We start from the raw sequence: 53,361 nt of genomic DNA on the forward strand, positions 1-53,361 counted from the left end.
ACATACTGAGTTGTGCATTATATTCTAAGTCTAGCTTTACGTGGGAAAAAGACCTAAACTTAAGTCGTTATTTGCTGAAATGCTTTCCCTAGTTTTGAAATTTCACTCACATTTGAACATCTTCAGATGACAAGATGATGCACCAGTAACTGTTCTTCATAACAAGCACTAATTAACTGACTAATATTACTCAGAATCGTTCTAGCTGAGGTTGAAGAGTTGAAGGTCTTGAGCGTGAACTCTGGCTCAGGTCACGAGGTGAGCGTTTCTGCTTGTAAGCGTGTGAGTGGGCATGCAGATGTTTGTGGATGTGGTTATGATTAAGCAGGTCCAATGAGTGAGCACTGTGCAAAAAAATGACCATATTCACCATAGCTACCGCCAAAACACTACAGTTATTGTTTACTGTCAAACCACAAATTAAAAAGGATCTCTTTTATACCACATTAGACACATTCAGAACTTTTTTAGGAATGTTATAACCACTCTAGATGTGACATTTAAACAAAGAATACAGCTGAAATAATTAGATGTTGACATTAACATACACCAAAACCTATAAATCACTATAACATAAACAAATACAGTAGATTCTGCATTTACAAAAGTGCACAATTGTATTGAATGCACACAAATGTATTAAATGCACTTTGAATATGGGCTAAAATATATGCACTGCGTGTACAGTACTACAGAACAGTGAGTGCCGAAATTAACCAAAATGAAGCAATGCTGCCCTCTGTTGAGCAAAGAACACAAAACACTGACCATAAACAGACCTCCAACTGACAATACTGTATTATGAAATGAAAGTTATATAATAAACAGCTATTGAGTTTATTGAAAACAAAGATTCAAAGGGTGGACGCTTGAATTACACTTAAATACTCCTGAACATTTTTTTTTTTTAAATAAAGTAATTAATTTAATAATTATTCATTGACAGCTTTATTTGTGAAGCATTATGTTCAGTGATAAGGAAATAAAACAATTTAACAATTATATATTGAATTTTATATTATATATTTTCAAATGTTATTACTTTAGAAATTATGCACTATACAAATTATGCATATTATTACATACAAATTATGCATGACCTATACATGAACAAATATGTTTTGGGCTACTGTATGCTTGTATTACTCATTAAGCTCTGTAATATACAGCATCAATATGCAAACATAATCTCATGATAACAACATCGGCATTCTTTCAATGCAAGTGAATGTAAATTAATCTACCTAACCTAACTAAAAATAAATACTACTACTACTACTACTATTATAAATCTGTTTATATATATATATATATATAAATATATGTCTAAAACCTCAAAAATAGCAGCCGAACCTTTAATGCAACTCGTTACATCTATCATACTACTGTTTTATCAGGTGCTGTAAAACTTTGCTTCATGTGGTAACATCTCAAAACTGATAAAGATTTAATATTACTACATAAACGTACACCAAAAGGTCATTTTAAGGGTCAGATCAGGTAGAAACAGCTCCTTAAGATCACAGCTGCACACTTTCACGCTTTGCATTCTATTTATTCAATGACAATTTTCCCCAAAAACACTTGATGTACAATCACCCACAGTGGAAAAGAGAATCCTGTCACAACAGCACTCATTAGTCAAGTGTTATCAGGGAGACTGTCAGTGAAAAATGCAGGAGGAAAGATGTTTGTGCGGGGCGAGCATGGTGCAGGGTCACTCCCTCACACACACACACACACACACACACACACTAAACAGCTCAATTTTAATTTCCTGATGACACCTTCAATCAAGTATTTTACTCTGTAATCTGAAAGCCATAACACAAATGCAGTTGTTGAGTGAATGAACAGACATGAGTGAGAGGAAAACTATCGCCTGGTCAAACGTGTGAAACCTCGTCAGATATTAGCTGCATTCAACTGGTTAACGTCCTCCCACTCGATCTCTGCATTCCTCAACTCGTCCTGAGAAACTCACACTTAAACACGGCTGTTTCTGACGCTTTATGCATTATAAAATCCTGAATCTGAGGCTGAATTTCTCCGCTGAGACGGATGAAGATTTGGGTGAGTAGATAGAGACTTTATTGTGTTCATAGGAGCAATATAATGAATATGTAATGAATATAAGGTAAAGCAATGAAGTATGTGTCTGAACTGAAGTGGATGGTGGACGGTCACTCTATTATGCGTCTGTTTTTAAAGAACATTTATGATGCCGAGAATAGAAATTACAAAGAAAACTGTTGATTTTTACTGAATGCAAGTGTAACTAACCTGTGAATGGTGAAAACAGAACACTTTTAAATTTATTAACTTGCAGAAAGTTGCTTGGTTTATTAAAAAGCATTTAAATGATGTCACCTATGTTTAGATGCTCAAAAATGCATTAATTATAGTATACAACAGTGTTATGTTTATGTATTTATTAAAAAAAATAATAATAATATTATTATTATTATTATACACACACACACACACACACACACACATATACATGTAGTTAATTTATTGTTTTTTTATTACATTTTATTTCTAGTAAGAATTTGTTTTTATTTATTTTTGTTTACAACCCTGGTATGCATTGCCCCAAAAGCATTATGAGAAACAGTAAACGGCACATAGTGGCTTTCAGCTTGAAATATTAATGAGTCATTTTTGTCTGATTCACTGACCTTGAATTTCACATGAGTCATATTTCAAAGACAATTTTGGTGGCACCGCTATATCCTGTGGATGAAAACAGTTGGAGAAAAAAAAAAAATTATTTCTTAAAAAACTTTAATGCTGTTACTGATGAAAATGTGTAAAAGTGAAATAACCTGATCTGGTCAACAGATGATGCACATGACGTCACACTACGTTGTGATGTTTTTCTGGACTGCAGTGTATGTGAGAACACAGGATCCTCCAGCATTAAACTCCAGCAGCGTTGAGAACAACAACAACACTGATGCAACACCACCACTGTGTCTTCCCATCGGAGACAACCCAGACCCTACATGCTGTATGAAAATGTATTGTTTTTTTTATAGATTATATATAAAGTATATAGAGAGAGATAGAGCTAATACTATTCAAACGATTGAGATTAGCATGTTTTTTTTTTTTTTAATGAACAAATGAATGTTATGAAATTAATATTTTTTTTCAGCAAGGACACATTAATTTGATCAAAAGACAGTAAAGGTATTTATAATGTTACAAAAGATTTCTCTTTCGCATAAATGCTGTTCTTTTGAACTTTCTATTCAAAGAAACCTGAAAAATAAAATATCAAAGTTGCCATAAAAATATGAAGCAGCACAACTGTGTTCAACGTTGATAAGAAAAATTATTCTTGAGCAGCAAATCAGCATATTAGAATGTTTTCTGAAGGATCAAACTATATGGGACTGATTATATTATATTATATTTATTATACACTGCTATAAAGTTTTATACATTAAACTTTTTAATCAGAGTATAGCATCAAGTCAAATAAACTCCTGGGATATTGATCTGGTCCGTTAAGTAGCAGAGGGGGTTGTTAATCAGTTTCAGCAGCTTTGGTGTTAATGAAATTAACAACAGGTGCACTAGATGGGCAACAATGAGACAACCCCCAAAACAGTTTTTACAGGTGGAGGCCACTGACATTTTTTCCCTACTCATCTTTCCTGACTGTTTTTCACTAGTTTTGCATTTGGCTAGGGTCATTGTCACTACTGGTAGTATGAGGCGATACCTGGACCCTGCAGAGGTTGCACAGGCAATCCAACTCCTCCAGGATGGCACATCAATACGTGCCATTGCCATAAGGTTTTCTATGTCTCGCAGCACAATCTCAAGAGCATGGAGGAGATTCCAGGAGAAAGGCAGTTACTCTAGGAGAGCTGGACAGGGCCATAGAAGGTCCTTAACCCATCAGCAGGACCGGTATCTGCTCCTTTGTGCAAGGAGGAACTGCCAGAGCCCTACAAAATGACCTCCAGCAGGCCACTGGTGTGAATGTCTCTGACCAAACAATCAGAAACTGACTTCATGAGGGAGGCCTGAGGGCCGACGTCCTCTAGTGGGCCCTGTGCTCACTGCCCAGCTCCATGGAGCTCGATTGGCATTTGCCATTGAACACCATAATTGGCAGGTCCACCACTGGCACCCTGTGCTTTTCACAGATGAGAGCAGATTCACCCTGAGCACACGTGACAGATGTGAAGGGGTCTGGAGAAGCTGTGGAGAAAGTTATGCTGCCGGTAGCATGACCGGTTTTGGTGGTGGGTCAGTGATGGTCTGGGGAGGCGACCCACGGATCTCTACAGGCTAGACAATGGCTCCCTGACTGCCATTAGGTATCGGGATGAAATCCTTAGACCTATTGTCAGACCCTATGCTGGTGCAGTGGGTCATGGCCCTGGGTTCCTCCTGGTGCACACAATGCCCGGCCTCATGTGGCGAGAGTATGCAGGCAGTTCCTGGAGGATGAAGGAATTGATACCATTGAATGGCTCCCACGTTCGCCTGAACTAAATCCAATAGAACACCTCTGGGACATTATGTTTCGGTCCATCCGATGCCGCCAGGTTGCACCTCAGACTGTCCAGGAGCTCAGTGATGCCCTGGTCCAGATCTGGGAGGAAATACCCCAGGACACCATCTGTCGTCTCATTAGGAGCATGCCCCGACATTGTCAGGCAGCATACAAACTACTGAGTACCATTTTGAGTCGCTGCAATGAAATTTCATCAAAATGGACTAGCCTGCTACGTCATTTTTTTCCACTTTGATTTTCGGGGTGTCTTTGAATTCAGCCCTCTGTATATTGATAATTTTCATTTCCATCAAACGATGTGGCATCCTTTCATTCCTAACACATTACCCAGTCCATATCAGTATAGATATCCAGCATTATATTTTCCCCCATTGACATCATTCAAAGTGTTCCTTTAATTTTTTGAGCAGTGTATTATATTGTACCTACAGTATATATAATAACAGGTTATGTCATTACTAACATGCACACAACAATTCAATCCATGAGTATTTTGTTTTGCTTGAAAATGAAAAAAATATAAAGCATTAAGAACAAATGGTTTGTGTTTACAGATACAAATGACGTCTTCATCTCCAGTATGATAGACGACACCATCCCAATGCCATCGAGTGTAGTTACCGAATCAGTCCTGGCTACAATCTTTAGCACAACAGCTTTCATTCCAGCAACTCTGGGATCAAAACCAGAACAAATCACTCCTACGGTACATCAATCTCCAAATTCACCTGAAGACACGAAGTTCATAACCGAAACACCAACGCAGAGTCCCATGACAGTGGGTAAAATGGTGCATAAAAATCAGGAAGATGGATGGAACGCAACTGAATCTACAAACTGTGTCTTTGACCCCTGTGTTGACCTCCAAGACACCTGCTTCAACCGACCACACCCGACATGCATCTGTCCAGGGGTGACTTCAGACTCCCAGCCTCCGGACAGACCGACCTCGTTCTCGGTCACGGCGGTCACTCACAGCGTAGTGCTAGTTAAGTGGTGTGCGCCTTACTCCACGGTACTGGAGTACTTGTTTGTTGTCAGACATGAAGGTTTAGTGCAGAAGAACCTGAGCATCAGCTCTGCGGTCCGTCAGGTGTTCATATCAGATCTGACGGCTGATCACATTTATCACATCTGCGTTCAGGCCGTGAACGGCGCAGGATCATCAGGCCCTAAATGCGCCTCGGTCTGGATGGGTTTAAACACAGAGGTGTATTTATACAGTCTCTTAGCGGTGTGCGGAGTCCTGATGGTGATTGTGGCAACACTGAGCTTCTGTCTGTATAAACAGTGTAAGAAAACACCAGTGGAGAACTTGCATCTCACCCGCTTAATCTCCATCCCCAATCCAGCGTTCTTCAACCCATAGGAAAGATCAGGAGTGGAGGAACTTACCTCTTCATATGCAGCTGCATGTGAGAAGACTTTTTTTATACAGAGGAAATTAATGGAAATGCTCTCTGAATAAGAGTTTTTAGATATTTAGCTGAAAGTATTTCGCTCTTTGAAGTATGTGTACATTTATAAAAATAATTATATATATATATATATATATATATATATTAAACAATATATTCTAAATATTAAAAATAAAAAATTCAAAAAGAAAGAAAATAACAGTAGTGCATCAAAAACTATTTGTTAGTGTGAAAAGTAGAAGTTTAAAACAGTTACAAATTGCATTTAAATATTTAATGACCACTTAAATACTCATATTATTTATAGTTTTAAGGTCAGTCTAAATCTACTACTTCAATGGAAAAGCAGATTACTTTTCTATTTCTCTTGGTTACTTCTGTTTTTTTACAGTCTTGTGCAATTTGGAATTTAATCTTAGCTAACATTCATTTGACTTTTTTTTAATTTCTCCTCAAAAGAAACAAAGTCGCATGCTGCAAATGGTTGGTAAGAAATGACTGAAAAAGCTAGAAGTCTGGTCAAGTTTTTAAACATCACATAAGCACAAATGTGTATTTGATGTCCGTTTTTATTCTGAAAATTTACCCAACGTTCATTAAAAGTGATTAAAAAAAAAAAACTTCCTGTGGAGTTGAAAACCATATACTGATCAAAAATGAAACCCCATGAATTTAATATTGTAATCAAAAAAATGTTTTTTTTTAATTTTATACAGACTAAAGCATCTTAATTACAAAAGTAAGATGTGGCATCAATTTCCGTCCTGCACAGAGACTGATTATCCAACTGTCTTGGTCAAAGCTCAATCTCAGATGACTGGACAACTACTTAGTGTTGTTCAGCACCTCAACGGTCTTTTTACCGTAATGATAGTAGCTGTAACCGGATGCTGCGGTCGTCAGTGCGGTGATGTACCTGCAAACAAACAATACACATTCATTTAACTGGATTCAATCATTAGAATATGAGTCAATGACACACGACTGATGCAAGGATGTGATTGTGACTGGAGCAGTGAAACCTCACCACAGTGACTGCAGTAAAACACTGTCAGTGTAGTGAAACACAGGCGCAGCCAGAGACGCCGCCACCAGGAGCAACTGCACCGCCGTGTTGATCTGAAACACACACATGGTTTTCCTATTTTAACAATATTTTTTTCCAAACACAAAACAATATAGATTTATAATACTAACCATCACAATGGTTATTATTGGTCATAAAATAAAAATAATCTATCATCATGCATTGGTAAAATTTCTATATGAATGCATTCCTAGTTCAGAGTCATTCAAATCTGATATCTATGATAAATGCAAACCAAAACATTACTAAAACTGTTAAAAATTTATATTTTAGGGCCTAATTATTTTCATGATGACAAAAATGTGATAACCCTAACCCTAATAATAATAATAATAAAAATGAAATTATTAAAATGTTTAAGGAATATCACAGAAATTAATTAATCAATTAAAAGAAAGTGTTAAATTTCATTATTTACTTGATTACATTTTGACAGAATAATTTAGTTCTAAACATTTTTTGCCTTCATTAGATTACCAACATTTTTGACAATAAATGTGTATTAAATATTAAAATCAAAACTTTAATAAACAAATAAAATAAAAACAACAAATTAATAAAACTTTAATACTTTATTACAAATTTGACAATAATAGGGCCCTATGAAGATGTATTGTAGCATTTTAAATAAACTAGTATTGTGTTAAAATAATAGTTTTAAAGTATTAAGTGTTAAAGTTCTATGAATTTAACTGATTAGACATGCTTTTTGATTACTTATATTTATTTAAAATGTCAAAATGAAGTAATTGAAATTCAGAAAAAACTTAAATGGAAAAAAACTGAAACTGGAAAAAAAAAAAAAAAAAAAAACTACATATGGACCATAAAACCAGTCCTAAGTGTCAACTTTTCAAAATTTAAATTTCTACATCATCTGAAAGCTGAATAAATAGAATAAAAGCTTTCCACTGATGTATGGTTTGTTAGGATCAGACAATATTTGGCTGAGATACAACTATTTGAATATCTGGAATCTGAGGGTGCAAAAAAATCTAAATACTGAGAAAATCGCCTTTAAAGTTGTCCAAATGAAGCTCTTAGCAATGCATATTACTGATCAAAAATTAAGTTTGGATATATTTACGGTAGGAAATTCACTAAATATCTTCATGGAACATGATCTTTACTTGATATCCTAATGATTTTTGGCATAAAATAAAAATGGATAATTTTGACCCTTACAATGTATTTTTGGCTATTGCTACAAATATACCCCAGCGACTTAAGACTGGTTTTGTGCTCCAGGGTCACATATGGAAAAAAAAACAAGTATATATATATATATATATATATTAATAATAGTGCCTTAATATATACACATTACAACAAGATTTTAATGAAAAGAGAAACATTTATGATTTGCTAAAAAGACTGAATGGTCCACCTTGCTGATGAGTGTTGGTTTCAGCCGGGCAGTGGTGTAACACGGGTTGAAGAATTTACTGAGTGTTACCTGCACAGAAAATACGATAAATAACATGGAAATGATTCATTACACAGCAATAATTCAGGTGCTTTTAAGTTCTAGCATGTCAAAAATTGTTATTTCATGACCTGAAAAACACTTATATCAGAGCACACAGATACACATAAAATAAACCTGCGTAAGAATGAAACAATTCTTGACTACAGAGTGCAACAGTGCATGCCGTTTTTCAGTGGCCTTGGATCCAGAATCATTTTTCCCAGTTATTTTTTTCCATGATTATTCAAAAATTTAGACCGATGACTTGCATGCATTTGACTTTTACTTTTGCACTCCATTTGGGTTTCTTTTAAATAGCTGATCACAGTGTGATAATAAAGCACCAAGAGAATGATTGAAAGTTGAAGACTTACTGGAGGTGGAACTGTTTTATAGCGCACATAGAAGACAGCAGCAATCAATGCTACATCTCTGGAAATGATCAGTGCTGTCAGTGGAGCTGTGAGGAAACACAAGAGCACTCTTGAGTGAGAGACGTGTCTGATACTGCTGACTAATCATCAACAACTGATTTAGATAGAAATATAAAATCAGCTATTTGATTTATCTGTTCTAATTCGCTCTGTGTTTTCTGAGATCTTGAAGTACTAAATATAGACTGAGGTAGCCTAATAGTTGTGGGCTGGTGCATGGGTGAAAAGTTGTTTAAACCTCATAAAGAGAAATAAAAGAACACCACTAAACCAAGATAGTGACACTTAACCACAGCTTCCTCAAGAGGATGCTTCCTGTTCTAAGTGTATGATGTGTTCTGCTGAATTGAAGGGATAGTTCACCCAAACATGAACATTTTCTGTTAATTTACTCACCCTCAGGTCATCCAAGATGTACTGTAGGTGTTTTTTTCTTCAGTAGAACAGTAAAGAAGCTCAAACTGTGGTCCATGGTGATTCATAAAATGCAAATACGCAGCTTCCGGCACTTTGAGACTTCAAAAAGAGCACATCAGGCGACATAGACTTAATACTTATGACACCTGACGATATATATAGAGGTCTTATGAAGTGAAACGATCGGTCTGTGCAAAAAAACAACATTATTACCTGTAATCCAGAGCCTTAGGCAAATGAAGAAATGCGATTCTTTTCTGCGAACTGATTCTTTCAGACAGCGTTTTAATGAACTGGTTCAAATAACCTAATCATGCAATGACGTTGCATATACACAATTATATTATTAAATCACCTGATAAGTGATGTGAAACGTGGATGTTTTACATGTTTAAAGCATAAAAAGCTTCATTTGGCCCCTTCATTGAAGTGTTGGGTTCACATGCGCATATCAACGGCTCATCGGTCTTCGGTCCGAGTCGAACTGTTTTCTCAGTTCAGTGAGTGTCGGAGGAACTGGAGCGCTGAATGCTTCATTCATCATAGGATCAGATACTGAAAGTGAGTCTGAAAGTGAGTTTTGATTGAGGAACTTGTAGATCTGTGCTGCTCCAGCTGCAAATGCTTCAGTCTGATTTGGTGAACTGGTTCAACTAGTTCACTAAAAATAATTGTTTTAAAAGAATGATTCGTTCGCGAACCAGACTTCACTCCAGACCATTTGTCTGAGGCTCTGGATTACAGGTAATAATGTTGTAAAGAATAAAAAAAGATCCGTTTCTTGCACAGACCGATCGTTCTCTTCATAAGACCTCAATATATCGCCAGGAGTCATGGGTATTAATTTTGTGTTGCCTGATATGCTTTATTTGACTCTCAACCTCTGATTTGCAATTTATGAATCGCCAAGGACGACGGTTTCAGCTAAAAAAATATTCCTTACTGTTCTACTGAAGAAAAAGTCATCTTGGATGGCCTGAGAGTGAGTAAAATTAACAGCAAATTGTCATTTTGGGGTGAACTGTCCCTTTAAATCTGGGTCTGCTGGTCAATAATTTTTATATGATCTTTTCATCTGACCTGGGATGAGCTGTGCATATGTCAGACTGATGTAAAGAACACTGATGAGAATCTTATCAGCCAGTGGATCCAGAGCACTGCCCAGAGCTGACTTCTGATTGGGCCAGTTGCGTGCAATGTAGCCGTCCAACTGAAAGAGAAACGAATGATCAATAAAACAACATCAGCTTAAAGACAGATTATTAAGCCTAAAATAAAATGATTAAGCACTACAGATCATGTTTTCGTTGATTTACCAAGTCAGTTGCTCCAGCCAGTACAAAAAGCCCCAGAGAGACGTGGAAGTACTGCTCCATGATTAAGTATCCCAGCACAGGAGACAGAACGATCCGGGCAATGCAGAGGTAATTAGGGATCGTCCATGGATTCTCATACTGCCAATAAATGACATTACATGACATTATGAATATGCAAGAAGAAAAAGTATTTTATTCACACTTTCCTTGGGCAACAGAAATACGAAAGCAAATTTCATTTAATGTAAAGATAAACAGATCTACTTTATCAGTATTTTTGTCATTTTCCAGTACAAATATCTAGACAATCATGTTAACTATGAACACGATCCACTAGTATTTGACAACCACAAAGTGAAAAAATAATGTTCTTTTTTCAACAAAAAAATCTGGTTTAATAATTTGTTCTTAAAATGTGAACCTTTCACTGCAAAATAAATATACAAAATGACATAAAATACAAAGTTTTGTTTTATAAAAAAAAATACATCAAAATTAAGCAGGTTTATCCTTAAAAAACATGTCAGCGAGGTGAGAAAAATATATACTTACAATTATATATTGTATAAAATCAAAAAAATTAAGAATTGTTTTGCAGTAAAGGTTGCACACTTTACAAACAAAATACTTTGCAAAAAGACATTTTTGTGATTCAAAATGATAAATCAATAGATCCAGTGTTCTAAAAAGTAACTAAAATTGACTGATTTATATTGGTATACTATATAGTAAACCCATTTAAAATATTTATATTTGGAGAAAAAAAAAAAAAAAAAAAAAGTCTTGCAAGTTGGATTAAAGTTGTTTTTACTACACTGTTATATTTATTATTTGTTTATTGTAATAATTTTTTTTTTTGCGTTATATTTAAATATTACTGCTCATTTATTTTAATGTAATTACTTATTTAAATATTTAAATATAAATTTATTTTCACATTATTACACTGCTCTTCTCTGACCTTGCGGCCCCATGTGGGTCCCTGGACCCCAGTTTGAAAACCCCTGCTGTAATTTACTTGGACCCAAGGTCAAAACAAGTGTGAAAAGAGTATAAAAGTTTAAATAATAAGCCTGATTCACTCACCAGCTCTTTAAACTGGAAATGTCCCTCATTAGCTGCAGGTGAAAAGGCTGCTTGATCTTCACCTTTTTCCCTTGAATCCTTTTCAGAAGATTTTTCTTCCAAAACTGGCTTTTTAGACGCTTCAGTACAAAACCCATTTGAACCATACAGACTAAAACTACTGCTCGGAAGCCTGCGGTGGTGTTTAGATAGTTTTGATCTACATATAACGGAGAAGAGAGGGTCTGATCTCTGACCGACTTCTCTGTGAAGGTCCAGCTCTGGTCTACAGCTCAGAGGTGAGGAGCTCCAGCACCTGGTCTTCAGTCTCTGAAGCCATTCGAGTTGTGATGTAGTGTTTTTCAGCGGTAAATTTGCAGATGTTTTGTCGTAACAGCCGTAGTGGCAAGTGGCAGCAGTGCTTGCTGTCAGTCTGTGTGTGTGTCCTTTAGCACAGCTCAGCCAGCTCTTCCTACAAGCCGCCAAAAACATGTCAGCGGCTTTATCTCAGCAAAACTAGACGATAGATATCCCCGAACTGTCTAACCGAGCATCCAGCAGCATAGTTCCCAATTAATTCGTTCATACTTTTTATTTGAGACATTCATATCTGTCGATCCACATGTTTCAGTCCTACCGTGTTCCGATCTGGATGCTTGCGACAGTTGTCAAAAGGGGGCGGGGAATTAAAGGGAACGCGCTCTAATATTAAAAAAAAAAAAAATGAAATTAATTGAACGCTGTCTACAAAATGCGACATATAAGTGATATAACACAATATGATGTAACATAATATATTTTTTGATGCTGGTGGTAGCGCATAGTCACAAACAAATTCCTCGTATGTGTAAACATACCTGGCAATAAAAGCTCATTCTGATACCAATTTACCACATTTTTACTGTAGTAAAAACATCTCTAGCGTTGTAAAGGTGCATCTTTAATTGTAACACTGTAACATTATATTTTATATTCACAAAATTGCAATTCAGTTTATCAGCTAATAAATATAGTTAAACCATTTTATATATAATTATAATATATAATTTATTAGCTAATAAATGCAATATATAATATCCTAATAGTTACCAGTAAATAACATAGGATCTCCTTCAAACAGCTAAATAATTTTTTTTTTTAGTATCTATCATTTTGATAGATTTTTTAATTTATTTAGATGGCTTTTTGCAACTTTTTAAGGAATGCAGCATTTGAATGTTCTTTTATATTTAATCGCTTGCAATTAAATTTCTCAGATGCACATGTGTAGGTTCTTATGTGGTTATTTTACTGTTACCGATAATAGTATAAACAGACTTAAACGTTCAATATTGAACACAAAATAATCTGCTGAAAGGACACAGCTAACATCATAAAATACTGAACTACTTAAACATCGTTTTAATGTTCAAAAATGTGGTTACTGTTTGATTTTGTACATACTATATACAGGAAAATACTATTTAAAACAATTATGAGTATTTATGTACATGAAAACAATGTACAGTTAATAACATGAAAATACTGAAGCATTTGTGTAAACACACATCATACTGCATGTTATAAATACAATATCTGTTGCATTAAAAAAACAAACACAACAGTATGACACAAGAGTGTAAAACATCGTAAGAGATGGCTGATTCATATGGTTTGAAGCTGATAGGTCCTGTGCCCTTTCTTCAGAAGATAGCCCTGCTCATTGAGTGCACCGATGAAGCCCTCAAAATCCACAACCTGAGAAAGCAGAAGAGGAAAGAGCATTAAAACAAAATTGAATGCATCACCTGACAGCGTGCTCTGTAATGTAGATGATGTTCACCTGTATTTGCAGATCTTTGGCGAGCTGTCGTAGCTCCTGGAACTCAAACATGCTTTTGTTTGTGCGTTCTGCAAGTCTGTTTAACGCCGTGACAAATTTCTTGACTTTGGAGCGATTACTCATCCCAGAGCCCAGCTGAGAGCGGTCAAAATCCAGACGGCCAAATTCATCAGAGTAAGTGTCGGCCAAGCTGAACGCAGAAGAACATGAACACTTTTTGTTGCATGAGCAAATTAAGTTAACTATTTCTTGTATCAATTAAACAGTTGAGGAAATATAATCCGAGGCCCCGTTTACACTAGTGCGTTTTCGTTTTAAAGCGGCATTTTAGAATGAAAACGATCCCCATTTACACTGGCGTTTCAGAAACGATCTCCGTTTACACTACACAACTGAAAACGCAAGTCACATGACCATTCATACAGGTACTACCATAGATATGTATAGGTAGATCCCTATTATTTAGATGGTGGACACGTCTGCTAAAAAAAAATATAACAAAATACCTAACTACATAATACTACTATTGTTAGAAATTGCAACAAAATTAAAATAGAAATATAAACTTTTGAACTGCGGGTTTCGTCTGGTCAGAGGAGAACTGGCCCCCCGACTGAGCCTGGTTTCTCCCAAGTTTTGTTTCTTGCCGCTGTCGCCTCTGGCTTGCTCAGTTGGGGACACTTAATTTCTAGCGATTATCGCCGATTTGATTGCACAGATACTATTTAAACTAAACTGAGCTAGACAATGACATCTCTGAATTCAATAATGAAATGCCTTTAACTGAAAATTGAGTGTTTAATCTTATCATTATACATTACTGACACTCTATCCTCTAATTTGATACTGTTAAGTGCTTTGACACAATCTGTATTGTTAAAAGCGCTATATAAATAAAGGTGACTTGACTTGAAGTGGTCGAATGGGGGAATCTACCCATACGCATCTATGGGTACAAGAATAAGCATGATGTTATTGTTTACACGGTCGTCAAGAATATGCAGAGAGAATGTGGGCAGCCACGCCATCGTTTTCAAAAGTCTCCGTTTTGGTCCGTTTACACTGAAAGGCAACCCCGGAGTTTTCAAAGTAAAACGGGGTCTGCATCATTTTCAAAAGTAGTGTAAACGATAGGCGTAACCGTAGCAAAAGTTATGTGTTTTAAAATGAAAACGCACTAGTGTAAACTTTTTTTTTTTTTTTTTAATTGAGGATATACAGGTAGATACAACACAGAGATGTCAATGAAGACATCATTAGTTAGAACCACAGTTAGTACCATGCAAAAATTTGTATTATTTCCATTAAATTATATATTGATTTTCTTTTTCATGGGGTGTTATGATTGTTACTTAATAATGAAGATTTATTTAGACCTATAACTATATAAAGTGCAGTGTTTGTGAGTCACCTGTGTTTCATGATCTCTACAACATCCTCCGCATCACTTTGCGTAGCTTTTTCTCTGAGCTCAACACGAGCTCTGGCCTGCAGACAAAGAGAGAGAGAAAAAAATAAAAATAAAAGACTGACATGCAGAGACCCTGAAATTATTATTTAGACCCCATATAATCAAAATGTTATTTATTTATCAGACCTGTATTGCATGTCTGTAGAAAATTGAAATTAAGTTTTTTTATGTTTTTAAAGATGTCTTTCATGCTGACCAGGGCTGCATTTATTTGATTAGAAAGTAAAAACAGTAATATTGTAAAATACTTATACATTTAAAATATTTTTTTTCTATTTGAATTCATGGTTTCCACAATAATATAAACATTTTCAACATTGATAATAATCAGAAATGTTTCTTGAGCAGCAAATCAGCATATTAGAATGATTTCTGAAGGATCATGTGACTCTGAAGACTGGAGTAATGATGCTGAAAATTCAGCTTTGATCACAGGAATAAATTACATTTTAAATGTATTAACATAGGAAAAAAAGTTATTTTAAATTGTAAAAATATTTCAGTTTTTTTCTGTATTTTCCACCTCTGTGAGTCGGATGAGGGACTCCAGCTGGCGGGTGGTAATGGGTGTGCTGTCGGCCGTCTGGTTCTGTTTGCGCAGCTCCAGATAGAAGTCCTGCAGCACCTGCGCAGCCTCGGCAGAGAGAGTGGGGTGAACGTAGTGCCGGGCGTAACCCACGTACTTCCGCAGGAGCTGGTGAGGGATGGGGTCAAAGACCTCTCCAGGAACCACCTACAGACAAAAACAGAGAAATCAACATTAGTACAGCTGTAATTTACTGTACATTAAGAACAAGTAGTAGTAGATGCGTTAATAAAATATTGCACAGCATTAATTGTCAATAATCAACATATGAAGTTTAATAGATCCGTAGCTGTTGTACATTCAAACAGGTGCAATAGTAATAATAATAGAGATACCCGTTTAAACCACTACTAATGTTAGTTAATGTTAGGTAACAATACAATAAATTTCTTAGTTGTGCATTATCTAACATGAACTAACAATGAGCAATATTTTACAGCATTTATTACCGGTAATTGGTAATTAAAAATTAAAAAAAAAAGCTTTTTTTTTTTTTTGGTCAAGAATGTAATTATTCATTGTTTATACTAATTTATAGTGCATTATGTTTAGTAGTTATAGTGCGTAATGTTAACAGATACAACTTTTGATTTTAAAAAATATCACTAAGATTTATAGATGTTATTGAAGTATTTTTCATTGTTAATAAAGTAGCTAACTCATTTTAAAAGAAATGAAACCTTATTGCAATGTGTTACCATGAGTTTCTAAATAGATAAATTAAATAAATTAAATGCTTAAGAGATCAGTTGTTACACATTCAAGCATGTATGAGCAATGGTAAAAGTGATAATTGCAAATACCCCTTTTATTAACAATAGATATTGCAAAGTTGTTAGTTAATAAAAATACAACTAATACAACTAATAAAAAGATACAATTTTTGATTTTAATAACACATTTAGTAAATGTTGAAAAGAATGTTAATTGAGATAAATAAACGCTTTAAAACTGTTTTTCGTTGTTAGTTGATATCAGTTCAGTCAGTTGTTAGCGAACATTGAAATTAGCTTTATGCTTAAAGACTATTTTTTCATTGCTCGTTAATGATAACTAACTTTAACAAATGTAAACTGATTGTTAAGTGTTATGATAATGGATTTTCAGTAGAACTGGATAAGAAATAAAATCATTACTTTGAGTGTGTCTGCGAGGGGTTTCTCTGAGGACACCTCCAGAATGGAGATGCTGGATTCCTGTGTGCTGTAGCGTGTGACCGCAGCACTGCTGACCGCACCGTTCTTTCCTGCACGCATGGCCATCACGTGTTCGGACAGCAGGTGGTCGTGGTCCTCGTTAGGGGTGTCCAACAAGATGAAGACCAGGTCGAACCTGGACAGCAGCGCACTTCCCATTCTAGAGGGACAAACAGACAAAATACGCATATCAATTATATTAAACTTATTAACTATGTTACTTGGCAGAAGAAGTGTTGATTATTAATTCACTGAACATTATCATATCACGCTTTTTGGAATGTTACACAGACTTTACAGTGGTTTACAACTGTATTTGTTGCTTATTGCTGTATCTTTAATCCTCTGTATAATCAAGGTCTTTAGTAGTCGTAAAAATCATTAGTAGTATCTCAGGCATACACTCACTTCAGGTTCTCAGAGACAGTCTTGGCTTTATTGTAATGCCCACCGACCGGATTGGCCGCTGCGATGATGGAGGTCCGAGCAGGAAGTGTGCAGACAATCCCAGCTTTAGCCAGACTGATGCTCTGCTGCTCCATGGCTTCCAGAAGAGCCTGATGCTGGCTGCCCATCTTATCAAACTCATCAATACAACAGATACCTGGTGAAAATATTTAATATTAAACACAACATTCCCGAGAATCAGCCTTCCATGTTTGTATCCTGAATTGATTTACATGTCGATGTTGTAGGTTAAATACCTTGATCTCCCAGCACCAGTGCTCCAGCCTCAAGAGCGTAATCTCCCGATCCGCTGTCCCGGGACAGAGATACAGTCAGTCCTGAAGTGGTGGTTGTATTTCCACACACATATACACCCCTTGGAGCCACGTTACATAAGGCCTGGACACACACAATAATAACAACAGCACACATATGGCATTTTAATCAAATTCAAATCATCTGACTGGGTGATAAATGCATTAGAGGGACTCATGATAAGATCATGTACCTGTAACATCTGACTTTTACCAAGTCCAGGGTCTCCAACAATAAGCATATGTGGGTCTCCTCTTATTGGGATACGATTTTTATCATCAACATACTTTTGACACCCACCAAACAGAGCCAGAGCCAGTCCTGCTTTGACAAGCTGAGAAATCACACAGAGATATCACAGACAAATTAAAGGAGGCATATTTTGTTTGCTTATCATTTCATTTACTAAATCGAAGCTTCAAAAACAACTCTTTGGAAAATAAATAAATAAATCAAAGGAACAAATTCAAGTTACTTACCAAATGGCCATAAATGGCAGGACAAAGAGAGCTGCAATTAAACGAAAGTCAAATTAGCTTCTTCATTTGTAACATGTCATGATTGGCTTTGTGTTCACTAGATGTTACTCACTTCACTACGAGTTTGAATAAGTCCTCTTGTGCTTGAATCTCTTGGATGGCATAGAGATCTTTGATGGAGAACTCCACTGAAGGTCCCTGGCCCTCAGAATCAGACGCCGCTTTGCTTTTCTGACCCTTCGAGTTGCTGACAGAATTCGCCTGAATGTACAAGAGGAACATACACTTGTCCTTCTTGTTTCTGCCATTTCCTGAAGAAAGAATTAATCAGAAACAGGGAAGAGCAGTCTTGAATAAAATAATGTTTGAATCCGTTGATCCTGGACACAGTAATAGTCTAAGAAGCAGTCCGTTCACCTTTAACTATCATTATTGGACAAAATAATATTGGTCATAAAAATAATTTTGGACGTTCTCTAATCAAAGATAGCATACACTAAGTCTAAATAGCAAAAAACTAAGTAAAGGGTAAAAGCATTGTAAATAGTAGTTATATGCTATTTGCACTAAGTGTAAATAGTGTTAGTCATTTGTGGCAGGCTATTTGCATTTAGTGTAAATAGGCACTTAAATAAATAAATGGATATAGTCATTTCAGTCTAAATAATAATTATATTACTTGAGGGGTATAACAGCTCAACACAAAGATCCTCTCTACACAGTGAATGTGACCATCATGTAAAAACTGAATCAGACAGAAGGCCACCCGAGGCTGTCCTGTTTGTACAGCCCATTGAGGTCAGATGCAAAAATAGCATTAGCAGAACTTTGCCGGACTGTAATACGATTGTTTCAGTTAAATCCTTGTTACTGAGAAGCTAAATGAATAAGAATCAATCAATTGTTAATAAAAAAAGCACCTTATCAGAATCTACCAGCTTTCTAAAGATCGTTGCACTGACAGTGTGGACAATGTCTCGTACCCTCTTCATTGGACACTTTAATGACCCCTGTGATGGTGACCATGTCTCCAGGCACACAGCTGTCCACGAGGTCCTGTGTGAGCTCACATTCAATGGTGCGCGGGATTCGACCGGACTCACGCTGGTCACCTGACATCAACTCCTGAACCCTGTGAAGAGCACAGCACAAGAAACCAATGAGGGGATCATGGTGTTCTCTACAACATCTCACACCAGGGCTGTTATTGTTCACATTTTTTATTGTTTCAAAAAATAATTAATAAAAATAGAAATAAAGCTAAAATTAAACGCTACTATTATAGAAGACATGAAACAAAAACTTGAATGAAAACTAGAAATGTTCCATTTGCAACTAACTGAAATTAAATGACTTTAAGTTCAAGTACTACAATTACTACAAATGAATTAAAATAATATTTCTACATAGAAATATTTAAAAAAATAAATAAATAAATAAAAGTGTCAAAAAAAATAAAATATTAATAAGAACTAATCCAAAATATTAATACACAATATAATAGTATATAAATAATACTAAATCAGCACTGGCTTAAGAAAAGATAGCTGAATATATCTGATGATGAGAATATTCTACAAGCATGCACTGAAAGCTAAAAAAAAGAAAATAAATGAAAAACATCTGTACAAAAAATGAACAAGACATTTGTTCTGCTCAGATCATGTAATTATATATTTAAATACTTTATTGTCTGCCAGTCAACAGTGAGTGTTAAAGGTGAACTTCTGTTTGGAGTGAAAGACCGACCACGACATTCAGTCTGTAAACACTGAAAGGAAAAAACCCCCCAAAAAAACAATGTTAGACATCACTTAAAACAGCAAACCATTGTTACAGTTATTACTTAAAATCAAATTTTATGTGCATCGTTTACAGATTATCCTTTGTTCTATATGTAATTTGCTCTGTAGGCCTAGTGCAACGAGTTTTTATTCTACTGCATTAATATATATGGGTGAAACTGCACAAATCTTGACTAAAATCATTTAGTAAACAAGTAATAAGCAAGTAATGTTTGTCTGAAGCTGGAAGCATGCTGTACCTTAGTGGGTATGGTGTATTTCCCATCAGGCAGTGAGACGCTCTGTGTGTCTCCACAGCCGTTACAGACGAACGCCAGCTTACTGCAGAGCGGTTTAATGTTACTCACTCTCACCACAGTGCCTCTGATCACAACAAACTTGCCGTATAAATTGGCTCTCAGACTTTTCAAAGGAGTCAGTGGCTCGTAGTTATAAACCCTAAAAGAGAGAAATAAACAAAAAACATTTTTAGAGTTGATTTTTTTTTTTTTTGCAAAATGTAACTATATTAAATCACCCAACTCTTGATAAAAAGTTGAATACATAAGTATGTCCAACTTCATCCGCATGCATAAAGTTTATTGATGTAGGGCTATACAGAAAATCACAACTACTAGTTTGTTTGTATTTTTGCAGAATGTAAACAATATTATCTCCCATCTAATCTGCTAAATGCAACTTTAAACCACGAATATAAATATTAATAATTATATAATATAAATATTAACATCATGAATTTCTGTAAAGCTGATTTGAAATGATGTGTATTGTGAAAAGCGTATATAAATAAATTAGACTTGACTTTCATATAGTCAAGTTAACAGTCTCGCCTGGCGCTGATATGAGGGATGTTGATTATGGGCCGCAGACCAGCAGGAAGCTCTTCCTGTCCCTGCAGTTCTGCTGCATGCCTCTCCAGATCCACAGTCAGCACCTGTGGAAAAAAAATCTATTATTTCAGCTTGATATTTAGAGATTCTGACATAGACTAAAAGCAGTCAGTGACAAACACACATTTATGTAAATGTATAACACAAAACCCACCTGATGAATTGCGACACCCAAGCAGTCCAGTATCTTCTCAGGCATCTCTTTAAGATCTTTGGCAAGATCAGGTAGAGTGTGTGAAACCAGTTTGTTAGAAAGAAGGTCTTTGTAGTCCACTAAAATGCTCCCTTTCCTTTCAATCTCATCCTGAAAATCAGAGAAGAATATTTTGGTTTTAAATGAAGAATTAAAATTAGGGAAAACCACACTATGAATTCTGATACCTTATCATAAAGATCAATCTGTGATGTGAAGTACTGCTCAAACACTTTAATCTTCTCAACATATGGTGAACTTTCAACAAATCCTGGAAAAGGAACAAAGACAAATCACAAGAATATTTTAAGACATGTATTTGACAGGTCAATAACAAATGTTTAAACATAATCGGAAATGTGAAAATATCAAACCTTCAGAAAAATAGAGTCGCCATCCTTTGTATGGACACATGATGTCAAGGGTTGCTTGACTTACACGTGCTGGACTAACTTGTGGAGTAAATCCTGTTCAACAAAAAACAAATAATCGACAAATAATCAAACAATAGTTTATCAAGTGGTACAGGGTGGTGAAGGTAAATTTAAGACAAAGTAAAGTAAATTTAATAAATAGATTAGATATTGTTTAGATATTTGAATTTGAAAGCATAAATACTCAAGAATATTTTATTTTTTGCAATGCATGCAACATTTAATTCCATGTCTTTTTGAATTTAAGACTTAAGGCCTTAATTTGTGGAAGTGCAAAATAAGTCATTTTTTAAGACTCACAGAAACCCTGGTGGAAAATGTCAGTGTAACAAACAAAAATCAGTAATAGATTATCGTTTCTTAAATACAAAATTATATATATATATATATATAATATATATCCTAGAAAACCTGCCATTGTGTGCTAAGAATATTGTTGGCTCTGTTAATAATTGCTTAGTAGCTTTGGATAAATGCATCTGCTAAATGCATAAAAGCAAATGTAAACTACATAATTTATTATTATTATTTTGCCTATAAACAAGCTATTACCTAACTGACAAGACAGTTACCATGTTGTGTATTGTTGGTGGAATAGTTCCCTCCTCCTCCTCCTCCTCTGCTCCACTGACGGCCTCTCCATCCTCTGTACTGACCATTATTCCATCCTCTTCCTCCTCTCCACCCTCCTCCTCCTCTTCCTCCAGCTGAGGTGTTTCCACCCCTCCATGACCCTCGGGCAGAACCCTGACTACTCATCCTTCACCATCTGAAGTCTGAAAGCAAAATCACATAGCTATCAATCATCCTGATAGAGATAAATATCAACGATATCAATACAGACCCTCTCTTATCAGCAGGGACCGGTTACATAAACTAACGTCACTTACACTAGTCTTAAAAAGTTAGTCATCTTATTTGTTTTCTTCAAGACTTGTCATAACTTTTTAAAACCAGTTAGAAAAAGGTTAATTTGTCTAATTTGAATCAGAAAAAGCAAGACTGATTACCACTTGAATAACTGCTAGTTGGTCGTCACACTAACGTTAGTTCTTCAAGTCTTACATAGTGGCTATGTTTATGCAACTTGATCCAGGTTTATTATAATAACTAAAAATGAATTATATTGTACTATGTAATATTCTAATAATCTAACAATTAAGAGACTAAAATAAATCTATATCAATGAGCCAAATTAATGAAGCAGATAGTACAGAATATCTCTGTCTGGACTATTTACCCGCTGTTTCTTACTTTACAACGGCTCGAATTAACGTTATAATAATTAACACGAAAAAAACAACATAAACTGAGAGAAACTGACACATATTTTTATTAAAGAAAGATAGTTTAACAGATCTTACTGACAAAAGTACTTACTACAGCCACCGTTCGTTTACTTCCTCAGTCAGTGACGACTGTGGCGAGGCTTCAAGTTTGGCGCTAATATGACGCCACTTCCGTACATGCGCAGAGCCGAAAACATCGGGTAAATATTATTATTATTTTTTGTTTGTTTGTTTAGCTTACTTTACTAAGCTACATTTAAATGCCATTTAATTTGAGAAAATTAATGTTATAATAATACATTGCTTTCCAAATGTATGTATACGTGTTTTACCCATTTGTTTATTTTTTCATACTATTTTTTTTCATTTGTTAATTTATATATTGTATGATTTAAATATTATATTAGTGCATAATTATATATTTATAGCCTATATACATTTTCGTAATTTAAATATTTCCGTATTTATTCATTTTCATGCGTTTCTTGCTGAGTGTATGATAAAAAGAGGGCGTGGCTACGTCTTTGAACCATAGTGTCGCAGTTTCTCCCTGAAGAGCGCGCATCATCAGCATCACCTGACAGCAGCGGGAGGAGGAGGAGGAAGAGGAGGAGGCGGAGGCGAGCATCCTTCATGATTCTGCATTAAAGCTATCAACAAACCCCGGGCCTTCACGGATCCAGCCGCAGCTCTGCGTGAACATCACACACTCAATCATGGATAATACCGGGAAAGAGAAGGAAGCCATGCAGCTGATGGCAGAGGCGGACAAAAAAGTCAAATCATCGGGTTCATTTCTCGGAGGGATGTTCGGGTGAGACAGCAGTGATGCTGGTCACGATCTGACATTCAAAGACATCCAATGTCCTGTAGTATTTTCAAATAGCATATGTCTATATCGTGTAAATATTCTATTATGTGTCTATTCTTTAGCATACAACGTATAAAAATTAGTATATAGAGCCCGAATCCATCCATGCGTTTCTCAGTATCTCCAATGTCAAATATTTCCGTGATGCGACATGCACAATGCAATGTAACTGCTCTGTATTTTATGCACAGGGGCTTGTTATTGCACTATATTGATTTTGAAATTGCATTAAATCATTCAATCAGAAATTTTGATGTTTTCACAGGGGAAATCATAAGGTTGAGGATGCATGTGAAATGTATGCCAGAGCTGCCAACATGTTCAAGATGGCCAAAAACTGGAGTGGTACGCGTAATCAATTCATGTTTATATGTAACACGCTAGAATGCTTTATTTAATGCTTAATATTTAGTTATGCAGTTGCACTGTTACAACACGTTAAGTTGAAAACATCATTCAAAAGATCAAAGTGTCACTGGCCATATTTGTCCTTAAACTCAGTACATTTTAGTGATCTAACTGCATTACACTTTTATTGTCATCATTGTGCTTTGATTTGTATTTAATCTATTTTAAGCATTCGCCCTGCTTCTGTGTCATTACTGTCATTGATCTAAAGATTGATGTATTTTGTTGCTGTAGCTGCAGGCAGTGCTTTCTGCCAAGCTGCAAGACTTCACATGCAGATGCAGAACAAACTGGACTCTGCCACCAGCTTCGTTGATGCTGGAAATGCTTATAAGAAGGCAGATCCTCAAGGTGGGAGAGTTTCTTTAATCACTGCAAAAAAAAAAAAGAAAAAAAAAGCAATAACAATGTGATACATTTTTGTGTTTTAATCAGGGTTATTATTATTATTAACTAAAAGTAAAACTATTTAAAAAAATAAAATAAAATAAACGTTAAATGCAATAATAAAAAAATTACATTTTTTTTTAAAAAAACTAAAAAACCTTGCAGAGGCATCTATTTTATTATTTTTTTTGCTAGTAAATTTCACAAACAATTACAAAACAGAAAGGAAAACATGAAGCATTTTAAACATAAAGCAGAACAACTGAAAAAGTATTTTATGTAAAAGTTTCTCCAAATAATCTTTGCTTTATTTACAGCTTTTAAAAGCCATTTTTTACAGTGTTGCAGTACTAACATAACTAACTGAAATACAAATGAATAAATACTATATAGACGGATTTAGATGAGATTTGAAGTAATTTGTTTTTATAGATTAAAAACACTAATAAAATGACTGAAATACATAACAAAATGATTAAAATTCGAACTAAAAGTAAAACGAAAACGGGTTTGGTGAACACAGGGATAAAAAGTACCCCATGTGTACAATGAAATATACTGCTGTATTTTTGATGTTGTGGGCCTATATTTCTGCTGGAGGTCCTGGACATCTTGTTTAGACACATGGCATCATGGATTCTATCAAATACCAACAGATAAAAAATCAATAAGTGACTGACTCTGTTAGAAATCTTATAATGGGCCATGTTTGGATCTTCCAACCGTACAATAATCCAAACACAAACCTCAAAAACAACACAAAAATGGGTCCCTGAGCACAAAACCAAGCTTCTGCTGGCCATTCCAGTCCTCTGACCTGAACCCTGTAGAAAATGAGTGAACTGAAGAGAAGAAGCACCAGCATGGAGCTGTGAATCTAAAGGGTCTGGAGTGATTCTGGATGAAGGAATGGTCTCTGATCTCTTGTCAGGTGTCTCTAACCTCATCAGGCATTATAGGAGAACATTTAGAGCTGTTAAACTGGCAAATGGAGGTTTCAAAAAGTATTGAATAAAAGGGTGCCGTTAATTGTGTCCAATGTGTATTAGAGAAAAACATTTATTTCATAATGATATTTCCCTCCATTTAAAATTCTTATTCTCCAATGAAAGGTTAGATTTTTGTGAATTTTTAAAATAAAAGATCAAAATGATTAACAATGCAGATTAATTTTCACAGCCTTCTTTGATTATATTTACCAAGGGTGCTGATATTTTGTTCTGCCATGACAATAATTGATTGAATGAGGTTATGGGTAAAGATGACCTCCTGATGAGCTGTTTTGTAAGCATTACGTTTGACTCACTGCTGATATTATGTTTCCTTCTGTTTGAATGAATCACACAGAGGCTATCAACTGTTTAAACGCAGCCATCGATATTTACACAGACATGGTAAGAGGCTAGGATTTTGCTTTCATGTATAAATGTACATATTGATGCATAAAATTAATGCATATTATGAAATATGGTTTGTTAACCTGAATGTGCCTGTTTACTAAATACAGTATGTAAATGTTACATAACATTTAATCTCTCATTTGTGTGTGTGATTGACAGGGAAGGTTCACGATCGCTGCAAAGCATCACATGACTATTGCAGAGATCTATGAATCTGAGCTAGTGGATATTGAAAAGGTGCCGTTTGCCTTTAAACATCTATTAGACGCCATTTTATGTGTCATTCTCCAAAAGAGCTATTGGATGTCACTGTAACTGGGCTGTGATGTTGTTTTAGGCCATCGCCCATTACGAGCAGGCCGCGGACTATTACAAAGGCGAAGAGTCAAACAGGTTTGTATATTCATTGCATGTCTGTGTATACCATTCAATATTCCTAATTATCTTCCATTTCCTTTTATTGTGGGTTGTAGAAGCTCATTTGTATTGCTTTATGTGTTCTCGTTAAGCTCTGCTAATAAGTGTCTGCTGAAGGTGGGCTCGTACAGCGCTCAGCTCGAGCTGTATCCCAAAGCCATCGAGATCTTTGAGCAGGTTAGTGGGACACACTCAACCTTTCTTTTATTATTACTTATTTATTTTGATTAAAAATGCAATAAAATAAAATAAATAGTATATTAAACAGTGCTATTTTAGTATTTTTGACATACTACATTAATTATTTGAATTACTTTTATTTATAATTTTTTTTCTCTTTTCATTAGAATTTTTGTTTTAAATGTAGTTATTTTAGTACATCAAGTATTTCAATTAACGTTTATTTAACAAAAAAAAAAAAAATGGTTTTGGTTACTATAATAACCCTGTAAAATAAAAATAAAATAAATAAATAATTAATCTAACAGCACAATACTATAGTGAGTAGGAACAAAAATGCAGTAATGCAATGGAACAGAAACAAAATATTTTCCAAATATTTTTTTACTGTATAATTATAACAAAAATTTGTAGCTTCCTTTTAAATTTATTACATTTAATAATGGATTTTAAAGGTTCTATAAGAGTTTACACCATAGATTAGGGGTTGCAGCGGCAGGTAATGAAGTGGCTTATTAACCAAAAGTAAATCTAATCATATCTTGTCCTCTCTGTAAATGATCACAGAGGGAATGAAAGTTAAAGGTCTCTTCACATTCAGGTTGCAACCAGCACGATGGACAACCCTCTGCTGAAATACAACGCTAAAGAGTACTTCTGGAAAGGAGCTCTCTGCCACTTCATAGTGGATGAATTAAACGCAAAGGTCAGTAGCTTTTAACTGGGTTGTCTTGTCTTGCACTGACACCTAGTGGCGTTAATGCAGCAAATATTTTTAGTTACCAATTCCATTGTAGAAATGTGCTGCTCCCAGACGGACATGATAAATTCAGTAGTTTCTGCTGACATATAACAGCTCATCTGATGTGAATGTTCTGTGTTTGTTTTCTTTCAGCTTGCCATTGAAAAGTATGAAGGGATGTTTCCAGCATTTTCTGATTCAAGAGAGTGTAAGCTGTTGAAAGTAAGTGCATTTGATTACTTTGATTAGCAATGGTAAATATAAACGGTATAAGGCAGTATTCATACTATATTGAGCAGTACATACTAAGTGCAGTAATGTGGTTGTCACATTTGCACTGATAGTTTTGTTTTTCCGTACAGAAACTATTGGAGGCTCATGAGGAGCAGAACAGCGAGGCGTTCACTGAAGCCGTAAGTTTATTAAGTTTCAAATGAACAGTGCTTTGGATGATCACGCTGTATAAGGGAGACCGGGGCTAGTTGTCACATATTATATCTCAGAAAGTGAGGTTTTCAATCAAAAGTCCAATTACAAAAAAACAAATGTTTCTATAAAAATTCATCTCTAACTCTTGAATACATTTTAGGTGATAATGATATTGTGTCTTACCTTTTACATTGTTGCTGTTGTGTTTACTAATTAGTTAGTTTAATTTTTAATTGTAAATAGTTTTTATTAATCATTTGAATAAATGTTTATATTTTTTCTTATTGTAATTTTTTAAATTTTTATAATTTTGTTTGTGCTTTTGACATTTTTATTAGTTTCAGTTTTAAATGTCTATATATATATATATATATATTTAAATTAATTTTATTTTATTTTTAGTTATTTTAGTAGAAGTTGAACTAAATTAAAATGAGCTAAAGTTAAATTTGTTTCATTTCAATTAATGTTTATTTATTTCAAGTTTTTTTTTTTTAGGGTTTAATTTGAGCTAATAACTCTGGAACATATGTCACAAAATCACTATACAAATGTGTAGAAAACAAATCAAATGCAGCTCACATATTTTACTATTTTGACATTGCATCTCTAAATCTTGTGTTTAATTCTCCAGGTGAAGGAGTTTGATTCGATCTCCCGTCTCGACCAGTGGCAGACCACCATGTTGCTGCGTATCAAGAAGACCATCCAGGGTGATAGCGGGGACCTGAAGTGATGTGTCCCAGAAAAATACTGTGGCATCATATCTAGTTTAATTTCTTACCGTATCGTATGTGTGTGTGACAATCTGGTTGAACATTACTGTAGTGATACTAGCTCAAATACAAGCCGTTTCTTAGAAAGTTCAAATGCAACTTGCATTGCATTTGAGAAAACAGAAGGGTATAGAATATTAATATGGATAAAGGCATTTCTCTATCCCTTTACTTCACCATGAGGAAATCTTTCCCGTACGCCGTTGTTTGTACTTGTGCGTGTGGCATGCGAGACCCCATAGAGCTGTTCTCTTTCTAACGTTCACCTCAGTGTTGTCACTGGCATTGTCATGCATGATAAATGTTTAAAGTGTGTTTATGTGCTGTAGAATATCAGGATTTTGTGAGTGCACTTTATTTCTGCTGTCTGTTTGGATTGAAAACACATCGCCTTTTGCATTTTCGTGCCATTGGCCTTTAAAATGCACCCTCACGTCGTCTTTGTCGATATGGCAGTGTCAGTTGTGTCGGAGTATTTGCTTTAGTGGTTGAATTAAGCGTTGCACATGTTTCATAATCAGTAGAATAGCGTCTCTTGCTCGCTGATGGTGGTGAAGTGCTCAGCTCAAGTGATTTTTCACAGTGTGATATTACAGACAGCGTTGATTTTCTAATGCAGATCAAGTTGTTGAATATGAATATATAAGTTTTGATTCTTGATTTATTCTGGTATTATTTGTCATTTTATGTTTGATCTGTTGTTGTTTCACATGGATACAGGGCATTTGTTTCGGGCATTCAGACCTTATGAATTATAATTTTAGTTTAAGTGCTTTATACTTGTGTTTTGAAGTTCTTTACACTGTTGTCAATACTTTAGTGGAGAATAAAGAGCTTTACACTTTGTGTCAGTAATTAAATTATGTTAATTGAATCTTATATATTAAACCATCTAATATGTTGTATGACTGACAGGGAATCAAAAATGTATGATAGATGGCAAGTCTTATTGATATTGATTTTATTAAATGTTTTACCTAATTATTCAAAGAAAAATGAATAAATTATCACCCATACCATGTCTGAAGGTTTTGGCATCAGTGTCATATTTTACATGAAACCCTGGACTTATATCAGTTAAAACAGCAAAAATCTGCTGTAAAATAATGTTGTTTTTCTCTGACACGTGTATTTGATTTCAAATGCTGTAAGTGGATAAAGTAAATCTATATTGTAGTGAAGAGTGGAGAAATGTCACACGTTATAATTTCTGCAGTATTTTATAGATCACTAAATGAAATGAGCTCTTTTTAAGACATTTTCAGAAGTCGAGAATGAAGCTGCAAAATATATTTAGACAAAATAATGTGCAAGAAAACTGTCAGACCCAAAATTCACATTTAATACAGATATTCAGTACCATACTTTTGTTAAATAAATTATATTGAGATACTTTAATGTCAGCACATATTTTCCACCTAATAACATATTCCGTCCACAACACAGCAAATACTGACAGATTCAACAAGAAATGATCAGAAGCAGTGAAAGAATTCCCATGGAAGCCTGTTTATAAACATAGGATGAATAAAAATAAATCAATTAAAAACTGCAATTTTTTATTTCACATTTCTGACATTTTTCTTGTAATTAAAAAGTCAAAGATAAGAAGCCATTTATTTATTCTGTGGTGGAAACAGGCTGCCATAGAATTCATAAACATATATGTTTAAAATAAGTTAAGATTGAAACTTGTCGGTCAACTTACAATCCTATTAATGAAAGCTTTAAGAGAAAGTTTTTGGACTGTTTACTGAGTAAACAAGACATTTGTTGTTGCATTTTTGCTATTTCGAAAATACCCCTTGCTGGTTTTGAAGATCAACTCTGATCTTTAACCACTAAACCACAGCATCCCTGATTGTAAAAAATAGTTCATTGTGAACATATGTATACACTCTCAGTCCGAGATGTCAATGAGTTTGTCTCTTCATCGAAACAGATTTGGAGAAATTTAGCTTTACATGACTTGCTCACCAATGGATCCTCTGCAGTGAATGGGTGCCGTCAGAGGAAGCGTTATTATGGATTATGAAATCAGCATTTAGGCCAGAATCCTTAATGATGGCACAAGATGTTAACTGATAGACTGGAGTGGTGTGGATTATTGTGATGTTTTTATCAGCTGTTTGGACTCTCATTCTGACGGCACCCATTCACTACAGAGCATCCATTGCTGAGCAAGTGATGCAATGCTACATTTCTCCAAAACTGTTCCAATGAAGAAACTATTCCTTAAGTTTAAAGTGCACAGTCCGACACGTTTTTTTTTTTTTTTAACTGCATTTACTCATATCATATTGCATGTCACTTCTGCCGTGATGTTTCTTCAGGACGTTTCAGTGTGCATTCTCGTTCGATCAGTCACCGTCAGACTCGTCTTCTGATGTCTCTAAAGAGTCTCGATCCACCACGTACTGTGTGACATCAGATAACCCAGATATCACACAGCAGCTCACAGCACTGCGGGAAATGCTCATGCTGCAGACTTCATCCCTTTGCGGAAAAAGGTAGATAAAGTTGCATAAAGACACTTTTCAAGAGCCAGTCAATTCTACACAGATAAAATCAACTCCTGTCCATTTTTTTCTGATTTAACATCCCATTTGTCTCAGAATTATATCACATTATGAAGGAAAAATGGGCATTTAGTAACAATCAAAACTCTCCGTTTAATAAATTCAACCTTTTGAAAACATTTTTTCTTGTTGCTGTTTTTTTTTTTTTTTTGCACAATTAGGTCATTATTAACTTGTAGGCATAATATCATGCAGTGTGAAATGATCAGTGAGCTGCATTGTTTGTGAATGTTACCATTCATTCGTCATCCGGTCGTAACTCTCCACATCCCGGCAGGTGCCGACACCATTAAACCCCCCGACAACAACCAGCTGATCGTCCACCACCTGCAGTTTAGCCAATTAAATAACTATATGTATCATGTTCAGAATGTACCAATGAGAAGCTTCAAAAACAGCAATTCCAGCAGAATTCACATCAGATGTCTTTGTCTCACCTCAATGCCGAAGTTGCTGCGTGGGTTTATCATAGACCGTACATCATGCCAGGTGTCATTAAGAGGGTTGTAGGCCTCGGCACTTCGCAAACGAGCGGCCCCATCAAAACCACCGACCTCGAAACATAAATGTGCATTTATCTGTTAATATAAAATCTTTCGCACCCATGCATACATTTTTGAGTATCCATGTTTGAAAAGTCGATATTGTGAGACATTTAAACACCATATTTTGTATTTTCATAGTTCTGTACAGGTGTATAATACTTGCGTGTTATTATAACAAAATTAAAACCATTAAAAAAACATTTGCATTACTTCAAATCAAGTTAATTGAAATACATTATAACTTTTAAAAGCAATATTTTCATTTAGTTTAAGTTGCCATCTTCGAACACCATGTTTTTATGTGTGTATAATACTCAGCAGGGTTATTATAAACTAACAAAACAAAACTTAATTCAATTAAACCAATTAAAACTAAAAACTAAAACCTTGAAATAGATTAAACATTAACTGAATGTTAATTTCTGCACGTGTTTATAATACTTGCCAGGGTTATTATAAACTAAACTAAACCAAAAAAAAAAAACAACAACAAAAAACAAAAACAATACTTGAGACAAAATAAACTTTTATTTCAGCTAACTACCAAGGCAACATTTTCATTTCATTTAAGTAGCTAAAATAAAATAAAATATATATGATATATAATCAACTTTGTAGACATTTAAAAATAAAAATAATAAAAATGATGCAAAAAAAACTACAAAGAAGTTAACTAAAATTAAAATTAAAACAAATAAAATAAAAAATGTAAAAACAAATTAAAAAAATTATAATAGTATAGTCATTGATACAAAAATAACAGTGGTACTCACTGCATAAACTAGATTTCCATAAGTGATCACACCAACACCACTGCGGCGGCTTCTCATGGGAGCGATGAGGCTCCACTGGTTCATTTCAGGGTTAAAGCTCTCAGCTGAGAAGAGACACTCGACCCCAGTAAAACCACCACAGATATAAACCTGACAAACGCACACAAATACAGTATGACACACTGACAGTGTCTGACATGTTTTCTACAATACCTATTCTAAACAGTAGACTGTAGGGACATGAGTAAATGTGCTTACCTTGCCCTGCAGTGAGGTGGCGCTTGCGTCACTCCTCCGTTCATTCATGGGTGCCATCATTGTCCACTGGTTGGTGTTTGTATTGTAGCGTTCTGCTGTTTTTAGCCGTCCGTATCCATTAAAACCTCCAATGGCATAAATGAGACCGTCCAGGACAGCAACGCTAACATAACATCGCCGCTCATACATGGGAGCCACCTGTTATCCACACATTATTTGACTGGTTATTTTTCCTACATATCATGACTGTGATCAAAACAAAGGATGTTGCCTATATAAACAGCATCATTGGGCAATACTGTCTAGTTAGGCAGCTCGCCAGATTCTGAAATGCAGCTCATGTTTTGATAGCACTGTTATTTAAAAAGCCATGTCTTTACTCCAAATCAGTTATTTTAGTATTAAGACACTATTACAGTTTTTTTTTTTTTTTTTTTTATTATTATTATCAATGATTGAAATAGTTTTTATGTTCCATTTTCATTTTTAAATTTTAGTTTTAGTATAATTTTGTTGTGTTTTTGTCCTTTTGTGTGCAGTTTTAAATCATTTTTATTTCATAATTTTTTTATTAGTTGTGTTTTTTTTAGTACATTAAGTAAATTAAAATGACAAATCATGCCTTGGCAACTAGCTGAAATGAACAAAATTAAGTTACAATAGTTGTTTGAACACACAAAAAAGTATTTTTTGGACATTATATTTTGGTAATACCAAGATTTCTTTTGAAAATGTAGCATGGTATTACCATACTTTGTCAGACATCCTTAAAGTCCCTTACATTACCAATTGAATACCATATAAATATGTTAACCAAGTGTATCAAAGTACTATAGCATTACCATCTGATACCATGGTACCATCACATTCATTTTTGGCTGTTCTTCAAATCCTAGTGTGCTGCTAACCTAAACTTATTTGGTGTTCAAATGCACCCATAATGCTCAGAAATTATGTCTAGGTAGGCGACTTACTAGATTTTAAAAGGACGCCCAAGTATCCACCTTTTTCTTGGCGTAAAAATGGGCGCGGCCATTTGTAAATTCTATAGGTTGAGCTTCCGGTCTCATCTGCGTCCAGCTATTTTTAGCTGTAAAAAACAGTTCGTTTTGCTGCTTTATATTGAAAATGAGTGTCTTATCATATTATTTTAATGTATTATCTTAATTCTGAACACACTGGTTTGTAGTGCAAACAGTTTTACCGTTTACTGTACGTTGTTATTCTTCTCGTTATTTATGTATAGCAGCTAATGAACCGGAAGTCTCACCCATAGGCTTACTTCCGCGTTGAAGAAAAAGGTGGACAATAGCACTTTATTCCCAACCCCATTCAGCCCAAACACATACACCATTCATAGTCACAATAATAAAATCAAACTAACTGATACTCTGATGAGAAACAATGCTCACCTCTTGCCAAGTTTGAGTGATGGGACTGAATTTCTTCACGCTGCTGAAATAATTCTCGCTGTCAAAGCCACCAAGGCAGTAGACGTACCCATCCAGGACCACTGAGCCATGATAGGCTCTGGGAAACTCATTCTCTTGAGTCACGTTGACCCAACAGTCTGCCCTTGCATCATATGCCTCGATCTCATTGGTGGGATTGCTTATGCTCCACCCTCCGATGGCCAATAGGATCTCATAGGGCAAACGTGGGCGTGTCAGTTGATTTACGAGCTCTGAGCTGGCGGGTTCCTCCATGTGGAGGTCAAAAATGACCTTCATTGCATTGATAACAATGTCCGAACATGCTTCGCTCTCCAACACCAATGCATTGTTTCTGACGTCAGTCATGAAGTAGTCTGGTGACATCAACCCCATTCGAACCTGGAGCAAAGTGAATGAAGAGTTAAAACCAAATGTGGCCTTTATAATCTCTGTCTAACTATGGGAAAAACTATATACATGAACATAAAATGGGCTTTGGTCTTGGGGTCTTGGTTTAAAAAATAGTAAAGCATAATGCACAAGGTCTAGCAAAGTTTTAATGATGATTTCATAACATTTTTCTTTTGTTGTATATCTCAGCCATGTGTTATACTGTATTTTGATATGTAAATAATTATTGTAAAGTTTATTGATTATTATTTGATTGGCAAAAATAACAATGGTGGAGGAAGAGAAAACTATGATTAACATGATGAATTTATATCTCTGTATTGCCTTTGAAAGAAGCACAGCAATGTGGTTTCTCCTGTTTTCAGGCGCACGACCAATCCAGCGAACGATGGCCTCAAAAACCATCTCCTCCTGTTTAACGTTCAGCTCATCCTGAGCAATCATCTCCTCTAGATGTCCCAGCGGGAGTTCCAGGAACTCCACAGATACTTGCAGCACCTCCTCAAAGTGCTGCAGGACGTAAAGCCTTGCTTTCTGATGGAGCATTGAGCAGGAAGGGAAACATTCTGTTAACATGCAGGTGCCAATGCAGTTCTCTGGGCATAAGTTTGCCTCCAGAAACTGGCAGCAGGCATCTAATAGATCTGAGATTAAAAACTGATCAGCAGATGCTAAGAGCTCTGGCACATTCCCTTCAGTAATGAGGACTGGTCTTGCGTATGCGTATTGAATAATAAGAGACATGGTGTCTGAGGACATTCCTGGAATATCATAGGATTGTTCCTCCATGTTGGTCCACTGAGTGGAGAAAAGCGTCCTGTGGAGCAAATTTAAAGATGAAACACTTTTCTGAGAATGATACTTATATATAAAGCATTGTGAAATGTCTGTCCTCACCTAAAATAAGGGCTGCAGCCACAAAGGATGATCTTGTGCACTTTAAAATATGTGTCCTGAGCCTTGATGATGACGTCGGTGTGTTCGCCCTGTAAGCGAACTTCATCAAACACGTTAAAAGCTGCGTCACTTATTTTGTGCTCCATGTCCTCTAGCTCAAAATCACAGCAATCCTACTTCAGCTCAAACTGATCAAACTCTGACTGAAGTGATCTGATGTTTAGTGAACTCTGTGAAGAGCCAGTGCTGATGAGAATTTAAGAATCTTTGTGACATCATAGTTGAGAACTTCTTGCTCAACATTCTAAATTAGAATTTCTAATCTGGATTAGCTTTTTTTTTCTTTTTTTTTTTAAATCCTCATATCTTTTAACAAAGTTACTTCAAAAATAAACATTAAAAAACTGTTTCATAGTAAAATAAATCACTGACGAATAAAATGTTGTAACACATCAAAGGCTTGAATGTGCTATTAAGCATTTTCATGGATTAAAAGCACAGATTGTTATTCTGAATATTACACACACACACACAAAATAAAATAAAACTAAATAAAATAAAATCCAAACCCTGTCAGTTAAAATATTTAATTTAAGTATCCCCCAAGGTTTTAAGGTACTGTACATTTCAATAATTTAACAAAGAAATTCAGACATTCATGGTTTTCTGATATTGTTTAATGCTCACATGACATGCAGATTTACAAAATAATAGGCTATACTTTATATTTTATATTAAGTATAGGGCTATGTTATTTTATAGTTTTTAGTTGTTGTATTAATTTTTTTAATTATTTCATTTAATTTTAGGCTACATTTTTAAAATACTTATTAGCTTTTCATTAGCCCATAGACCCCCTGCAGCTCCCTCATGAAACTAAACTAGATCATACACTATGCATACATTTTTCTTTTTTTTTAATGAATAACAATGTCACCAATGTCGAACCATGAATAGGCTACCTGTAGGTAACATCAGTGATTTAAAGTAAATATGCAAGTTGGCGGCGTCGTTAATGCACAGCATTAACAAACACAGCGCGGGCTATCGCGCCATGACATCAGAAACGTTTTGGCCTGATGCGTATGGCCTGCGTATGGGAGTGTTTTTAGACATAATTACTATTATTAGGTTTTGCATTTATATATATTTATGTGTATGTGTATAATAGGCACTACAAATAGAAAATGTGTTGCTTTGGCTTTGTTGATCTTATGGTCTTAATTATGCTTGTCTGTCTTATTAGCAAATTTATGTCTGACAGAATTAGGTTAATTCGTCAAACATTTATTAACATAATCGAAAGATTACTAGTGCTATAAAACAGGTGAAAGTACAAAATGGTGCCAAAACAGATGCATAGACTATACTGTATACAGGTGCATCTCAATAAATTAGAATGTCGTGGAAAAGTTAATTTATTTCAGTAATTCAACTCAAATTGTGAAACTTGTGTATTAAATAAATTCAATGCACACAGACTGAAGTAGTTTAAGTCTTTGGTTCTTTTAATTGTGATGATTTTGGCTCACATTTAACAAAAACCCACCAATTCACTATCTCAACAAATTAGAATACTTCATAAGACCAATAAAAAAACATTTTTAGAGAATTGTTGGCCTTCTGGAAAGTATGTTCATTTACTGTATATGTACTCAATACTTGGTAGGGGCTCCTTTTGCTTTAATTACTGCCTCAATTCGGCGTGGCATGGAGGTGATCAGTTTGTGGCACTGCTGAGGTGGTATGGAAGCCCAGGTTTCTTTGACAGTGGCCTTCAGCTCATCTGCATTTTTTGGTCTCTTGTTTCTCATTTTCCTCTTGACAATACTCCATAGATTCTCTGTGGGGTTCAGATCTGGTGAGTTTGCTGGCCAGTCAAGCACACCAACACCATGGTCATTTAACCAACTTTTGGTGCTTTTGGCAGTGTGGGCAGGTGCCAAATCCTGCTGGAAAATTAAATCAGCATCTTTAAAAAGCTGGTCAGCAGAAGGAAGCATGAAGTGCTCCAAAATTTCTTGGTAAATGGGTGCAGTGACTTTGGTTTTCAAAAAACACAATGGACCAACACCAGCAGATGACATTGCACCCCAAATCATCACAGACTGTGGAAACTTAACACTGGACTTCAAGCAACTTGGGCTATGAGCTTCTACAAAACTTGCTCTCATCTGAAAAGAGGACTTTGGACCACTGGGCAACAGTCCAGTTCTTCTTCTCCTTAGCCCAGGTAAGACGCCTCTGACGTTGTCTGTGGTTCAGGAGTGGCTTAACAAGAGGAATACGACAACTGTAGCCAAATTCCTCGACACGTCTGTGTGTGGTGGCTCTTGATGCCTTGACCCCAGCCTCAGTCCATTCCTTGTGAAGTTCACCCAGATTCTTGAATCGATTTTGCTTGACAATCCTCATAAGGCTGCGGTTCTCTCGGTTGGTTGTGCATCTTTTTCTTCCACACTTTTTCCTTCCACTCAACTTTCTGTTAACATACTTGGATACAGCACTCTGTGAACAGCCAGCTTCTTTGGCAATAAATGTTTGTGGCTTACCCTCCTTGTGAAGGGTGTCAGTGATTGTCTTCTGGACAACTGTCAGATCAGCAGTCTTCCCCATGATTGTGTAGCCTAGTGAACCAAACTGAGAGACCATTTTGAAGGCTCAGGAAACCTTTGCAGGTGTTTTGAGTTGATTAGCTGATTGGCACGTCACCATATTCTAATTTGTTGAAATAGTGAATTGGTGGGTTTTTGTTAAATGTGAGCAAAAATCATCACAATTAAAAGAACCAAAGACTTAAACTACTTCAGTCTGTGTGCACTGAATTTGTTTAATACACAAGTTTCACAATTTGAGTTGAATCACTGAAATAAATTAACTTCTTCCACAACATTCTAATTTATTGAGAGTCACTTGTATATAGCCTGCACAGCTATGCATGTGTTTCTCTTGCTTATTAAAAAAAAATAATCTATGAAGCAAAACTCTGACATTCATAATGTGGATTTATGAACATACAGCTATTCATGTATTCAGTTTTTGATGTAAAACATAATTTTTTTGTTATTATTATTTAATAGTATTCTACATTAGTATTGATATGGTCACCATTCAGTCCATTTCCGTTCCGTATTGGCCAGGAAAAAAGCCTGTAAATAGGATATTAATAAATGAATATAATATTTGTTTTGTTTTGTTTAGGGCATTATATGTGACTGTGTAGAATCTGTCAAGATGGATTTGATTTCTTGATTTGATTTTCTGATGCGTCTTGAAAGTGTTAATGTTTGTTGGTTGTTTGTTGGGTCCTAGGGTTATCTGATTTTCTTTATTTCAATATTTAATCATAATTGAATTAGTTCTTTGCTCAGTCTTGGTTATATTATAGCTAAATGGCCCAACATTAACTTCACACTTCTGTCTGTATCTTATGGTTAAATTTTAACTGAGCAGCTTGTAAAAATATAAATCTGTTCAGAGTCCATATATGAAAGAAAAAAGCAAAGAAAATCACAAGAGAAATGTGTTTGTTAATAATGTGATCAGCTTTCAGTTGAAATGCTGCTTTCTGGAGGTTAATGGAATGATTTTCGGTTCATCAATGATTGGAGAGAGGTAGGTTTGAAAAAACACATTGCTGGATTCATATTCATGTACTGTTTGAATCTGCACATTGATGTTTTTTTGTTTTTTTAATTGACTACTGTAATGTCAGTGTATTTTCATGTGTATTAATCTATTTTAAGTGAGTGCCTTTTGTATTAATACAGAAATATAACAGAATTATGCTGTGAAAATGTATCCAAATAGAATGTTTCACATTCGAATTTAAGATTTAAGAATATCAAAATGTCTTCTAGCAGCAGTGTTTCCAAGTATTGAACTTGGAGTTTTGTTGCACTGAAAAAGGCATCTGGTTTTCACAGGTAATTATTAAAATATTTTTTTGCTTACAGATATAAAATCTGTTTCTAAATAAACAGAACCATAACACTCAGCTCTTTTCTGTATGTTTTTACAGAAAGGATAGTTGTTTGAGTGTGTGTGTATTTGTGTGTTTATTACTGTTACAAGTTAACAATACACTTTATAGGGCACCAAAGAGTTACATGTTTTTAATATTCCTTGCATATATCTTAAGTAATTTGTTACATAATCTTGTTTTGTGAGTTCCTGGACTGTTGCCTCTACAATGAGTGTCAATGAGAGAAGAGAAGAGGGGGGTGCTGTTCGGACAAATAAAGCAGTATCTCCAAAACCCTGCCTTGAGTCTATGAAGAGCTTCGAGTCCATTGGCAGCCCCCCTAATATTAGTGATTCCAATTCCAGCAATGCCTTTAGTAAGAAAAGCTTGATTATGTCTTCCTTACATTCTGGGTCAAATAAGGGTTTAAAGATTGCAGTAGATTGGAGTGTTCTGACTGTTGTTTTCTCCATGTCTTTGTAGAAGAGGAGGGTACTGTTCAGACATATAAAGCAGCATCTCTAAAATATGGTCTTGTGTCTATGAAGAGCTTTGAGTCCATTGGCAGCCCCCCTAATATTAGTGATTCCAGCCATTTCTTTAGTAAGAACTGTCTTGTTTTATTGTTCCTGTCACATTTTAGTTCATGTAAGGGTTTAAAGATGTCATTACAATAGTTTGGAGTGTCTTGCGTTCTAGGTGTTTTACCATGTGTCTTTGCAGAGGAGGAGGGTGCTGTTCAGAAACATAAAGCAGGCTGTCCAGAACCCAGCTGTGTGTCTATGAAGAGTAACGAATCCATTGGAAGCCCCCCTAATATTAACGATGGAGCAGTGACTTCTGACCCTGAGTGAATATGAATACGATTCAACTCCTGCAGTGAAACTTTCAATTATATATTCTTTCAACTAAAACAAGATACATGAGATATTGTGGTGAAAACATTGAAGTGATGATGAATTGAGTTGATTTTTTTATTATTATTTTTTTAATTATAGTATTGGGTTATATTTACCTTTAAGACAACCACGTAGGCTGGGGACATTTACATAGTTTAGGGTGATTATAAAAAAAAAGTCTTACTGCAAAATTAAGAAATTTAGATTTGACCTTTATTGTATTTATTTTTACTTTATTCGTTTAGCAAGCAGCCTGTCAAACCAGCAGCCCTGACGAGAGATACGCTGCTGGAGGAGACTGATCACATGCAGCACAATTATCTCCAAACAGTGAATGATGTCTTGCAGAGAATCAAAGACCAACACAAAACCAGTATGAAGAACAAGTATGAGAGATTATTTGAAGGAATCAAACTAGAAAAGAATCAAACCCTCCTGAACAGGATCTACACACAGCTCTACATCATAGAGGGAGAGAGTGAAGGTGTGAATGAAGAACATGAGGTTTTACAGATAGAGAAAACAACCAGAACACAAGACACTCCAATCTACTGCAATGACATCTTTAAACCCTTACATCAACCAGGACATGAGGAGAAAGACAAAATCAAGACTGTTCTTACTAAAGGTATCGCTGGAATTGGAAAAACCGTCTCTGTGCAGAAGTTCATTCTGGACTGGACCGAGGGAAAAGCCAATCAGGATGTAGATTATATGTTTGTGCTTCCATTTCGAGAACTGAACTTGATTAAAGATCATCAGTACAGTCTTCACAGACTTCTGCTGGACTTTCATCCTGAACTTCAAGATCTGGACTCAAAGATTTATGAGGAGTGTAAAGTTGTGTTCATCTTTGATGGTCTGGATGAAAGCAGAATCACACTGATGTTTACAGATGATGAGAAGGTTTGTGATGTGAATGAATCTTCATCAGTGGGTGTGTTGATGTCAAACCTCATCAGAGGAGACCTGCTTCCCTCTGCTCTCATCTGGATCACCTCCAGACCAGCAGCAGCCAATCAGATCCCCTCAGAATACATCAACCGTGTGACAGAAATTCAGGGATTCAATGAGCCTCAGAAGGAGGAATATTTCAGGAAGAGAATCAGTGATGAGCATCAAGCCAGCAGAATCATCTCACACATTAGAAGATCAAGAAGCCTCCACATCATGTGTCACATCCCCGTCTTCTGCTGGATCTCAGCCACTGTGCTTCAGAACCTCCTGAAACAAGATAGCAGTGCAGAAATCCCTCAAACTCTGACTGAAATGTACATCCACTTCCTGCTGACTCAGATCAACATGAGGAATCAGAAGTATGATGAGAAAAATCCAGAGAAACCCCTGAAGTCCAACAGGAAAGTTATTGTGAAACTTGCTGAACTGGCTTTCAAACAGCTGATGAAGGGCAATGTGATGTTCTATAAAGAGGACCTGATTGAGAGCGGCATAGATGTCACTGATGCTGCGGTGTATTCTGGGATTTGCACTGAGATCTTTAAGGAGGAATCTGTGATTCATCAAAGGAAAGTCTACTGCTTCATTCATCTGAGCTTTCAGGAGTTTCTAGCTGCTTTCTATCTGTTTTACTGCCATGTAGTCAAGAACATGAAGTCATTGAAGTTTTTTCTGGCTTTGTGGTTCAGGTTAAAGAAAATCCCTCTGTATGATCTACTACAAACAGCAACTGAAAAATCCTTACAGAGTAAAAATGGACACCTGGATCTTTTCTTGCGGTTCCTGCTGGGCATCTCACTGGAGTCCAATCAGAGACTCTTACAGGATCTACTGACACACACAGTGAACAGCTCAGAAACCATCGAGAGAATCACACAGTGCATTAAAGACAAACTCAAGGCTGATGAAGGTCTCTCAGCTGACAGATGCATCAATCTGTTTCTCTGTCTGCTGGAAATGAAGGATCAGACTCTGTACAGAGAGATTCAGGAGTTTGTTAAATCAGAGACTCGCTCAGTCGGTCGACTCTCTCCCGGTCACTGCTCAACAATCACCTACATGTTTCAGATATCAGAGGAGGTTCTGGATGAGTTTGATCTGAAGAAATACAACACATCAGATGAGGGTAGAAGGAGACTGATACCAGCTGTGGTGAACTGCAGAAAAGCTCTGTGAGTATTAATTTACATGATTGGGGATGAATCTGAATGTGTCTGTTATGTTGAGATGTAACTGTCGTAGGCCAGTAAGAGCTGTTGCGTGTAAACCTCACTCCCCTGATCACAAGAGGTGCTCTAGCGACTGATGCTAGAGGCAGTGGTCTTTGGCTTCCTTGTTAGAGCACCCGCTTCCCACACCGGAGACCATGGTTGGAATCCCGCTCGGAGCGAGGCGAAGTAGAACCGATTACAGATACACAGTAACATTGTGATTTCTCCATCAAATCAAGACACTGTTTTCTTTGACATGACGATAATTAAAAGGGAAAATATAAAGCTGTTTGAAGAGGGCAAATGTTTTAATGTCAGAAGTACTTATTACCTCCTGACTCACTCCAGACATGTGCAACATGTCAGAATAAACTGTAGTGGTAGTGTCTTCTTCTGTTGGTGTTTATTTGTCCTACTGCCTCACTATTACTTCACTGTGACTCCGATGCTCTATGTTCACAACATCTCTTCTGTAGTTAGTGAGAAACCATATTTCATCTTGTGTTATAAACTTCCTGGCTGTAAAAGTGCTGTGAAAGTTTAAGCTCCTGACCTCAGCATTGTTATTCCGTGAAGAGATACCCATATGTCATGTTGATGTAACAACAAAGTCTGATTAATTTGGCCTTATTTCCAGTCAATATTCAGAGTTGACCTGATAAAAAAAAAATATATATATATATATATATATATTATTAGTCATGTGAATGGCATGGAATCAATACCATGTGCAGAAGATAGGAAAAAGTATTTAACCTCCTTTAATGATGGCGCTGGTGTAATCACTTGCATTTTTTCCTTATAACAGTGAAAAGAACTTAAAATGCTCCTTCATTTTTGAACGTACATATAAGTGTAATACATCATTCGAATCTGTAAAGGGTCTACTTTTATTCGTGTACACTCACAATATCAACAAAATATTGTGCTTTTGTAAAATAAAGACAATATACAGGGTGCGCTTTCAGCGGAGCGCAAACATGTAAACGCCCACATCACCTCTGTAAACAAAGCGTGAAGATTCATCAGGTTCATCTAGGATACTTTTCATTTCTGGAAGAAGATGCACTGTGAAGAATAAGACAGAATTTACCTCAGAAGAAGAACTCGACGCACAGCTTGATCTAGTGGAGGATTTAATTCTGATGAGTAAGTAATTTTTTATGACTTGTATTAGTTGTTATTGTGACATAACTTTTACACATTACTAGTTAGACTTTTCCCAAACTATAATTCTTGACTAAATGTATGAAATTAAGTGAAACCTTTTGAAATGCAATATAAAAGTGTTTACACTGTAACACTATGAATTTTAGAGTCTAAGAATATTTAGACCAATGTTTACAGTCAAATACTCTGCTCGCAAATATATGTAGATATTTATAACGTGTTGCTTAATAATTCAGTTTCTCAAATATAAAATATTTTTGTATTATATTATACATACAAAGCATGCCTGTATTTATGACTACAAAATCATGTTTTTTTTTTCAACATAAATAATATAGTTGTTCCTGATATCAACATGCTAATAGATGTGGTTTTTTGTTTGTTTGGTGACCAGATACCTTGAAGACTTCACTTAAAACTGTTTTTCTCTGAGTGCTGTACCAACATCAGAAGCTGTTGAACTACATTGGGCTGATATTCTACACAAATATGGTAAAATAAACTCCATGACTACTGATGGTAAGGCTGTTTTTTTCTTGAATGCATGGAAAGAAGCAGCACTGCAGGTACGGTTTACTTGTTTCAACAGTTGAACAGGATCTGTTGTCAGCAATGGCACAAAGGTGCATGACTGTTCAAGTCTCTGTGTTTAGATCAGTGTGCTCATTAATGTGTCTTTGACCTTCACTGTGTATATATTGATAATATTGTGTAAATAAAATACAAATAATCAAAACCCCCATTATTTTATTCTCCTCACATTCTTTCTTACCTGACAGTCACATTCACACTGATGGCTCATTATCAGAGGTGGGTAGTAACGAGTTACATTTACTTCGTTACATTTACTTGAGTAAATTTTTTGGGTAACTAATACTTTTAGAGTATATTTAAAAATGGGTACTTTTACCCTGCTAAAAAAAAAAAATGATATAGAACCCATTTTTCCAATAGGATTTAACATCCCACCAATATAATCCATCACATACCAGCAGACACCATTATAGTTTCCATTAAAACCAATACAATTCCCATTATAATCATTAAATCTATTACATTTTCTATTGTGTTTTTGGGTAGGGTTCTATTGTTTTTTTCAGCAGGGTACTCTTACTCAAGTACATTTTTAGTGAAAAATCCATACTTTTACTTCGTTACTGTGGGTGACGCTCCTCTCGTTACTTTATCTTAATGCAATACAAGTTAAAAATGCTTCAATTTATTCTAAATACGCCATCTACTTTTCTCTGGGCAATGAGCGATGCTCATTCACGAACGATTAATTCTTTTGAGTCAATTCTGTTCAAACCAGTAAATCGGTTCGCAAATCAATTTGAATGTTTCGTTCAGTTCCCTGCCGCACCCCGGGTGTGTCTCACTCGTCCTTAAAAGTGAAGCTGCGGGCTCTTTGATCGCTCCCTGGTGGCTGGCTGCAGTACAGGTCATAAACCGCCTCTCCATGTAAATGAATGGGACTTCAGTCAAAATAAAAAAATAAATTACACTTCCAATACAATTTTCCGAAATATGGTTTTGGTCATTTAAGGTAGTTGTTATCACGCTGATATATGTTCAATTGTTCGTTTTTATGATATGTTTGATTTTAGCTAGTAATTTGATGCTATAAAAACGGGGCGTGTCGTTATGGTTGATTGGGTCTGGGGGAGTTTGATTCTGCGGCTCCACCTCACGACACTACTGCGCAGACTCGGGCTCCAAATGACGTCATTTACTCAAGATGGCAGCGGCCATACTGAGATGTATTCGCTTCACTTTTCTATAGAGTGGAGGAACTATGACGTCACTTTGTATGCGGATCGGCGGTTAGCATGAAACTAGTTCTAAACTAGTTTAATTAAACTAGTTTTAATTAAAAACGTATCCCCGTGTATTTAATCTTTTAAATAACAGCAGAGTGAGCGAGTTTTTGTATATGGTAAGATTAAACTTATTTTAGTAAACAAAGCACCACATTTCAGCTCTCATTTTTTTAGGGTGGATACACAAAATGTTATTTTATCCTTGCTTCTAGGAAATCCTCAGTCAGTATGCTTTCTAACAGCTTCATGTTGCCGTAAACATTTAATTTTAACGTGGCTTTAAGCACTATGCATCATTAAAGTTTCAATTTCACCAAGTAAAGCCGGTAAATGTGGTGTTTACCTGTAATAATCGTAATATGAGTTTACCTTATGGTTTGAACCCTGAGTCTCCGCATCAGTAGGAAAGCGATAAAACGAGCTTCTTCCATCCAAAGACGTGTCGCATTTCGGGGCAAAGCAAAAAAAAAAAAAACATTGTCGAACAAAAATATAAAATGCGGGAAACTATTCATTGGTTATTCTAAAATTAATTGTATTACAAATTATGCTACAACTGGAAAATACTGTAAATTGATAAACTGTTCGGCGTGATGACGTTGAATGTCTCCGACAGCGCCTGTAGTCCCATTTAGCAACTTGTTAGCAACCGTCTTTAAGCAACGTAACAGCTTAAAAAAATCATGAGTGGGGTGTAACTGGTGTGTTTTATGTCGTAGAATAAAACGTGAAAGTATCTTGAGTTTGTGTGAACCACGGACCTTATTTAAGGGATTTAACCAAAATCCCATTCAAAAAAACCAAAGACTCTGGGACGATGGAACCGGAAGTGCTAAAATGCTAACTCGCTTCCAGGTTTTCACCTACAAAGTGACATCATAGTTCCCCCACTCTATAGTGGAAGGAAGTGGAGACGCGTCGTCCATCTTTTTTTACAGTCTATGTGCCGCACGCGCTTAGTCATCTGAAGCGGTTCTCACTCAGAGTTGTAACAGAATGTTTAAGAACATCAAGAGCGTTGAGCGCAGCGGCGCGCGGCCTGTTCCAGGAGGAATGCCTTTACCTAGACACAATTAATATTGATATTTTCACAATATTTATGCTTGCAGAAATATAGGCTACAGTTGTTTTCATTTTGCAGAACAGACAGAAGAAGATCCGTCAATGTGCATTTGTTTCATTATTTAGATGTTCGGTAGTGGTCATGTGAGGAGTTTTTACTCCGTTATATAATACATAATTAATATACTTTGAAATATAATTTAATTCAGTGACGCAAATCAAAATTTTCATTAGCCGTTACTCCAGTTTTCAAAGTCATATGATCCTTCAGAAATCATTCTAATATATTCATTTGCATCACTGAAATAAATTACATTAAAAAAAATATATTAAAAATCTTTTGAACGGCACACACACATTACATAAATTTTATCTACATAGGCTATCTAAATAAAAATAGACTATAGATATACAGTATATGATCCAAAGTAACCAGTAACTAACTACTTGAGTAGTTTTTTTACCCTATACTTTTTTACTCTTACTCAAGTAACTATTCAGACTATTACTTTTACTTGAGTAAATATTTTTATAAGTACTTTTACTTTTACTTGAGTACAGTTTTTGGGTACTCTACCCACCTCTGCTCATTATCGGATGCCCTTTGTTTCTCAGGTGCAAATCGCTATATATTCATGGCCATTGTCACTCCCTCGCATACGGCCTTTTTAACACAAAACATGACTTACAAAAGTTAACACAATTTATTGTTTTCTGTGAATACGTGAGCAGGATGATTTTCACATCATTTTGTAGAAAAAACTCTTGTCTACTACACCCAGTTCTCAAAAGTATTGTGAACAAATATTCTGTATGTGTTTTATGGCCTTATTTCAGTGACTTGTTTAATGTCTACTTTTTCACTAACCACGCATAAAAGTTGTTTTCTCAAAAACACAAACAGGTAAATATATTTTGCTTACATATTATTGTAGCCCAGTTTGTGCTGAATACAGTGTAATCAGACTTAAGACATTAATATGTTTTTATGATATATATGTATATGTAAACTGAAAAAAGCACAAATGTCAAAAATCCTCCAGGGCCCCCAAACCCCCTCAGACCCCAGAGGTTTAAACCCATCATTTTCTTGAACCATATTTCATCCTGTGTTATAGACTTGCTGGCTGTAATCTCACTGATCAGTACTGTGAAAGTTTGTCTTCATCTCTACGATCATTAAACTCACTGAGAGAGCTGGACCTGAGTCATAATAATCTGCAGGATTCAGGAGTGAAGCTTCTGTCTGATGGACTGAAGAGTTCACGCTGTCAACTCAACATACTGAGGTAAGAAAAGAAAAAACAGATGAAGATTCACTTGATTATGAAATTAAAGATGCCCTGTGCTCTGGTCCTGATCTCCTGGGTATTTGTAATATATGGTGACATCATCTGATGTCACAGATGATGTGATGTTGGTTGTTTGTGTGTTTGTGTGTTTGTGTGTGTGTGTGTGTGTGTGTGTGTGTGTGTATAGATTATCTGGTTGTATGGTGACAGAGGAAGGCTGTTGTTTTCTGGCTTCAGCTCTGAGTTCAAACCCCTCACACCTGAGAGAGCTGGATCTGAGCTACAATCACCCAGGACAATCATTAGTCAAGCTGCTCTCTGATCCAAACTACAGACTGGACAAACTCAAGTATGTTCAACACTAACAATCATCTTGTCACGTGTGTTTGTACATTTGTGAGCTATAAAAGTCACTGAAAACTCAGATTACTGCATACAGCACATGAATATACATACATATTGCACAGGAAAATAAGGGTGTGTCTTGTGACTGAAGATGATCTTGATTTAGTTCAACAGCTGCATCTGAGAAACAGACTCAAGTCTCTGATCACAAAACATAAATTCAAATCTTGTTGCTGCTCAAGAAAGTAAATTCTCATTGCTATCAGAGACATGAACCAAAATGATTATCAATTATTGATTAAAACACTTGCACAAATGAACGAATATAGACATATAGAGTGAATGTAAAGCTGAATCTGTGACAAATCATTATTTATGTTTCTTTTGAACCCAATTCAAAATTGTGGGTTGTCATGTTTGGAATTTATCAATTGTAATCTATTTTTATATATGTAAAAAATATCACAGGTGTTCAAATGAGAGATTATCTTCAGTTTAACATGCATTCTTATTTGATATAAAGTCTTAATTATTATTTCATTGAGTGTGACATCTTTTGTTTTTATAGTGTGGATCATGGAGGAGAGATCAGGATTACAACAGGACCACAGAAGTGTAAGACACACACACACACACACACACACACACACACCAGTGCTGGGCAAGCTACTTGGAAAATGTAGTGAGCTAAGCTAACAGTTACTCTTCATTAAATTACGCTTCACTACACTAAAGCTACAGCCCTGGGAAATGTAGCAAGCTAAGCTACAGCAACATGGCAAAAGTAGTTTACTACATCTAAGCTATTTTTTAAAAATTCATTTTTATATTGAACCAACATCATACCAAGTCAGTGCTCTCTCAGTGATCAATAAAACTGTCAGTCAAGCAGATAGACAGGCATAATAGTTCAGGTTAATTGTTTATTCAACAACTGTTCCAAACCAATTTGGCAACAAAAATCAGTATCATGTACAGGGACAGATTTACCGTTATGTTTTTCCCTGTCATTACCGCCACATCAGAGGCAGTATGTGCATCACATTTAAGTTTTCATGAACTTGCAGGTTATACAGTTTTCTGTCGCTATGTGGGTGCTCAGTTTTTTTCTGTTATTTGGACAAAATATCATATTATAAAAGATTCAGCGCTTCACACAAGCTATTTGGCTGACTCGACAACAAATGATAGACTAAGACACTTGATTAACCTGCTGATTTTGTCTGGCCAGAGGAGAATGACACTATTTCGACAAACTATTTCCCCGTCTAAATACTGTAAAGTTGATATAAAGCCACCCAGCTTTATATCAAGCTGATGTAAAGCTGCTTTGACACAATTTGCATTGTTAAAAGCACTATACAAATAATAGTGACTTGACTCTTTGCTCCTTAAAAACAAAACAAAAAAAACATTAGCCTTTATAAATATAGTGTCTCTTGAGTAAAGAAAAGCTGTACTTATTCAATCAACAGATCTTTATTTATCTTCAGACAGCAAACAAGCTGATGCGGGAGGAATAATGAGGTTTGACTGACAGTTTGAGGAGCCAATGGAGTTACAAGGTTTAGTGGCGGTGGTGTCACTTACTGATCCAGGATCAGTGATCCTTAACTATTATATTTCTGATTTGAACTTGAGCTTCAGAAATGCTTTGGAAAATGTAGCTGTAGGAGCTAAAGCTAATACTTTAAGTTACTGAGTTGTTTGATCCCGAGTAAATAGGTTGACGTGCTTTCTTGCTTTGATGTTACGTTGTTTACTACTTCCTCCATAAAAAATGAAAAGACCATTCTTCTGTTGCATCACCATACAGTTTATTGGCTCCACAAAACACCAGCATGCATAATGTCCAATTTAGTATCCAATACATAGACTAAAGGGAAGTCTCAAAAGCGTCCAATTTTTTTCGTGGTGTTGCGGTCAAAAACCTTTTGCCCTTCCGGGTCAAACACCTACAGCAGTAGGAAGGCTACCTATATACACTGAAACCTTGTTTTATTGTGTTAAAATACTACAGTCTCTCTTCTTGTGTTCAGATGCATGTGATCTCACACTGGATATAAACACAGCAAACACTCATCTCATTCTATCTGAGAGGAACAGAAAGGTGACACTTATGACAGAGGAGCAGCCGTATTCTGATCATCCAGAGAGATTTGATGAATGTCTTCAAGTTCTGTGTAGAGAGAGTCTGACTGAACGCCATTACTGGGAGGCTGAATGGAGCGGAGAAACTAATATATCAGTGGCATATACAGGAATCAGCAGGAAAGGACGGAATCATGACTGTTTGTTTGGATACAATGAAAAGTCCTGGAGTCTGAACTGTTTTAGAAATTCTTTTATTATGAGACACAATAATAAGCTCACAGAAATATCTGTCCCTTCACATCGCTCTAACAGAGTAGGAGTGTATCTGGACTGGTCGGCCGGCCGTCTGTCCTTCTACAGCGTCTCTGACACACACACACTCACACACTTACACACATTCAACAGCACATTCACTGAACCCCTCTATGCTGGATTTAGACTTTATTATCCTGATAGTTCAGTATCTCTATGTGAGATTAAACAGCTTCCTGTGAGAAACAACTGAGACACACAGTTGAGTGAAAGAAACACGGTCATATTATCTCTCTCTTTAACTCACACAGCTGTCTCTCTCTCCTAATCTTAATTCCAGTATTTATATAGAAACACACACATTGGGGCTCATTAATGAAACACGAGCAGAACGAATTTGAGTAAATCATTCTTAAAGCCATTCTGACGTAAACTTTCGAATTCATGAAAATGTTTGTATTTTCAAAATGTTAGTTGGTACGAAAGAAATGTACACCTGCTCCCTTCCACGTGTAAATGATACGTAAAAGGTTCTATGTTCTTTTTGGCAAACTGATGACACTGAATTTTAACGCGCTGCCATAATAACACAGTGCTCATCACTGTCACTATATACCCAGCCGTAAATAGAGGAGGGGACAGTACAAAGACTGCCTACAACAAATGGAGAAGTCAATAGAGCTCTGGAGGTTGAAGTCACACAATCTAAAGGCCATCAGGAGAGCGCTAGAGTGGCTGTAGCATTGGCATCCACAGTTGTAGATCAATAATTTCAAACCAGACTATTTAGACCTTACAAACCTTACTATTTCAACATGGTGGACAGCTGCTGTGCACCAGGATGCCAGAACAGGCAGGGGAAAGCTAGGGTTGCCAACCGTCCCGTATTATTGGGCTTAATTTATGTGTCCCGTATGGTTCCGTACATGACCTCCCTTGGCCAGTTTCTTGCCCCCTCACGCAGTATTCGTTAAGTAAATCAGAAAATCCTGAACATTACTGTTCGAGGAAGGCTGCAGAATCCTCTGCCAGTGTTGGTCGCTCACGCTTCACAATAAGCAGCGCTAATGCCAATTCCGTCCATGTTTTGACTTCAGTAAATCAGTTTTGGCAAATACAAACAACGTGATTATTTTTCATGAGTCCAACATCCAGCCGCGCAAGAAAACATGCAATCTACCCGAGATGTGATCAGTAAGGGAAGCCGTTTTTCACTATGCAAAAGAGAGAAAAAACATTTTACAATTAAGTAAGCTTCTGAACCTTGTAGCCCATCTTATTCGTAAAACACACAAAATGATCAATAAAAAGTGTCAAGCACCAAAAGCAACCCATATTAAATCTATAAGTTATCTTTAATTTGAAAATACGCATTTTCATATATATATATATATATATATATATATATATATATATATATATATATATACACACACACACATATACACACATATACACACACACACACAGGTGCATCTCAATAAATTAGGATGTCGTGGAAAAGTTCATTTCAGTATTTAAACTCAAATTGTGAAACTCATGCATTAAATAAATTCAATGCACACAGACTGAAGTAGTTTAAGTCTTTGGTTATTTTAATTGTGATTATTTTAGCTCACATTTAACAAAAACCCACCAATTCAACAAATTAGAATACTTCATAAGACAAATAAAAAAAACATTTTTGTGAATTGTTGGCCTTCTGGAAAGTATGTTCATTTACTGTATATGTACTCAATACTTAATTACTAATTAAGATTCTCTATGGGGTTCCGTTCTGGTGAGTTTGCTGGCCAGTCAAGCACACAAACACCATGGTCATTTAACCAACTTTTGGTGCTTTTGTATGGAAGCAGAATAATGACAATAGTTTTTGAAACATAAAGCATGCTGAATTCCACAAATCAAAAAAAAAAAAAAGATGCATTGCAATTAACAGTGCTTGCATTTTAATGCCTTGTATTTCCAGGGCTTGCATTTTTAGGTCCTGAAATTTAACATAGTTGTTTATTTAAGCTGTGAATATTTCAATTCAAAATATTTCACACACATTTTCATAATTAAAAATTCAACAATTCATATTCACCTTCCAGAATTCACTTCCAAAATATTCAACCTGTTTAAAAATACGATGTATAATATTCGATGTATAGATTTTTACAATACCTCCTTTATATATATGTACAGTACAGAATTATTTACTTATAAAAGAACCCTGGAATGGTTTTTTTCATGTTCCAATGGTTGTAGTACGTTGCTAGATACAAAACTGACTTACTACAGGTTAGATTTTGCCAATATCTCCCGTACGGTATGTACAGTACACAAATATATATTTTTTAAAACTACAGTAATTCACCAAAAGGGTTTTTCATGTTCCACAGGTTGTAAGTTGTGAAATTTTGCCAGTATCTCCCTTACTGTATGTACAATTCACAATTGACCTATCGGTAAGCCCTGCCCCCCTTAGTTACTGTTGCTCCCTCGGACAAACAAACGGAGTTGCTCACTTCTTACAATAGGTGCGTTTACATGTACACTTTTTTGTCATTCCGATTAAAATCATTCCGATTGAAAGATTCGATGAACTGTTTACATGAGACGTTATCTAATCCGATATGGTGTTTGCATGTGCCTGTGCTTTCGATTTTAGGATATGCTAATAGCCTACAGTGACAACAAAAACAAGTCACCAGAGGAAAAAACGCCCATATTTACGTTAATATTTTTAATATCTGTTTGCACTTGCTTAGAATAAACGGTTAATATTTGAATCCTTGCGTTCATTCGAGCGCTCAGTCATATGGCCAGAACGCCATCATAGAAATCATATGCCCCTCTGTAATGCAGCTGAGATTAATTGTACTCTGATACTACAAAGTTGTACTGTACTTAAATGGAACAAATACACGATTTCTTACGAAGAGTTGCTGAACAATGAATCAAAGAAGCATTGCTTTATCACAATCGTGTTTCGTACAACATTCATGGCGTGAGCACGTATAAATTCAAGCAGATCGGAAATTATGAATCTGTCATCTATACAAATACAAATGACAAAGGCAACTTTTGGTCAAGTTGTTTATTTTCATTGAGCTACTTTCACTATCATCACTGTGT

The 53,361-nt window shown here is 35.7% G+C and overlaps 6 protein-coding genes across 7 annotated transcripts; 3 read left to right on the forward strand and 3 right to left on the reverse strand.

Annotated features, from left to right (window-relative positions):
- Positions 1 to 1,371: 1,371 nt before the first annotated feature.
- LOC131523797 (leucine-rich repeat neuronal protein 4-like) lies at positions 1,372 to 6,100 on the forward strand. Its single transcript, XM_058750459.1, has 3 exons — positions 1,372 to 2,073; positions 2,845 to 3,013; positions 5,092 to 6,100. The coding sequence occupies exons 1-3, from the start codon at positions 2,062 to 2,064 to the stop codon at positions 5,904 to 5,906; spliced, it is 996 nt and encodes a 331-aa protein (XP_058606442.1). The 5' UTR covers positions 1,372 to 2,061; the 3' UTR covers positions 5,907 to 6,100.
- A 472-nt stretch (positions 6,101 to 6,572) lies between these two features.
- crls1 (cardiolipin synthase 1) lies at positions 6,573 to 12,406 on the reverse strand. Its single transcript, XM_058750458.1, has 7 exons — positions 11,764 to 12,406; positions 10,678 to 10,815; positions 10,442 to 10,571; positions 8,885 to 8,970; positions 8,430 to 8,498; positions 6,983 to 7,074; positions 6,573 to 6,871 (listed from the first exon to the last, which is right to left on the reverse strand). Exons 1-7 carry the CDS (start codon positions 12,232 to 12,234, stop codon positions 6,781 to 6,783), a joined length of 1,077 nt encoding a protein of 358 aa, XP_058606441.1. The 5' UTR covers positions 12,235 to 12,406; the 3' UTR covers positions 6,573 to 6,780.
- A 562-nt stretch (positions 12,407 to 12,968) lies between these two features.
- On the reverse strand, positions 12,969 to 22,835 carry mcm8 (minichromosome maintenance 8 homologous recombination repair factor). The gene is made up of 19 exons (XM_058749543.1): positions 22,761 to 22,835; positions 21,953 to 22,156; positions 21,321 to 21,413; positions 21,135 to 21,217; positions 20,908 to 21,057; positions 20,694 to 20,797; positions 20,103 to 20,301; positions 19,744 to 19,829; positions 19,042 to 19,190; positions 18,171 to 18,369; positions 18,059 to 18,089; positions 17,773 to 17,913; positions 17,522 to 17,663; positions 17,226 to 17,421; positions 16,758 to 16,977; positions 15,559 to 15,768; positions 14,976 to 15,052; positions 13,565 to 13,754; positions 12,969 to 13,479 (listed from the first exon to the last, which is right to left on the reverse strand). Exons 2-19 carry the CDS (start codon positions 22,137 to 22,139, stop codon positions 13,387 to 13,389), a joined length of 2,550 nt encoding a protein of 849 aa, XP_058605526.1. The 5' UTR covers positions 22,140 to 22,156; positions 22,761 to 22,835; the 3' UTR covers positions 12,969 to 13,386.
- A 416-nt stretch (positions 22,836 to 23,251) lies between these two features.
- On the forward strand, positions 23,252 to 29,302 carry napba (N-ethylmaleimide-sensitive factor attachment protein, beta a). Its single transcript, XM_058749546.1, has 11 exons — positions 23,252 to 23,483; positions 23,806 to 23,885; positions 24,183 to 24,299; positions 25,683 to 25,729; positions 25,895 to 25,972; positions 26,073 to 26,128; positions 26,245 to 26,329; positions 26,934 to 27,038; positions 27,228 to 27,296; positions 27,437 to 27,487; positions 28,138 to 29,302. Exons 1-11 carry the CDS (start codon positions 23,386 to 23,388, stop codon positions 28,237 to 28,239), a joined length of 888 nt encoding a protein of 295 aa, XP_058605529.1. The 5' UTR covers positions 23,252 to 23,385; the 3' UTR covers positions 28,240 to 29,302.
- A 957-nt stretch (positions 29,303 to 30,259) lies between these two features.
- On the reverse strand, positions 30,260 to 35,321 carry klhl10a (kelch-like family member 10a). The gene is made up of 8 exons (XM_058749545.1): positions 35,176 to 35,321; positions 34,603 to 35,095; positions 33,847 to 34,266; positions 32,435 to 32,632; positions 32,177 to 32,326; positions 31,296 to 31,412; positions 31,094 to 31,185; positions 30,260 to 30,775 (listed from the first exon to the last, which is right to left on the reverse strand). The coding sequence occupies exons 1-8, from the start codon at positions 35,319 to 35,321 to the stop codon at positions 30,640 to 30,642; spliced, it is 1,752 nt and encodes a 583-aa protein (XP_058605528.1). The 3' UTR covers positions 30,260 to 30,639.
- Positions 35,322 to 38,693: 3,372 nt separating this feature from the next.
- Positions 38,694 to 51,594, forward strand: LOC131523281 (NACHT, LRR and PYD domains-containing protein 3-like). 2 transcript variants are annotated; one of them, XM_058749541.1, is made up of 10 exons: positions 38,694 to 38,790; positions 39,039 to 39,101; positions 39,346 to 39,515; positions 39,623 to 39,742; positions 39,863 to 39,989; positions 40,284 to 42,167; positions 47,377 to 47,547; positions 47,738 to 47,899; positions 48,464 to 48,510; positions 49,935 to 51,594. In XM_058749541.1, exons 3-10 carry the CDS (start codon positions 39,368 to 39,370, stop codon positions 50,492 to 50,494), a joined length of 3,219 nt encoding a protein of 1,072 aa, XP_058605524.1. In that variant the 5' UTR covers positions 38,694 to 38,790; positions 39,039 to 39,101; positions 39,346 to 39,367; the 3' UTR covers positions 50,495 to 51,594. The 2 variants fall into 2 exon arrangements, with proteins under 2 accessions (XP_058605524.1, XP_058605525.1); XM_058749542.1 differs by having other exon boundaries at positions 49,916 to 49,952.
- Positions 51,595 to 53,361: the final 1,767 nt, after the last annotated feature.

Source organism: Onychostoma macrolepis, chromosome 17 (assembly GCF_012432095.1).
Source record: "Onychostoma macrolepis isolate SWU-2019 chromosome 17, ASM1243209v1, whole genome shotgun sequence".
In the NCBI taxonomy this organism is placed as follows: domain Eukaryota; kingdom Metazoa; phylum Chordata; class Actinopteri; order Cypriniformes; family Cyprinidae; genus Onychostoma; species Onychostoma macrolepis.

Excerpts from the sequence above, each read along its gene's own strand:
- LOC131523797 (XM_058750459.1), top strand. Across the intron at positions 3,014-5,091 it reads CAACCCAGACCCTACATGCT|ATACAAATGACGTCTTCATC; the intron begins GTATGAAAATGT and ends TTGTGTTTACAG.
- crls1 (XM_058750458.1), bottom strand. The coding sequence starts at position 12,234 with ATGTTTTTGGCGGCTTGTAGGAAGAGCTGGCTGAGCTGTGCTAAAGGA. Across the intron at positions 10,816-11,763 it reads ATTTCCAGTTTAAAGAGCTG|TATGAGAATCCATGGACGAT; the intron begins GTGAGTGAATCA and ends ATTTATTGGCAG. Across the intron at positions 10,572-10,677 it reads TGGCTGGAGCAACTGACTTG|TTGGACGGCTACATTGCACG; the intron begins GTAAATCAACGA and ends TTTCTCTTTCAG.
- mcm8 (XM_058749543.1), bottom strand. The coding sequence starts at position 22,139 with ATGAGTAGTCAGGGTTCTGCCCGAGGGTCATGGAGGGGTGGAAACACC. Across the intron at positions 21,218-21,320 it reads GCGACTCTATTTTTCTGAAG|GATTTGTTGAAAGTTCACCA; the intron begins GTTTGATATTTT and ends TTCCTTTTCCAG. Across the intron at positions 16,978-17,225 it reads ACTGTCTCTGAGAACCTGAA|AATGGGAAGTGCGCTGCTGT; the intron begins GTGAGTGTATGC and ends TTGTCCCTCTAG.
- napba (XM_058749546.1), top strand. The coding sequence starts at position 23,386 with ATGGATAATACCGGGAAAGAGAAGGAAGCCATGCAGCTGATGGCAGAG. Across the intron at positions 23,886-24,182 it reads GATGGCCAAAAACTGGAGTG|CTGCAGGCAGTGCTTTCTGC; the intron begins GTACGCGTAATC and ends TTGTTGCTGTAG. Across the intron at positions 25,973-26,072 it reads AGCTAGTGGATATTGAAAAG|GCCATCGCCCATTACGAGCA; the intron begins GTGCCGTTTGCC and ends ATGTTGTTTTAG.
- klhl10a (XM_058749545.1), bottom strand. The coding sequence starts at position 35,321 with ATGGAGCACAAAATAAGTGACGCAGCTTTTAACGTGTTTGATGAAGTT. Across the intron at positions 32,327-32,434 it reads CCACCTCACTGCAGGGCAAG|GTTTATATCTGTGGTGGTTT; the intron begins GTAAGCACATTT and ends TGCGTTTGTCAG. Across the intron at positions 31,186-31,295 it reads GCAGCAACTTCGGCATTGAG|GTGGTGGACGATCAGCTGGT; the intron begins GTGAGACAAAGA and ends GCTAAACTGCAG.
- LOC131523281 (XM_058749541.1), top strand. The coding sequence starts at position 39,368 with ATGAGTGTCAATGAGAGAAGAGAAGAGGGGGGTGCTGTTCGGACAAAT. Across the intron at positions 42,168-47,376 it reads GTGAACTGCAGAAAAGCTCT|ACTTGCTGGCTGTAATCTCA; the intron begins GTGAGTATTAAT and ends CCTGTGTTATAG. Across the intron at positions 47,900-48,463 it reads TACAGACTGGACAAACTCAA|TGTGGATCATGGAGGAGAGA; the intron begins GTATGTTCAACA and ends TTGTTTTTATAG.